Source organism: Rattus norvegicus, chromosome 3, assembly GCF_036323735.1.
Source record: "Rattus norvegicus strain BN/NHsdMcwi chromosome 3, GRCr8, whole genome shotgun sequence".
NCBI classification, from domain to species: Eukaryota; Metazoa; Chordata; class Mammalia; order Rodentia; family Muridae; genus Rattus; species Rattus norvegicus.
The window spans coordinates 152,185,136-152,257,224 of record NC_086021.1 but is presented as its reverse complement, the minus strand read 5'-3'; the positions used below and the strand labels follow the sequence as shown (position 1 = coordinate 152,257,224).

Here is a 72,089-nt window from a genome sequence, read left to right as displayed (position 1 = left end):
TTAAAAAGATACACAATTAATAAACAGATGAAACATGATGACAAATGCCACTAATTATTAGGAAAATGCAAGTCAGTACCACAATGAAATATTGCTTCGCACCAATTAGAATGGTTGTTGTCAAAATCAAAACCAAAAATGGGCCCTGGGGAGATTCCAGACAAAGTAGACTCTCTAAATGACTCAGCTGCTGTAGAAAACAGAGGGCGCTTCCCCACAAAGTAACAGACACAATCACCATCGATTCCAAAGTTCCCTTTCTGGGTCATACCCTGTGGGTGGACTGAAGGAAAATGGCCCCCAGAGGCTCATTGGGTGTGGCATTATTAGAAGGTGGGACCTTCCTGTTAAGACTGAATCCCCGGGGTTGGGGATTTAGCTCAGCGGTAGAGCGCTTGCCTAGCGAGCGCAAGGCCCTGGGTTCGGTCCCCAGCTCCGAAAAAAAGAACCAAAAAAAAAAAAAAAAAAAAAAAAAAAAAGACATACCCAGAAGAATAGAAAGCCATACAAAAACAAAGAACAGATAATAAGAAGAGACAAAGAAATGTTCCTGCTCCCATATTCATGGGGTTGGGGATTTAGCTCAGTGGTAGAGCGCTTGCCTAGGAAGGGCAAGGCCCTGGGTTCGGTCCCCAGCTCCGAAAAAAAGAAAAAAAAAAAAAAAAAGAAGAAGGGGAGGGGGAGGGATTAGGGGGATGTTTGCCCGGAAACCGGGAAAGGGAATAACATTCGAAATGTAAATAAGAAATACTCAAGTTAATAAAAAATAAATAAGTAAATAAATAAATAAATAAATAAATAAATAAAAGAAGGTGGGACCTTGTTGGAGTATGTGGCCTCGTTGGAGGAAGTGTGTCACTGGAGGTGCAGCTTTGAGGTTCCAGAAGCTCAAGCCAGGCCCAGTGGCTCACTCTCTCTTCCTGCTGCCTGCAGATCAAGATGTAGAACTCTCGGTTCCTTCTCCAGCACCAGGTCTGCCTGTGCACTGCCATGTTCCCACCATGATGATAATGGACTAAACCTCTGAACTGTAAGCCAGCCCCCAAAGACATTTTTTAAATGTTTATTTATTTAATGTGAGAACACTGTTGCTATATTCAGACACACTAGAATGACATTGGATCCCATTGCAAATGGTTGTGAGCCACCATGTGGTTGCTGGGAATTGAACTCAGGACTTCTGAAAGAGCAGTCAGTGCTCTAAATCACTGAGCCATCTCTCCAGCCCCAAGAAAATTTTTTTTTGAGTGTTGCTATGGTCATGGTTTCTCTTCACAGCAATATAAACCCTAATTAAGACATACCCAGAGGGGCTGGGGATTTAGCTCAGTGGTAGAGTGCTTACCTAGGAAGCGCAAGGCCCTGGGTTCGGTCCCCAGCTCCGAAAAAAAGAACCAAAAAAAAAAAAAAAAAAAAAAAAAGACATACCCAGAAGAATAGAAAGCCATACAAAAACAAAGAACAGATAATAAGAAGAGACAAAGAAATGTTCCTGCTCCCATATTCATGGGAGCATTTATCATAAGCCAGGGAAGCAATGCACACAGCTACCAATGGGAGAAAGGGTAGGGAAGGTCTGGCATTACTCAACCCCCCAAAGAATGCAATTCTGACATAAAGACCATGGACAAACCCTAAGGAGGAGGATGGTGAGACAAGTGAGACAAGGGCAACTCTAAACTGTTTAGAATGTCGATTCCCTGTGGTGCTTAAGCTTTCGGTGCTAGCTGCTGGTGCGATTTGGAAGTCTGTGGAAGGATTAGGAGGTGGGGCCAGCTGGGGGGGGGGGTGTCACTGACCACAGAAGCAGAGGACCAGAAGCCTGTCCCCACTTCCTGTCCTTTGTTTCCTGACTACAGAAGTAATGTGACCAGATGCCTCCTGTCCTCCTGCCACGGACCATGCCTTCACAAACTTCCTGCCAGAACAAACCATTCCTTGTTTAAAGGTGGCTTTGTCATGTGTTTTGTCCCAGTAGGGAGAGAAGTAATGACTTCAATAGGAGACCTCACTTGGCCACAGACAGACAGTAGAGGGGTAGTGTCCGGCGCCACAGTGAGAGGAGGGCTTGGAAAAATACTGTTCAAGAGACTCACCTTGGGGTGAGGGGAGCTATTGAACTAGATAGTACTGACGGCTGCACCATACTGTGCACGAAATTAAACCATACACGAGGGGTTGGGGATTTAGCTCAGTGGTAGAGTGCTTGCCTAGCAAGCGCAAGGCCCTGGGTTCGGTCCCCAGCTCCGAAAAAAAAAAAAAGAAAAAAAAAAAACATACATGGAAAAGTTGTTGAAGTGGGACGTTGTATGTTATGCTTATTTCACTGCCACAATAGAAAGAATATTCTTATAAACAAAGGAGAGAGTTGTGAACGGTCCTCAGCCTAAGTCACCGAGTGTGAGTGCAGATGGGTATTTGTAAGATCCAGGATGGTGCCAAAGGATATTTGAATAGTGTTAGGTAGGTTTCTGGGATGGCTGAGTCTTCGACATTTGATAAACACACCAGACTTTAAAAAAAAAAAAGATTTGAGCCATTGTGTGGTAGCATTTTCTGCAGTCATAAATCATCAAAATCCCTTTTATCATATCATAATTTAATACCTTCCACTCTGCTACACCCACCTATCACACACACATACATATGCACATATTTGGCACACATACTTGTTCATGCATGTACATGTGTGCACGCACACAGACATCATTGGTAGTGCCAACAATCAGCAACTCTGGGTAGCTAGGAATGAGCATCCACACCAGAGCATTAAAGCCCAGCTCCCAGTGGCTCCGGGAGCAGAGAAGAGGATGGTCTCTATTTGCATCTGCCTCTGTCTGGGAACTTTCTTACAGTGGGTGACATGCACAACTGTTCGTGTGGCTTTAACCTCACCTTCCCATTAGAACAGTGAGACTGTTTTATAGCCCAATAACACACAGCAGGCTGAGTGTGGTGATGGTGGCTGAGTGTGGTGACGGTGCCTGTAAATCCCAGCATGTGAGAGGCAAAGGCCAGAGGATCATAAAATTCAAAACCAGCATAGGCTATATAGTAAGACACTCTCTTTAAAGACTATAAAATAAACAAGAAGCATAATAGAAGTGTATTCAATGCAATTTTTTTAAACGGTTTTCTCTGAAATTCACACTCGTGCTAGCTCTAGGCAAGAGCTGTTCTTTTCAGTTGTTTTATGGGTGTTGTACAGATAAATCCCTTGCTAACTATTGGCTGCAATTTCACAATCACAATGATATGCAAAACGTCCTGGGTTGCCTGAACTCTGATCCCATCTCAGAAGGCTCTTAAGAGATTACACAGTTGGGAGAAGTCTGTTTTTCTCTAGTTCCTGCTCACCAGCTGGGTCACCAGCCATGTCTTAATGGGTGGGGCCTCTCTGGACAGCTCTCCAACGTCGATCCACTAATGACAGGTCAAAAGCAGCTGTACTGTCAATGAGGCACGCGGAAGTAGGCAGTAGTGAAGTGTCTGATGGGTTAGAATGAGGACCCGAGTTCTGATCTCTCTTTGTGTGTGTACATGCACACACACACACACACACACACACACACACACACAAAGAAGCACTCTCCATGCAGCCCAGACTTTGGGAAAAACAGGAAGGCATAAGCAAATGTTCTCCTCTCTGCTGTTCTGACTAGGTGACCATCGACCTTCCAAATCATATATTACCCCGCAAGCATCTAATCCCGGGGAGAATGTTATAAGGTTGGATCTTTCCTTTGTTCTCCCACAACCTGTTACTTAGACCCTGAGGTGCATGGACTGAGTCACGTACGCAGTTACCTGGGAATCTGCATCTAAGATCATCGTAAGCAGGTGCTGGTGCTTATCTTCAACAACACACTTGGGATGCCCCAAGGCTCCTCTTTCTCTTGAGCACAGACCATCATGGGTTTTTTTTTTTTTTTTCTCTACAGTCATGGCTGCTTTTCCTTAGGCTTGCTCACTCTTAGTTCCCTTCTGAGGAAGAACAAGGCAACACAGCCCAGGATGTTTTCCCTGGATAGGACAATTCTGCCCAGGCTTCCAACCAAGGAAAACAGACATGACTCAAGACATATCACATGGCCAGGACCTGACGCACTTTGGCTCACAGGTTCCCTCACCCGCACCTCCCACCCCCAGCAGGCAATGGTAAAAAAGTTAGAGGTGGTGTAATCTCTGTCCTCATGGGCTCCCTGTAGCTCTGTGCACTGTCAATGCAGAGGGGAGGGACATCCCTGTGGGAACCACAGCAGAGCCAAGGAGTATATGACACCAAAAAAAAAAAAAAAAAATTAACCAAGTTTGAAAAACACAAAGACTGAAGTAAGAGGTCCTGGTGAGCCAGACGGGACTCTGAGGGTGGGCTGCTTGGCCTGGTGGTGGCAGTGCACATTTGCAATCCCAGGATTCAATGGGAGGAAGATGGTGAGCGTGAAGCCAGTCTGGACTAAACAGGGAGACCTTGTCTCAATAACAAAACAAGACAAAACAAACAACGTACTGTGTGCTTTGAGGTGGTGTCTCTGACCCTGTTAGCCAACATGAAGTCACATGGCAAGGGTACGTGTTTCTAAACCAGGGTCTGCTATATTGGAAGCTTTGGATTTAGATCTTTTTCCAGCCATAGGGAGGCTGCTGGATGGGAAGCTGGTCGTTTGTTGAGATCAAACATGTCTGACTGACCGTTTGGTTGGTTGGTTGGTTGGTTGGTTGGTTTTGAGTATAAGGATGTGTAACAGACCTTCTAATGCTGCAGCCCTTTTTTTTTTTTTTTAAGATTTATTTATTTATTATATATAAGTACACTGTAGCTGTCTTCAGATACACCAGAAGAGGGCATCAGATCTCTTTACAGATGGTTGTGAGCCACCATGTGGTTGCTGGGAATTGAACTCATGACCTCTGGAAGAGCAGTCGGGTGCTCTTAACCGCTGAGCCATCTCTCCAGCCCCAAAACATCGGAAACAAATTTAGCTGAAGGCACCATAGTTAATTCATGGTGAAGCTGGATTTCTTTTTTTTTTTTTTTTTTTTTTTTTTTTTGATTCTTTTTTTCGGAGCTGGGGACCAAACCCAGGGCCTTGCGCTTCCTAGGTAAGCGCTCTACCACTGAGCTAAATCCCCAGCCCCGCTGCAGCCCTTTAATACAGTTCCTCATGTTGTGGTAACCCTCCCTATGATAAAGTTATTTTTATTACTACTCCATAGCTGGAATTTTGCTACTGTTTTTAATTTCTTTATTATGTATATGAATACACTGTAGCTATATCTTCAGACACCAGAAGAGGGCACCAGATCCCATTACAGATGGTTGTGAGCCACTATGTGGTTGCTGGGAATTGAACTCAGGACCTCTGGAAGAGCAGTCAGTGCTCTTAACCACTGAGCCATCTCTCCAGCCCAATTTTGCTACTGTTATAAGTTGCAGTGTAAATGTCTGTATTCTCCAGTGGTCTTAGGTGAAGCCTATGAAAGGGTTCCTTGACCTCCTCCAAGGGCTGCGACCCCCAGGCTGAGAATCACTGGAGTACAGGGTTGCTGGTTCATAGGGTGTGCAGAATTATAATCTGGGTGTGGAGAGCTGTAGACTGTAGAAAGCTGGGATAATGCAGCTGTGTCTAAGGAGCCACTGAGACCTCCAGACGCAGGGACAGGTGTGTAGTCACGCCTTCTCTGGCACTTTAATAGGAAACAGGGCCTTGCCAATAACTTGATTTTGGACCTTTAGCCTCTGGAACTGTAAATTTTTGTTTTAAGCCATACATCTTGTGGTTAACAGATGTTAACTCTACAAAACTAACAGCAATTAATTCAGTGCAGCTATAACCCTGTGTTGGTAAGACCAATAGAAGATCCTCTAAGAATTCATGAAGGTCACCTGTTTCTCAGGAAAAACCTCAAAAAAGTGTCTGGGAGACAAACACACAGAGCACAAATTCCAGGTTCATAATTAGTTATGTAACTTTGGGCAGCCTCTTAACTATGCTGGAAGATTTCTTTGCCTTAAAGATTTAACATTAATCTTTTTAACACGAATCACTTATATATTAAGCTTTAATATTAAACAATAAGGTTGGAGTCCAGCTCAGTGGTCAGCATAGAGCACACATCTCACCTGTGAGGGGCTCCACAGAGGACACAGAACCAATGGTGGTCTTCAGTGGAGCTCAGTGTCCCCAGTATCTGGTAAAGAAGACCTTGTACTCCAGCGGGGCTTAGCCCTTGGAACCCTTAAGCTTAAGAGGCCATCTCATGGGTCACATCTGAGATGTTGTTTGGTGCTCTGTTCTCAGGCTCTGGGAGAGTTTGTATACTTGGCCTGCCAAGAGTGTCTAAGAGTTCGCACCCTCCCAGCAGGGTAGCTGTGACTGAGACTTGGAGGGCGCAGGAGTGGAACATCAACTCCTCGGCCTGGAGTCAGGGAAGTAGAGGCATCCACCACCTCAGGATCGAGAGGCTTAGCTGAAGCCATAGGCTTTGCCTGCTGTCTTAGTCAGGGTTTCTATTCCTGCACAAAACATCATGACCAAGAAGCAAGTTGGGGAGGAAAGGGTTTACTCAGCTTATATTTCCAAATTGCTCTTCATCACCAAAGGAAGTCAGGACAGGAACTTACACAGGGCAGGAACTTGGAGGTAGGAGCTGATGCAAAGGACATGGAGGGATCTTCTTTACTGGCTTGCTTTCTTATAGAACCCAGAACCACCATCCCAAGGATGACACCACCCAAAATGGGCTGGGCCCTCCTCCCTTGATCACTAATTGAGACAATGCCTTACAGCTGGATCTCATGGAGGCATTTCCTCAAAGGAAGTGTCTTTCTCTGTGATAACTGCAGCTTGTGTCAAGTTGACACAAAAAGCCGGGTGTGACCTTTCCTCCTTCCAAAACAGCCTTCCTAGTGAACACATTCTTCATGAGTCACATTCACAGCTTCATTGTAGACTCTAAATCCAGGGCTAACAATCTTCTAAATAGCATCTCATAAAGAGATACGACAGGAAGTTCTAAAGGAGTGACCAGACTGTGCACTTAAGCCATGCACTATTTTAACATGTTGATTATTAGTTACCTCTTGCTCATGTACCTCCTATCAACATTATATTCAATTCAAATTCTTCATACTAACTGAGTGGCTGAAGATGGGTAGTATTGCATGTTGGTTTCCTCTGGGATTAAAACCTTCCATTTTGAAGAGAAGCTCCTTAAGCACAGAATGTTGAGGGGAAGGTAAAACGACAGGGTTTTACAGGATGTTCTAAGAGGAGGTAAAAAAAAAAATGCCATTCTACTGGGAAGCTCCTTAAACTGAGAAAGTAAACAACTCAGGGTCTTCAGGAAGTACCTGAAATTGACCAAACTTACTAGGCTTCCTGAAATCGGATCCCTTCTCAAGTATACATAAGCAGAAAGGAATGCTAAGACACACACTGAGGCAAGCTGAGCTGCCTGGGAAAGGCTCAGATCAACTGCGCCACTAGGAAGGGATACTCACCAATCTGTTGAGTTCTCTTCAGGTTCTAAAGTATGCTCCAGGTTCCAGGTATTGTGAATTGTTCTCCCACAATGGTGCAGGCTTTGCTGATGCAGCTGTTGGTGAGTTATTTCTGCTTTTTTTAAGTAACACAAATAGAACTCTTTGGTACACCAAGTTGGACTTTAGTGGTATCCTTACTTTGCTCTGTCATTGGTTTTCTATGTGGAGTAAGTAAATGCCATGTCTTCCAGGGAATAGTGTCCCACAACAACCATAAATTCTCTGTGTGCTTCCTGCTCCAACCTTGTGATGCCCCCTCTAACATTTATGTATGTATGTATGTATGTATTTATTTAAATTATTCATTCACTCATTCATTCATGTGGGGAGAAAGCAGCTTGGAGGTCAGAAGATAACTTGCAAGAAGTTAGTTCTCTCCTTCCGCCAGAGGTCCCAAGCTTCAATCTCAGGCCATCAGGCTTGTCATAACTCCCTAGACCAGAATAACCTTTTAAGCCATTGTTACAGGGATATGATTCTGATAAGGTCCACATAAAGAATCTGGGGAGCTGGAGAGATGGGTCAATAGTTGGGAGCACCTGTTGTTCTTGCAGAGGACCCAGGTTCAACTCACAGCATCCACTTGGTAGTTTATAGCCATCCATAACCCCAGTTCAGTTCCAGGGGATCCGACAGGTGTGCAGATACATGCAGGCAAAAGATTCATCCACATAAAGTAAAATAATAATTAAAAAAAACAAGATCCATATAAAGAAGAAACTACACATGGAAGAGACTTAAGCATTTGGTGGTTGAGTAATCATGGGAAAGAAGACAGGTAAACTGGAGGCAGTTAACATTTATTGGATGTTGGCTATGTTCCCAGCAAATCCCAGCTGAGTGTATATAAGCTGAGGAGAGAGCTGTAGCCCTCCCAAGGAGATCAAGGCTAATGGAGAAATGCACCTGCGGGCTCTGTAGGCACCACCATTGTGGAGGTCCCGTGAAAACCTAAGTAACTCCTTCACATGGTCCAGCTGTCTCACTTTAGGCACACAGCCAAAAGACATGCCTTCTGCATTCTGCAGAGACACCTGCACTCCCACCTACTCTGCAGCACTGCTCACAATAGCCAAGATATGGTGCCCAAGACAGCCACTGGTAGACAAACAGAGGAAATATGTATGTGCACAGCAGAACAGTACGCATCCCTAAAAAGAATGGCACCAGGTCATTGCGGCAGAATGGAGGGGGACTGAGGGTCAATGTGCTATACAATAATCCAGACACAGAGGAAAAACCATGTTCTCTCTCACATAAAAAAAATAAAAATAGACACAAATGCTCCAAACTAATATTAAACTAGAACTTGAGCAGGGAGGATGGTGGTACACATGGATACTGGGTAATGGTACCCAAACAGGAAGGTAGAGGAAGAGGGATGGGAAATGCCCAAGGGATTACAGTTCATGGTGTATGTTGTATTATGTTGCATATTTGATGGAGAACTAGAAGGGAGAATCTCACAGGCTGCAAGTGAAAAGATCTGAGCTAGAAATACTAATCATCCTCACTTGATAAACTTCCCCGCTGTCCAAATTCTTAGGACCTTCTCTGAAACATTAGAATTGAACCTTGTGGTGGTTGAAATACGCTTGGCCCAGGGAGTGATACTATTAGGGTGTGTGGCCTTGTCGGAGGAAGTGTGTCACTGTGGGAGTGGGCTTTGAGGGACCTTCCTCCTACGTGCCTAGAAGTCACTTTTTTCCCGTTGGCCCTGCCTGTCTTTGGATCAAGATGTAGAACTCTCAGCACCTCCAGCCCCATGTTTGCCTGGAGGTTGCCATGCTCCTGCCTTGATGATAATGGACTGAACCTCTGAACCTGTGAGCCAGCCCCACTCAAATGTTTTCGTTTATTAAGAGTTGCCTTGGTCACGGTGTCTCTTCACAGCAGTGAAACCCTAAGACAACCCTTATGGGCTTTTTGACTCATGAGATGATCCCTAAAAGTTTCTGTTTGAAGCTGTATTAAACAGTCACAGCATTAGGAGGGTTGAGAACCCCTGTCCTAAGGCCCACCAGATCCTCCTTGACTTGACTTTCTGTGTGGATACTTATTACTTGGCAGAGTTCTCTCTCAATGCCTGAAGGCACCCATAAAGGTGCCTCAACCCACTTTGATGTGGCATGAGGTAGACTGCAGTTTCTCAACAAAACCCTATGTCTCAGGACTGGAGATGCCACAGCTGAAGGTAGGCACAAAAGGACTTCTGTCAGAAGCCTTTCTGGAGCAGATTTTGTAAGATGGTTGCATCACTGCCTTCCAGGATTCATGGGAACGCACACACAGCCCAGACTGTTCAGAACAAAGTATCATGGTGGAGTAAGGAACAATCTCCCTTAGCACACTGTGATTTTCCTAGGGCAAATCTCCACTCCAGAGCCACTGGGACTTGACTTGAGACTAAGTAGACAAGGAGTTAGAGTTGAGGCCATTGGGGAAAACATAGCTGCATTTTGGTCACTGTGCCTCCTAATGGCCAGGATACCCTTTTTGCCAGGAAAAGTCCTTGAAGTTGTGGTTAGATCTTCCCACTACTTCAGAAACTAAGGCCCAGGGACCTTACCTTGTTGTAAACATGCACACTCAGGAAGGGTCTACAACCTCAAGACCCTGGCTTCATTGTAATGTCATTTTCTTTTGTTTGTTTGTTTGTTTGTTTGTTTTGGTTTATCGAGACAGGGTTTCTTTGTGAATCTCCGGTTGTCCTGGAATAGCTCTGTAGATTTCAAAATCCCAGAGATCCACCTGGCTCTGTCTCTGGGATTAAGGGTGTGCACCTCCAGTGCCTGGCTTATAATGTTATTTTCATTGTACTTTTTACCTCCTGCACCCCTTGCTACTCTTTTTTTTCTAAAAAGAGAGAATTGGGGTTTATTGCCGTGTGTGTGTGTGTGTGTGTGTGTGTGTGTGTGTGTGTGTGTGTATGCGCGTAAGTGCAAGTGCATGTATAGACCAGAGGTAAATATCTAGTATCTTCTTTCATGCTCTCCACTGTACGTATGAAGTATGTATATATGAATGTATGTATGTATGAATGTATGTATGTATGTATGAATGTATGTATGATGTATGTGTCTTAGTCGGTGTTTCTATTCCTGTACAAAGCATCATAACCAAGTTGGGGAGGAAAGGGTTTATTCAGCTCACACATCCACATTGTTGTTCTTCACCAAAGGACGTCAGGACTGGAACTCAGGCAGGTCAGGAAGCAGGAGCTGATGCAGAGGCCATGGCGGGATGTTACTCACTGGCTTGCTTCCCCTGGCTTGTTCAGCTTGCTTTCTTATAGAACCCAAGACCACCAGCCCAGGGATGGCACCACCCACAATGGGCCCTCCTCCCTTGATCACTAGTTGAGAAAAATGCCTTACAGCTGGATCTCATGGAGGCATTTCCTCAAGGGAGGCTCCTTTCTCTGTGATAACTCCAACTTGTGTCAAGTTGACACACAAAGCCAGTATGTCTACATATATACTATATATTTTTTGAGGGTGTATTTGAGACATGGTCTTATGAAGCCAGGTTGTCCTTGAACTCATGTAGATGACCTTAAACTATTGATCTTCCAATCTCTATCTCCAGAGTGTTTGATTCTGGGCATGTCTTAAACCTTATTTTTTTTTTTTTTTAGGCAGAATCTCTCACATTCTGATACTGGTTTTGCTGTTTTTGCTATACTGGGGTAAGTAAGCCTCTCCCACATCACTCCTCCCCACCCAATGCTGGTAAACAGACATGAGCCATGGTTCCCAGCTTGTACATGGGTGGTGAGGATCTCTACCTAATGAGCTGTCCTCCAGCCAGCCCACTTTCAATGTGCACAGTAGCAAACCATTCCGAATTTTATCCTTTGGTTCAATACAGCTTGGAGGTGGTTCCAGATACATGCGTTGACATTGAGCCTTTTGGTGCTAGGGAGATAGTTCAGGTAAAAGAGAGGCTGTGCTTCATACCCCAGCACTGGAGACAGAGACAGGCAGATCCCTGGGACCCAATGGCCTAATTGGCAAGCTCTAGGCCAAGAAGAAACTTATCTCTAAAGAATGACACCCAAAAATTAGCCTCTACATGCACATAAGCATAAACACACACACACACACACACACACACACACACACACACACACATGCGAGACAGAGAGAGAGGGAGACAGAGAGAGAGACAGAGACAGAGGGAGAGGAGAGGAAGAGGGAGGGGGAGAGAGGGAGAGAGAGAGAGTGAGAGAGAGAGAGAGAGAGAGAGAGAGAGAGAGAGAGAGGAGACTGTGAGCTCCCCTTTCCTCCATGCTTTCCTTACACCCATCTCAGTTATTTCCATTCTTTTGGTCCAGTCCCAAGAATGACAATATCAAGGCCCTGAGCAGAAGGCACAGTAAACCCCTCGGAGCTGTTAAGACCAGGCTTAGATTTACATAATAACTGGGTCTTATTTGCAGTCTCTGGCGCCTTCCAGAGTAATCTCCCACAGCAGAAGTGGTAGAAAGTAGAGATGAGAAGTCTGGGCTCTTGGCCCCGAGGCTAGCTCTTAATAATACGCTTCAAACAAGGCTATTGGAGCCCTCTCTGCCAGGAAGGGAGGCAGCTAGCCTCTCTGTGTGGCCTTGGGTTCCCAAAGGGCCTGTCTGTCCCCCTCTTACTGGTCCCCAGTCTTAGAGACCCCAAGTTCAAGCCCATACCCTGCCCCCAACAAAGCACCACCATAGCAAGCCACAATGAAAGCCCGGGAAGCCCTTGGGATTCAAGAGAACGGGCAGACATTGGAACACACAACATCCACAGAGGCAAATTTTTCCCCTGGTGAGGCCAGGTTATATTAGGGATACAACATATTTTTGCTGGGAGAGTGTTTGGAGAACTCAGGGCAGGAAGCAGCAGGCTTATTCTGCAGGGACCTGTGGTAAACATTTTTAGCTCCTGTGGACCATATGATCTGTGTGGTATCAGCTCAATTCTGTCTTGTGCTAAGAAAGATCAGGCAGTTCACACACCAATACGATGCCATTCACAAAAATAGGGGCCATGCAGGCTGCTGTCTGGAGACCCCAGATCTGGGCACAGAAGTTGAAAGAGAGTTAAGGCTAGGCCTATTCTCAGCTATTGAGGCAGGAGAGAACTAAGGAGATCAATGCTCCAGAGATTATAACTAGGAAAGGTGACAGCCAAAGACTGTAGCCCTCAGTTTACCTGAGTGTCACTCAGCCATGCTCAGAAAAGCCCAGGTCCCCTGAACTTGGGAGAGATAGACAGTGTCTCCGAACCATGCCCTTAATAAACTATGTTTTTTCTTGTAATTCATTGCAAAGAGGCACAAAAACCTAGAATCTCAGCAACTATGCTCTGGACTTGGACCTGTGCCTATTCCACTAGATTCCAGCTGTTTGTAAGAGCCTCATCAGAGCGATGCATGTAATTTGATGGCCCTAAGAAGCCCAGTTCTTTTATTCTTTGTGACCTAAGTAAAAAGGGGAACCCTGCCTAGGGTCACACAGTGGCAATGCAAGGCGGATCTGAAGGTGGGCAGCTGATGCTCTTCCTAACGCCCTCTGCTGTGGCAAGAACAGGTGCCCTCTGTGGATGAACACCCTCTGTGCACTCTGATGTGCCTTGCTCTGGGCTGAGGCAGCAGCAGGATACACAGGACTAAAGAGGACTCAGTTCCAACTCAAGGAGCTCCGGGCCTGGAGGGAAGTGCTGATGCAAATGAACAACACACACCAAGCTGGGACACAGAGCTAAAGCTCACTCCATTTATAGGGAGGTCAAGAATGAACAAAAGTCATTGGTGAGAACAAAGGTCAGAAAAGAGTCAATCTTGGAGAGGCCCCTGGAAGCCTCTGCAGCACTGGAAAGGGTCCTGACTTTATCTGAACATTTAAAATATGCTCAGGTAAGAGGTCAACATGCAGGCTCAAACAATAGAAACATTTCAAGGAGCTAGGAACACATGGGGGTCTGGAGCTGGCAGGTATGGGGCAGGCAGAGCAACAGCTGGAGCTCCCTGTGTCCTCCTCTAGGAGACTGACCCACCCTCACATCTGGGGCCTATCCCATCTTCCCAGAATTCCATGCGGGGAAGAATTGGGGTTTAGACAAAGGTACAATGAACAGTCCAGCTTCCAGGCCAGAATCCAGGCCTTTTGGTAATCTAATTTGGGCTGCTGTGGGATCCTCACCACAAATCCTGGTTACAAGCGTGGATGCACAACAGAGCCATCCATCCAGACTGACCCACAGACAAGGAGAGAAAGACTTGTTAACGGCCTACACTCAGACCTGAAGCCCTGCCAGGGGAGGTCCTGACGGTCAGATCCTTACCTAGGGTCATCCTGGGATCTCGGCATCTCACATAGGGAGGTTCAGTGGGTCAGTGGGTCAGTGGGTCAGTGGGTCAGTGTGTAGGCCCATAGAGTGAGAAGTGTGGGAACTGACCAGCCTGTGCTTTGTAGCTAAGTGTGGCTCTGCACATTCTCCCTGAGGAAAGGAAAGCTCTGCTCACTTCCAGCGCAGGTCCCACACTGTTGTCACATTTCTGACTGGAAAGCTAGTCTTCCTTCAATGTGGACCTCAGTTCTCAGAATCCTGGCTGAGTGACACCTTCGGTCCACATTCCTTTATTTCTTGATCAAACTGTCAGTCAAAACCAAGCAGAGAAGATGGTAGAGCTATTCCTTAGTCCCTCACTATGTACACAGGCCCAACTACTCAGTCACCTGTCTATACATCTCCCTATGTACCCATCCCCCATCCCAGTTCCTAGCCACATAGTTGTACTTCCTCCCACCTACCTAAGCCACCCACTCCCCTTTCCACTCAACCACGCATCTGACACCACCTTCGGCTCTGCCACACATCTCTCCTTCAAGGGCCCTTCTGTCTAGGTTCATGCCTTTATGCAATGTGACTTTTTAGCTTCTCCCAAGAGTTAAAGTCAAGTCTGCAACCGGGTGAATCTAGGCTGACCTATTTTGCCCACAAAAATGTGGCAAAAATGACAGGCCAATTCTTAGGTGGCCTCTGCAAGCACCCCATCCACTGGCGTTACCTCTCTTTTTCCATCTGTCTCCCACTTTGAAGCTTTAATGTTACCTCCCTCCATGCTGGAGAGACTGCCCAGATCCAAAATCACCATGACCCTAGTCCACTCCAGCCAGCAACTTCCCGAGCGATGGTGCCTGGCTGCGCACAGAGGGGCTGAAACCAGTACCAGCAAAGCCTGATTTACTTACAAATCAATCAAACAGGCAGTGTTTTTCCTCATCCACCAAGTTTTTAGAGGGTTTTCTACAGGATGACTGTGGTGATGGATTAGCGATGCCATGAGGTTGCATGACTCCTGCGCCTCAGAGCTGGCGAGAGTTAAATGAGGTTCTATGTAAAAGTGCCTGTCTGCATGCTTAACTCAAGGCAGCATTCCATGAATGTCTATTATTTTGGGTGTGAGATGCTGTATGCCATGCGGAGATTGAAACTCTGACTTGCCTCTACCTGAGCATCCAGTCAGCTGCTTATGAAACATATGCTGCCCACCTACAGAAGCCTAGGCTCTGCACAGAACTTCTGACAAACACTTGCTAAAGTTACATCATCAGTGGGCACTCTCAGAGGAGGTGTGTGGGGTTTGGTAGACATCTGGTTATGTTGGACTTACCTACCTGCCACAAGAGAGCACAGTTTCCTCTGTGAAGAGAAACTTGGTGTGCCCAGCTTCCTGAGGGACGTTCTAGCTCACCTCTAAAATGCTGGGCTTTCCTGTAACTGAAAATGAGGGTGGGAGCAGTTGCCTTAGGAGGTCATCCTTAAACCCACAGCAAACCAGCTTGGAGCTCAACAGGTCCTGAAGGGTTGCTATGCTTCCTGATTCTCATTGAAATTCTAATTTTAGTCTCTGCCACAGAGACTGTAATACCAGCACTGGGAAGGGTGAGGCAGGAAGAACTTGACTTCAAGGCTAGCCTGGGCTACACCTCAAGCCCCTTCCCAAAACCAACCAACCAACCAACCAAAAAAAAAAAGAAAAAAAACAACAACAAAAAAAAAAAACAACAAAAAAAACCCTAACTTGATAAATGACTCACGAATGTTTGCACCAATACAACAGGTTATATGAACAGGGATTTTTATTTTTATTTTTGTATCTTGTTTGTACTTGCAAAAACTGAAAGCAGCCAAAACGCCCACCAATAAGACATAGTTGAAACTGTGATATTCACATACCTACAGAATACTATGTAATTCTATTTTAAAATAAACTCAATTTATCTATTGTTCTAAAGGGATTTCTATGACACATCTTAAAATTTATTTTTATTTATTTTCAGACACATCAGAAGAGGGCATCAGATCCCATTACAGATGGTTGAGAGCCACCATGTGGTTGCTGGGAATTGAACTCCGGACCTTTGGAAGAGCATTCAGTGCTCTTTACCACTGAGCCATCTCTCCAACCCTCTATGACGCATTTTTTGAAAAGAATTATTTTATGTATATGTGTATTTTACCTGTATGTATCTGTGCCACCAAGTGTGTCTGGTATCCACGGGGCCAGAAGAGGAAGTCGAACCCTCTAGAACTGGAGTTACAGATGGTTGAAATCAGCACTTAGGTACAGGAAATCAAATGTGGGACCTCTGCAAGAGCAGCCAGCCAGTGCTCTTAATGACTGAGCCAACTCTCCAGCCCCCTTATGATATATTGTTAAGAGAAAATTTAACTGTACCAATAACTGATAATCTCAACTTTTAAAAACACTTAATGTTTAACGATTAATGTGGTTGGGGGGGGGGGGAAGGTATGAAGACAACATGCAGAGGATTAGACAAGGCCTGTGGGGGAAGGATGACTGGGTCCCGTGCACTCCTGCTTTCTAACCTAAGACTGCACTTGCTCCTGTCTACCATAGGCGGGATTTTTTTTAAAAAGATTTCTTTATTATATATGAGCACACTGTAGCTGTCTTAGACACAGCAGAAGAGGGCATCTGATCCCATTACAGATGTCTATGAGCCACCATGTGGTTGCTGGGAATTGAACTCAGGACCTCTGGAAGAGCAGTCAGTGCTCTTAACCACTGAGCCATCTCTCCAGCCCTACATGTGGGATTTTTACACTTGAGAGTAAGTGACGTGTGCCATAGTGCTTTCCCTCTAGATGTTTTAGGGAAAGTTTCCTAAGTGTGAGGACATTCTATCACGTATCCACAGCACAGCATCAGCCTCACTAAACTGAGCTCAGTCAGGTTTGTTTGTGACCACAAGAGAATTGATCTAGAAAGCAGTAACAGAAGAGTATATGGAACTCCCCTAAGACACAGAAATTATATGTGTACACACACACACACACACACACACACACACACACACACACACACGGACTGATCCTGAGGAAAGAAAATTAAGGCTGTCACTTCTCGGGCTGGAAAGATGTGACTCAGCAGTTAAGGTCACATACTGTTATTGTAGATCAAGTTCAGTACATGGCAGCTGAGACCTGCCTAATACGCTAGCTCCAGGATTATGCATGTCTGGCCTTCTCAGGTACACACTCATCTGTGTGCGTGCGCGCACACACACACACACACACACACACACACACACACACAACCACACACTCTGGTTTTAGGTGACAATATTTCTCTGTGTAGCCATAACTGTCCTGGAACTTGGTCTGTAGACCAGGCTGGCCTCAAACTTGAATATTTGCCTGCCTCTGCCTCCCCACTGCTGGCATTAAAGGTGTGCAACACCATACCTGGCTGGTGACAGCCAATTTTAAAGCCAACTTGGGGGTTCTGCTACTTGCTAACAACTATTGCCTAATTCACCTCTGCAGTCTTTTCCCAGCTCCACACCTCGCAACTCCTCAGGGTCTCTGGCCCAAAGAACCTTTGACCTGCTTTCCTCAAACATCATTTGACCATGTGGCCTTCTAGGTCTCCCACAAGGTCTAGACTTCTAGAGCACAGGAACCAGGAAGCCTGTTTTTGCTTAGATAGATCACATTCATTTATCTTGGAGGTGTGTACTTGAAATGTATCCTACACACATGGAGATCAGGGAACAACTTATAGGTGTGGCTCAGATCTGTTTACATCATATAGATCCTGGAGCCTATCATGGCCTTGGGCTTACCTTGTCCTCTTACCACATCCTGCTGGCCTGAGTAGGGAGGAAAGGGACGAAGGCTGAGCAGCTCCCCCGCTGGAGAAGAGACAGGAAGGGTGGTCCCTCTGCCCTCTGAGCAAGTGACAAAAGCTGAGGCTCAGGATTCAGGCCTAAACATCTGCACCACACACCTCTGTACCACACACCTCTGTGATGCCCATGGCCTCACAGAAGAGGAGCTGAGTTCTGTGAGATGCAGATGGGGGGTGAGAACCAAGAGCAGTTTGCTGGTGCTCTGGGGAAGCCAGAGAAGGAAGCCTGTGCCATAGAGTGTACTGGTGGTGCCAGGCCTTGGAAGGCCATAGGGAGCTGCTGAAACAGGCCTCATGGCAGAGCATCGCACCTCCTGAGAAACATGAGGGGTGGCCAGGTTTCTTCACAGCCCCTCCTCCTAGCCTTAATGCAGAGGCTCAACTGGTGGGTTCTGACCCCTTCGGGGTCAAACAACCCTTCCACAGGGGTCTACATCAGAATTCTTAAGACTAGCAAAATTTAGTTATAAAGTAACAATGAAATAATTTTATGGTTAGGAGGTCACGGCCCGGAGAACTGTATTAAGGTCCACACCATTAGGAAGGTTGAGAAGCATTGGCCTGGACCTTGCTGACTAGCCCAGGCCAGTTCTTCTGTCTGTCCTGTCTCTGCTCCCCAGGTGTGGGCTTGCAAGTGTGCGCCACTACAGTCAGCTCACTACACTGTGGTGGCGCTAGAACTCGGGTCCTTGTGCTATACAATTACTGACCGCACTACCTCCACCTTCCCAGCTTTCAGATGATGACACATTCCTCAGTTTACAAAGGAAGATTGCTAGCGTTAGAAACTAGCAATAAGGGGGCTGGGGATTTAGCTCAGTGGTAGAGTGCTTACCTAGGAAGCGCAAGGCCCTGGGTTCGGTCCCCAGCTCCGGGAAAAAAAAGAACCAAAAAAAAAAAAAAAAAAAAAGAAACTAGCAATAAAAATGTACACATGCTCTGACCTAAGAACTCCACTTCTGGGAATCCATACGGAAGTAAAAAGCCCAAACCACGGTGAAAAAACAAGTACAAACACGTTAACTGCGATGCCTGTGTGTGTATACATATGTGGGTACACATGTGCATGTACATGTGTATACATGTGTACGCTTGTGTATACATGTGTGTTGTATACACACTTAAAAAAAAAATGAATGCACCTGCCTGGCACTGGGCTGAAGGTAGATAGTAGGAAGGCAGTTAGAGGCTGACACAGCAGCGTGATAAAGCTGCCCAAGGGAGAACGGCAAGTGTCCTAGAACATTTAAGACAGAATGCTAGGCTGGGTGACAAAGCCACAGACATTTGTAGGAGCTTCGTGTTTGAGATGTATTGTCTGGTGGGGGCTTACTTATTCTCTTGAGTCAATCCACTGTCTTCTCTCAGGGTGGGGAGGAAAACCCATCTCTGCTTTTTGGTTTTTTTGAGACAGGGTCTCGGCCTGGGCTGGCCTTGGGGTTACTGGCATGCACCACCATGTTCTGCTGTATCTTCCTGATCTCACAATCTCCGAGAAACCCATCTCTTAATATCATGTAATGTGATCTGTTTTAGGGAGCACGGACATTAAGAACATACTGGGAGTGAGTGGAGGGCCAGAGAAAAGGAGTATTTAGTGAAAAACTTTGGTCCTGGATGGCCCAAACAGGACTAGGGAGAGCTAAGACCTCCCAGTGTGGCTAACACCTTTGGCTACCTGAACTGAAGAACACAGCATGGGGACCTTGCTGCTTCTGCTCTATTCTCTGTCACTTCCCTTTTTCCTTTTGATAGCCACAGCCTGTGCTACAGTGCAGTGGTCTCCCAAGCTACCACAGCATGTACAAACCCTATTAAATTCGATGTACTTGAGGCTGTGATCAGAGCTTCAGGGACCCATCTGACCCTCAAGGCCCACTCCAGTGACCACCTAGGCAGCATGGGAAACCTGAGAAGGAAGCTCCATCTTTGTCCCAGTCCTGACCCTGTGGCAATGCAAGGCTAGACAGCTCATGTGCTTACTACTAATGGGACCCCTAAGTAAGTTGCCGGGCCATTTTGAACAGGCCCAAGGACTACACAGGAGCGGAGGTTAGAAAGCAGACACAGGCCTCCCTCTAGCTTCTCGACAGATACTCCCATCTTCCTCTTCAGCTCTCAGAAAGCAAACCTTTCCAGCTTTTGCAGGGCTCCTCTCCACACAGGAAACCTGTACACAATGGAGGCCTCCTTCACTTGTCCAGGCAAAGAGGAGGTGGGCATGATGAGACTATCTGTGATAAATAGAAACCTTCTAGGCATGAAGAAAAGTGAATGGATCGAGAAGCAAAGCTCAGCTGGCGTGGCTGGCCCAGTGCCGGGGGCAGCCCTGCCTCCCTGCTCAGCCAAGGCATGAGCAGTTCTGAGCACAGCCCTCTCTCCAGGTGCAGTCAGAGAGTACGACTGCTGCTTTTGACATCAGTCTGCTAAGCTCTGAGGCGAAGTTCTGATTTCTGGTGTTTGGTTTTTCACCCCCAATCCTTGCACACCCTAGCCAAGTCTTCTTCCACAGGGCTACACACACCCCAACTGTTTTAAGATTTTTCTTGACCTGGTGCCTGTTGCTACAAATCTCTGAGGTGGGTATCATCGATTCATGTACAGATAAGGTCCCTAAGGTACGAAATTCAATTAACTAGACTATGGAAATCGATTGTAACTGACAAGTATTGTCTTGTCTTTAAGAATCTGTCTGTGTGTGTAGACACACAGATTAAGCAGATATTTGTGCTATTGTCATGTAGTGTGACACTGAGCTAGCATCAGTGGTTAAGTATTATAAATCAATATAATAACTAAAAGAATAAGAATTCTTCAAAGGGCTTTGCCATCCAAAAATATGTGATATGTTTGTGATACCATGTTAGGCAGAATTATGGCCTGGTCATTGTTTTCATTTGTAAATTAAGCGTGATGGGAGGAGATGTGACTGTGTCAAAATAAGGAGAAATAGACCTGTGGTCGCTAACCTTGTGATTGGACTATATCTGGAGGTGACCATGGGGTCCTCCTGTGGTAAACTGTTTATCCTGTTGTTGTGGCCAGTATTAAATACAACTTCAGGATGCCGGTACAGACTGGCATCACTTCAGGAATTCTCTAGGACTCCAGTGTCAGATGGGGACTACAAAATCATCCAGCCTTCTGAACCGAACAACACCAGATTCTCCCTTTCGAAACATCATCAGATAGCCATTGTCAGACTACATAACTCACATCCTGTAAGCCAGTCTAATAAATCCTCCCCACATATATACATATATGTAATCTCAACTGACAAGTGTTTCTGTCATATGTGACATATGTATTTGTCCTACCACTTCTCTTCCTACTGAGAACCCTAACACAGACAGACAGTAGGCATCAATGTGAGGTAACTGTCAGAGATACCTACCTGACAGGTTCTGACTGTAAACACATGATACCAGCACTTACTTTTAACATTCATACCCATTAAAAAAAAAAATCAGTCTCTTAAAAGATATAAAACGGGAAAGATAAAGCTATTCTGTATAAAAAAGAAAGGAGGAACCTTAAAACAAATGTGGAACAGAATTAAAGCAATTATAGCCTTCTTCAGCACAAGGAAGCTGGAGAAGTCCTTCTGGCCACTCTGTCACACCAGTGCTTGACATTCATTGAGAGATGGAAGCCGATTTCCAGGTTTGGGAAATGTGGCTTCCTCAATTTTACTTCATAGGTGTATGGTGTTTTGAATAATGAGTGGCCCCCGTAGGCTCATATATTTAAAACAGTTCATCAAACAGTTTGGAAAGGATTAAAAGGTGTTGGCTTGTTGGAGGAGGTATAGTACTATGGGTGGGCTTTGAGAGATGTCAAAAGCCCACATCATCCAAGTTAGCTTTCTCTGAGCTTCATGCTTGTGTCTCAAGATGAGAGCTCTCAACTCCTGTCCTAGTGCCACGCCTGCCCGCCTGCCTGCCGCCATGCTCCTTCCATGATGGTCATGGATTGTAAACCCTTGAAAACTGTAAGCCCCAAATAAACCACTCTGTAAGTTACCTCGGTCATTGTATCTTATCAGAGCATCAGAAAAGTAACTGACACAGGCTTATGACCCATTATCAACAGAGCCTTTAAAAGGCAGGAAGTGCTTGGGAGGAAGGAAGACACCAGGAAGACAAGTTTTCTAGATGGTGCTGCTCTGAATTCGCACTTAGTCTTGACTACTGTTCCAGATGACAGAGCAGCCCTCCCATCAACACAGTAATTAGAGCGGCAGGTCCAGCTTAGAGAATCTAAATGCTCTTACACAGGGTAGTGTTAAACGTGCATACCAGTATGTTATAAAGCATTCAGCTCTTTCTAGATTCTCAAACCAACTCAGAATCCACAAAGCAAGAAAGAAGCCACTGTTCCTAATTAAAGACAAGTTGAGTGCAAATGACTGGGCTAAAGCCCTGGCTGTGAGGTTGTTGTATGGTAAGGATTTTTATTGGAGATATCTGATGCTTTTGGAATGCACTTAGATACCTGTAGTCCAACTCCAACATGTGCAACACAGGAAGCAGCTTCATGAGGTGGACAGGGCGCCCAGGCCTGCCTGCGCCATTCCACACCTCCACTTCTGTGGTGCAACTGTCCTGAGCATGAGAAGGGCCTGGGAAGGCATCTAATGTATCAAGCTCAACCGTTCCTCTCGGGCTACTTTCCAGGCCATGCCAAGAGTAAACTTCTTGTACCAGGTCAATGTCCCTGCAAGGGGTGCTGACAGGTAGATAAGTAAAGCAGCAGCAGTCTGGAAACAGACACCGAGTATCTTTTTCCTGACCAGGACGAAAGTCAGTAAGAGACAAAAGGACTTCAGTGCCCCATGAATCCTCTGGGGTTCGATGACAGCACAGCACAGGCTGAGACAGGGTTGGAGTCATTCCTGACACCTCATAACCTCTCGGCCCAGGACAGTGAGGGCCCTGGCAGTCTTTAACATCTTTCATACTTCCTGAGCTCTAACATAGGAGGAGCAGGCCCATTCTCAAATGCTTCAGCTCAGAAGCTCTTTTGTGCCCACTCATTGTGTGGAAAAAGAATGGCAGAGTCACTTGGTTCTGGTCCACAGTGGAGTCCAAGATACTGCTGGAAGGCCACGCAGGGCCTGCTGGATGGTTTCTGGATTGAACAGCCACTTGTACCTCTGCACATGGCTTCACTCACCCAGCTGGACCCTGTGGAGGCCATTACTCACAGGAGGCCAGGGCCCACTTCGAGGAGAAGGGCCTGCACGACTTCTGAGGCCACTCTCTGACAGCATCTGCTGTTTGCTGGGAAGAACTGAGTTCACCTCAGCGTCGGAGCCTCAGGAAGAATGCATGTTTACACTCTGTACTCTCCAGTGGGTAATACTTATCATAAAAATCCAAAACATACTCCTCTGTCTTGAAGCCAAACTTCTGGTACAGCAGCATGGCAGGGTTGCTCGCCGAGACGTGAAGAGTCACATCCTTGCCCATGCACGTCTGCCAAAGAGGGGAAGAACACACGGTGAAGCCGCAGGGCCAGAGAGAGAGGGAGCACAGGAAACACTCTTCAGAAGGCAGCAAGTGGGGTAATGGGATGGGGCTGAGGCACGGCAGCATCTAGCAAGTGCTGGAAGCCAGAGCACTGCAGCACCTAGCACAGCAGAACATCCAGGAGTACCCGCCACTGAGCTACGTGTGCCAAGTCTAACGGGATTCATGTACTCTGGAGGGGTGGTTCTACCCTGAAGCAAAAAGCCTGAAGTAAAGAAGGATACTTTACTATATTACATTTATTTATTTATACTATTTACTTATTTTATTTCACTATATGCATGAGTGAATGTCCATGCACATGGGAGATCAGAAAGTGTTAGATCCCCTGGAACTGGAGTTACAGATGGTTGTGAGCCACCATGTTGGTGCTGGGAATCAAACCTAGGTCTTCTGCAAAGGCAGTCAGTACTCTTAACAGCCAAGTCATCTCTCCAGAGCTGTTGTATTATCCCAATGACATTTTACTTATTATTGTGAACTAGGGTAGCATGTGTGGGCATGCACACCATGCTGCACAAGGTAAGAGGACTACTGGAAGTCAGTATTCTTTACTTCTGCCATATGGGCTCCAGGGTTAAATCAGGCCATTGGGTTCAGTGGAAATGTTCTTTCTCACGGAGTCATTTCTCCAGCCTCAACATTACTGTATGTGTAGCTCAATTAAGTTTAAATATCAGACATATCAGTACCAACAATATAACAACCTTGAAGAACTAGAGAATGAGCCATTTCTATTTTCCGTAGAGATGACAGTTATACCATCTCCAAAGCCTGTAATAATTCCTTCCCTACATAACTTTTAAGTAAAGTACTAAATTGTTAATTATAAAGCCTGAATATCTTATACCCGTAAGTCCTTAGGTCCCTTCATATCTGACAGAATTAACTTCCCAGAACTGAGACTTCTTTATTTACAAAGAAAGAGCAGAGATTTTCTGTGACCATAGGACATGTTTAGATTCTTTAATCAGCCACACAGGAATGAACTTGTTTCATGAGGAAGGAAGCAGACCACTGCAGTTGTCAGTCCTTAAAACTGACGCCTGCTGCAAGGCACACAGGAGCAGACAACAGACAGTTTCCTTCTCTCTTAGTTTTCACTCGTTCTCCAGTTCCCAACACATCTGAGACAGGGCACGTTCTTATGCCGAGGACAGCAGCATGGTGTGAGCACACAGGACTCTGGGTGACAGCAGGGGTTTAGATAGTCAACAAAGACATCTAACCATGGCCATCACCAGTACTACAGACAGCCCATCTGAGGGCTCTTGGGCTTACAGTTCCTTTGGGGTACAAAGCGCCTTCAGTGTAAAGATGAACTGAGCAGTCACCAAAGAGCATCCTCCATGCCAGGGCTCACACTGACACCAACGATGCCTTCTGAGTTCCCACCCACCCTGCTCCAGACCCTGCTGAGACCTGCACAGCACTCTGCGGGAGAAAGATGGCCTTGTTGGAGGAAGTGTGTCATTGAAGGTGGCCTTTGAGGTTTCAAAACTGCAAGCCAAGCCCAATGGCTCTCTACTCCAGCCAGATACACCAGATCAGGATATAGAACTCTCAGCCACCATGTTTGCCTGTGTGCCACCCTGGTCTCTGCCAGGAGGGTAATGGACTAAACCTCTGAAACTGTAAGTACGTCCTAGTTAAACAGAAATGAGTTGCCATGGTCATTGTGTCCTCACAGCAATAGAAAGTGACTAAGACAGTGAGACAGTAAGTTCCATGCCAACCCGAGTTTCATGTTAACATCCTGCCTAAAGAACAAAATCTTTTGCTTACAGGAGAAAAAAAACATTGTATTCATTCATTCATTCATTCATTCATTCATTCATTCATTCATAATGTACTACTCACTGGTTCAATTGTGAGGTTTATAAACAGATAGTATTGCCACTCCCCAAAGTCACGTGAGACTTACTCTCAGAGCAGAACAGTACCAGCACAGACAGAGCGTGTGCTTCCCCAGCCTCACATGTGATCGTAGCGGTTTCTTTTATGATTCATGCTCACGTAGGGGCTTCTCTGAAGCCAAGAATAAAATCTTACTTTAGGGGCTGGAGGTCTTATCCATGTGCTTCCACAGTCTCATGACTGGGGAGAATGGCTTCCTTTTACTTGGAATATGTTGGCTAAGCCAGCTCAGCCTCATGCCTCCTGTTTTTCAGAGAACCCTGAAAGCATCATCACTTAAGTTAGGGTTAAATCATGAGCAGAGAGAACTTGCCTGAATCAGATGATAGATCATGAACGTGGCAATCCCTGCTCTCCTCCACTCGGGATGAACAAGCAGAAATGAAATGTAAGCTTCGTTGTACTTCACATCGGGAACCATGAAGCCAAAGGCAACAATGACTTTTTTATAAAGGACTACGACACTGAAGTCTGGATACTGCAGACACTCAGACAGGTCAATGCCTAAAGAAAAGAACCAGACACTCAGACCACGGGCCTTTTGGAACTAATGAACAAAAACTGTTCAGCCTGTATTTATTGTTACACCTGCATGCTAAAAAGATCCCCAAACTGGAGGCAAAGCCATTACCATAGATACCACACATTCAGATCAAAAAAATGCATTTTAGAAAATATCAAAATTAGCATAGTCTTTTCTAAGTACATATGTTAAGAGCAGAGAGACAGGACAGGTTGGGAAGCAGAGAGCCCTCCAGTTCAGAATGGACACACCTGGCTTTGACTTAGCCTTGTTTACCATGTGTGTGACTTGGCACATTTTTAAATGTCTCATGGCAAAGTACAGACTGAGCCCTGGCGGAGTAGGGGTAAAGGTCCCCGAGAGCCAATACCATTTTCTCTCTCACTCTCTTTTTCCTTCAAACTTTATCATCATTGTTGTGGCGTATGTGAGGATATATGAGTGTTGCCACACATGTGCCATGGTGTGTGTGTGTGTGTGTGTGTGTGTGTGTGTGTGTGTGTGGGTCCAGGGACAACTGTGGGGAATTTGTTCTTTCCTTCTACTGTAGAATCTGGGGATGGAATTCAGGATGAAAGTTTGCACGGCAAACACTTTTATCTGCTGTGCCATCTCACGAGCTCCCTGATAGAATTTCCTTTATCCCACTTACACATCATTGTGTGCATAATGTGTGGCTAATATCTAACATTAGGCCAGATGTAGCAGATACTCTCAGAACGCTACTTTTAGGCCAGGTCTCCCCCCGAACCCCCCCAGAGAAGGAACCACACTGTTCCTTATCTTGATAGGATCTGTGACGTACATGTGCCCACAGGTTTCCAAGCAGGCCCACAGAGAGCAATGAGAGTGCTAACTGCTAGCCTGGGCCATAGCTGATGAAATGACAGGTAACCCCAGCACTGGCTTCTTAAAAACACCTTTTGGGTATCCTCACACTCTCTAACAGCTAACAACAAAACTTTAAAGAACTATTAGGCCAAAGCCAAAAGTGTCCACATGCCCAGCTATGAGTCTGTGTATCTTGGAGAGACATTACCTGGTATCTAAACATAGGCAGAATCAAAACAGGATGAATCTTTTATTCTGGAAGCAGAGACAAACAGGGAAGAAAAACAAACAAAAACACTGTTGATTACTTTAATTGCTGGCTTCTTGAACTTAGGAAAGCGAGAGGCATTTACGGTTTAGTATTTCTATGTTAGCAAAGACAGACTAAATGAAGTCAAGAGCAAAGAGCTTAGGAGCACATGGCAGACACTATTTAAAAACATCCGGGTCAATAAACTATATACAGAAAAATCTGCCTGGTTTGGAACATAAACATACCAGGCCAGAAAAATTCCTGACACATGGAGTTGATCGTTGGGATGTGATTTGGTCGGACATAGCAGTAATCGAGAGGTGCATCAGGTTCAGGTGTCCAGTGAGGGTCACTCTTGTGCAGGTGGGAGCGAATCTGGGACAGCAGCTGTAGTTTGGGTGGCTTTGTCTCATAATCACGCCTCCAGCATCACCGAAAATAAACAAATTCAAGTCAGGAAAAACACTCGTCACTGTGGCTCATTCTTGCACAGCTCACTGCTTTCGAGAGCATGCTAAGTCACTTCTTTATATGCCAGCTAGCATGCAGCTCTAATGCCGCACGAGTTCACTCTGAACACGGATTAGGCCAGACCTCTCTGCTACCCACTGGGGACTGCATGAGGTGAAGTGAGAGACAGAGACATCACTTAGATATGCTCAGAAGTGCCCGACACAGGGAGGTTTCTCTAACACGATCAGAGGCCAAAGGAGGGACTGCCCAACTATGCTGGCAGCAAGAGAGCATGAGGAGAAAAGGCTGCAGCAGCTTTGCAAATGACCTCTTGACAGGTTTGACCTGTTAATGACCAGAAACCCAGCGCTAGCTAGGCAAGGTGGGTCAGGCTGATGGTGGAGCTCGGCTTCCATTTACTGCTTGGACAACATTCATTTAGAAACTGTCCAAGAAGAGGACAATGGAGCTGGGGAGACAGCTGAGTAGGTAAATTGCTTGCCATGCAGGTGTGAGGACTTGAACCCCTCACAGCCATGTAAGCAGGGTGCAACAGTGCATGGGGAACAGACGTGCCAGCCACCAGTCTAGGCTGGAACAGTGGACTCCAGATTGACTCAGAGACTCTCAAATCAAAAAATAGGGTGTGTGGGGCTGGAGAGATGGCTCAGTGGTTAAGAGCACTGACTGCTCTTCCAGAGGTCCTGAGTTCAAATCCCAGCAACCACATGGTGGCTCACAACCATCTGTAATGGAATCCGATGCCCTCTTCTGGTGTGTCAGAAGACAGCTACAGTGTACTCACATACAAAATAAATAAATAAATCTTTAAAAAAAAAAAAATAGGGTGTGATTCAGGTGTTGCGGCAGATGCCTTTAATCACAGCACTCAAGGGGCAGAAGCAGGAAGAACTCTGAGTTCAAGGCCATCCTGATCTACACACTGAGATCTTGGCCAGCCAATGTTACACAGTGACACCCTGTCTCAAAATTAATAAAATTTAATAAGAGGTTCTGAGTAATAATGCAAGATATCCAAAGTCAACCACAGCTCTCCACAATTGAGTGCACCTGCAAACATGTGTACACACACACACACACACACACATATAAACAAAACGTGCCATGAAGAAAAGAAAGTCAGAAAACAGAAACTGTCCCAGTGTTCAATTCAGAGACCAGCTCAACTGAGACAACTCCTTTTTCGCTTTTCAGTTTACAGACTATTAAATATATTAAGTAATTGTGGTATTTAAATTAAAACAATGATTGAGATAGTGAATGAGACCTAGGTGTGGTGGCACGTATTTTTCATCCCAGTTCTAGGGAGGCAGAAGGTGGATTTCTGTGAGTTCAATGCCAGCCATGTCTACATAGTGAGTTTCAGGACAGCCAGGGCTGTGTAGAGAATGAGGCCCTGGAGCAGAACCTTATGGCCCAGAGAAGCCACAGTTAGTAAGGGACCTCCTAGCTGGGGAACAGAGAAGTGTAGTGGTGAATTTGCCCAATCTAGGCATACAGCTTATAAATATTCTAACTGAAGACCCTATTTCAAAAAATCAAAACTATAATAATAATAATAATAATAATAATAATAATAATAATAATAACAATAATAGTAAGACGTTATCTCAGTCTTGCTTTTTTATACCTCTTTCAAAAGACCATCTATCTGTTCTTGCCTGAACCTGCTCCGTGTCAGGCCATATTTACCCCTGTAGGCTGGGTAAGAAAACCACCACAATCATTCCTCTTGACACCCTTGGCATCATGGTTACCTGATATAAGGTTTCAAGATCCGAGAAGTGTAAGGGCTGACAATACTTTGGTCCACAGCCAGATCTTCTGATCCCACCAGACGATACAAAAATCTGGTGGTCTGGTGCCGGAATCCTTTCCTGGCTGGTAAGGCAGTCTGTGGAAGAAAATGGTTTATATAAAAACTCAAGAATGGTTGTCTTCTACATCTAATGATCTTTCTGAGTGTCAGGAGTAGATCTTTTGGACTACCTAACTGGAAAGGTAAAGTTTTGACAAATACTTCACAGGTCTAGATATGGGAAAAAAAGCAAACATAGGTGGACTATTTACTATTTATTATGCCACCTTATGCTGTTACCTTAATAACCATCAGGCCCAATGCTCCCCTCCCCCCTTTTTGACTGTGTCCTCTTTAAATCAAGTAAATCTGGCAAACATAGGAGTGATATCGATTACCAGCCCTAAAACCTGTCACCACAGGAAGGAGGCCCCACCCACCAGAGACTAGACAAAGATAGTTGGGCCTGAATTAGGACAGAACTCCAAGTTTCACATGCTTGCTTTAGAAGCTCCAGGGCTGTACTGACAACACTGGTGGTGTGCTGTTCTTTGCTGAGAACGCTAACTTGGGGCCCTAGGTCATGTAACAACAGAACACTGCAATTAGGGCTGTAACAGCAAAGAGCTCCAACTAAGATGAAAAGACGTTTACAAAGGGGGGCCAAGGTGAAGCTTGGAAACTGAGCTGTCTTTTAGAGTCAGTTTGCTCTTAGCCTAGAAAAAGAACTTGTTGAAAGAGCAAGGTTTCTTCCTTTGTAATTTGCTTTCAGACTTCTTCTCTAGCCTGGACACCAAACTCCTCAAAAACCACCTTTGAAATTGTTCCAAGGCTTCAAGTGAATTTCAAAGCAATCTTCAAAGCTGCTGCATGCAATTTCCAAAAACAGCCACTAGCAATAATCCCCATCCCACCCTTGCAGGTATAATGGCTGTAAAGAATGTTGACCAATCAGAGTGGCAGAAGCAATGCCTAGAGCCTCAAGTCCAAGTCCTCTACTACATGCACAATAAACAATGCACGCAGGGCTTCCAGGTGGCTCCAACTAGGCCAGTGAATGACCACAGGCCCCATGGAGCCAGGACACAGACAGGACCCCTATACTCACAAAGTAAAAGAACCACTCAGCTAAGGCAAGGCAGAAGTTCAAGTACTTATTTAGTACTTATTACGTCAAGCCACCATGTTTGGGGATGGCTTTCAATCCCATGTCAGATAATTTGTAGACCCATCAGTCCACAAAACAATTTCTCCCCCTTAAGAGTCTCATGTGAGCCCTGTAGAATCCCCTTACCTCTGCAACTTCTACTCTTCAAAACACCTTCCACCAAGCCTGGCCCGCCATCACTATTGCCCCACTCTTGTCCCACACCATCCAGTCTTCACATAGAGGCCACATACTTCTTTTAAAAGTAAACTGGGCATGGTGGCACACACCTTTAATCCTAGCACTTGGAAGGCAGAAACAGGCAAATCTCTGTAAGTTCAAGGCCAGCTTGGTCTACAATGTGAGATCTAGGCAAGTCAGGGCTACACAGTAAGACCCTATTTAAAAAGCAAACATCAACTCATGGCCCCTGGTTCACAATTCCTATATGGTTTCCCACTGTATGTACAGAATACATTTCAAAGTCCTCATCTGTGCCTTGCTGGGAACTTTCAGGACTTGACTCTGTTACACTCTGGTCTCATTTCCTAGGACCACACTGCTATGTCATCAAGATGTTCCCAGTCCTTCTCATGCCTCAGGGCCTGTGTCTGGCCTTCCATCCAGTTTTCTGCCTCCTGGCATTTCCTTGTCAGCACTTCTTGCAAGGTTACCTCTATCAGAGGATGGTTTTAATTCCCAGGAACACAGAAGTCCTTCCATCACACACACACACACACACCACACACACACACCGACACACACCATACACACACACAGACACACACACCACACACACACACACCATACACACAGACACAGACACAGACACACACACACACACACACCACACACACACACACACACACCACACACACACATACAGACACACACACACACCACACACACACACCGACACACACCATACACACACACAGACACACACACCACACACACAGACACAGACACACACACACACACACGTGTGTGTGTGTGCACACGTACAGACATCCTCAGCCGGTGGATCTTAGCTCAGTGAGTCAACCCCATCCCTCCCCTGTTTGAGAACGTCCACTGCAGAGGACAGAAACCTAGCATTGATTCACCATGACAGCCCAGTTAAAAGAGTGCCTGGCTCAAACTATTTAATTTACATTTACTAAATCGCCAAGTGGGGAAGAAAAAACAGCTTCAAAGTCAAGTAACGTGTGACAGCATTATATGTGCTTCTTTAGGTGTGCAAACCTGGTGAGACCACGGATACTAATGCGGGATGAGGAAAAGCCTATGAAGAAAAAGCTGGCTAAAGCTAACAGTGCAATGAGAACAGAGCAGGCTCTGCACCAAAGGGGCCAGAAAGGCCTCATTACACCCCTCTCAGGGGCTGCTCTGAGTAGGTGACTGTCTGCTGGACTCTTGAGACAGAGGAAAGGCACTACTAAGGTGACCTGAGCATTCCACATCCCAAGAAGAGTATTAGAGGTATAGAGAGTGGCACGGACGCCTGGGAGCATGGGTAGGGGTAGCTGCCTGAGCTGATCAGGAATAAGAAAATGGAAGTGACAGAGCAGGGCCTCTTTATAGAACACTGAGACACCATGGCTAGACCAGGCTTCTGCTCTCCCCTCGGAGAGACAGAGCAAGCTCCAGAAGCACACTCATAGCAGGATTCTGAGATTCCTGGGAAAGACATTTAACAGTTGTAGCTGGTACGTTATATGCTCTAAGGGGCAAGCGTGAAAGGGCAGACGGTAGGTTAGAAAGAGCTGGAAAGTCCTAAGAAAGAAGAAGTAAATTAATGCAGAGAGCAAAATAGCAACAGAGACTAAGAATGTCTTTGACAGTGGACTAATCAATAACCTTCTAAAGAGTTTAGAAGAGTCGTTCTAAGCTTGAGCATCTGCAATAAAACATTTCCAAACCAAAAGGCAGAGAAACAAAGACTAAGAATGAGTGGAACAGAACGTCCAAAAGTTGTGGGAAACTAGAAAAGAATGACAGGAATACCAGAAGGAATGGGGACAGAAAACACGTGAAGCAGTTACAACTCTAATTAGTGTCAGCACCAAACTGCAGATCGAGGAAGCTCACATAATACGACACAGCATACCAGACAGCTCTGTTGTGGAATGCCACTCTTCAGACATGCCATGGCCAGTGCCCTCTAGGGCCGTCAGCAGCTATGATTACCTGAGGTAACCTAAACAAGACTGAACTCACTCACTGTCCACACAGGGTGGGGAAGGGTTCACGAAGCCACACCCCTCCTCTAAGCTATAGACCGTAAATGGTTAGTTAACACAGGGTGCTCATGAGGTCACTCCTCTACCCAAGGTGTTTTAAAATTACTTATTGGCCAAGCCAATATATATAGTGGCACACACCCTTTAAAAAAAAAGATTTATTCATTTATTTTATGTCACAGTGCTCTATGTGCATGTACACCTGCATGCTTGACGAGGGCATCAGATCTCATTACAGATGGTTGGGAGCCACCATGTAGTTGCTGGGAATTGAACTCAGGCTCTCTGGAAGAGCAGCAGCCAGTGCTCTTAACCACTGAGTCATCCCCCCAGCCCTCTGTCCCAGATTTATAAACATTAATGAAGAGATTTCCCCTCCAGTGGTACAGCTGCCCACCAAGTGCCCATGCTCCTGTAAGTAACCCTTTTTGCATTCCTGCAAGAAACTGTGCTGCTTAGTGTTAACTGTCAACTAGCCTTAATCTGGAGCACCTGGGACACTGGCACCGCAGAATGCCTGCTGGGGTTATCCTACCGGATGGCGTGATCTAAGAGGGAAGACCTGTGCACTGTGGGTGGGGTCATTACCTAGCTAGGTGACAGAAAAGGACCTGAGCAGCATGAACTCACTGCTGATTGTTCCTGACAGAAGATTCCATCCGATTAGCTCCCTTCAACTCTCGATGCTCCAACTTCGTCTCTATGGTGGACTGTACATGGAACCATGAGTCAAGAGAAACCCTTTCTCCCTTAAGCCACTTTTGTCAGGGTGTTTTCTCACAGCAGTAGGTAAAGAAACTAAAACAGGGACCCTAGTTAAACTCGTGGACTTGAGTGGACCTGTGGTATACACACACACACACACACACACACACACACACACACACACACACACACACAAATAAATAATAAATAAATGTTAAAAGAGACCATGTTGGGGCTGGAGAGATGGCTCAGCAGTTAAGAGCACCGACTGCTCTTCCCGAGGTCCTGAGTTCAATTCCCAGCAACCACATGGTGGCTCACAACCATCTGTAATGGAATCTGATGCCCTCTTCTGGTGTGTCTGAAGACAGCTACAGTGTACTCATATAAATAAAATAAATAATTTTTTTTCTTTTCTTTTTTTTTTTTTCCGGAGCTGGGGACCGAACCCAGGGCCTTGCGCTTGCTAAGCAAGCGCTCTACCACTGAGCTAAATCCCCAACCCCAAAATAAATAATTCTAAAAAAGAGACCATGTTGTAAGGAACTGCTAAAGAAAGAAGTCCAGCAAGAAGAAATAAATAAAAATCGGAGTTCACTAACATTTACATAAACAACACAAGAGCAAAGAGAGCAAGGAAGGGCCATCAACAATACAACTCTAACAGTAGAGAAAAACACATCTTAGGTCAGAACCTAGAGGAGCAGTTGTGGTGATGGATACCTGAAGGCCAAGCCCAGCCCTCGCCCATTTTAGTGGAGGAACTCACTGGGGTGGGCACAGCCGCAGACATTCATTCACTCCCACAGCTGCTTCATCATAGGTGGGTCTCGGTTCAGCCCGGACTATGTGGTGTACAGAGCCCAGGGTACCTACTATCAGCACTTTTACACAGGAGGGAGGGATGCCATTCAAAACAGATTCCTAAGATAGAGGAAGCAGAAGAGGAAATGGAGACAGCTCCAGAAAGGGCCCACACACAAGCTCCAAGCACACCCAGAGGAAAAGGCCTGGTGCTTGGCATGTCACTGGCAATCAGATATGTGACAAAGATTCCCAAGAGAGTCTAGAGAGGACAAGAGGAAAGTGTCAAAGATTCTCATAAACCAATTTACAGAGAAACAAACAGGAAACACAAGATGTTCAACCTAATCAAAGAGACGTAAATGAGATAAGGTTACACTTCACAGCCATCTGATTGGTTAAGGCAGATGAGGGTCAAGTGTAGTAAAACTAGGTCACTGCTGCTGGTGGGGCAGCCTAGCAGTCCCCAGTGAAATTAATGTTGTCAGAGCACTGGTGGAACTCACCCTGTGAGTAATGCTGACTCCGTACTTCTTCATGAAGAGGCCTAAGGACATAGATGCTTACACACCCACAGCTCCTCTCAATAGGGTCTAGGCTACTACATGTCCTCAACAAATCTGTCAATCAAAACCATGAAACAGACCTCATATAGACACTCTCAAAGGAGACAGACAAGAAATGACTAGGCTAGTCCTTAAGTGCCAAGTGAGAAAGAAACCCACGTACATGAAGGGGCATTAAATGATGAACAATTTTGGAACAAGAGCACAGGAAGATTTTCTTGCTTTCTTTTCCCCGAATCACTCACAATAACAAATGTCACGGAAACGGCATCTACTGCCTGGTGCTGCCAGCCCCACTCCCTCCCCACACCACATCACCTGGTACCGGTCAAGGATCCTGAAGTCCTGGCAGGTGGTCCGGTATGTAGCTTGTCCAGCTGGAAGCCGGGAAGCTCCTCCATCTTTGGCTCCATAAATCCCATCCACTAACAGAAGTGCTGCGTTCACAACCTCGTCCAAGTCAAACAGTGGTAAGCCCCGATCCCTTTTTGCTTGCCGGACGATCAGCTTCCGTTTCAGCCTCCGGGCTTCTGGAGTCATGGCCACGGCACCAGGGCATGCCTCCAGCCTCTTGAGCAGCAGCTTCTCCTCATAGATGCTCACAGGCGTATACCTGGGCCCCTTGGGCTTCGTGTCCTTCTCCAGGGGTGGCTTCCTCTTTTCTCGAGCTCTAGTGTGCAAAGAAGTGTTTGAATCTGTGTCTTCGCTATCTCCATCCATCCTGTCTGGCTTCTCCTCCTCGCTGTCGACTTCCTGTTTTATCTGCTCTGCAGCTCTGACCTTCTTTCTGCTCCCCATCAGCCCAGAAGCTGACCCAGCTGGGGGTGGGATGTACTCCATCCCTGGGTCTATGACTCCATCTCCTTCCAGCTCATCATCATCTGCAAAGCAGAAAGTACTGTCAAGACACGGGAAAGAAGGAAGGCAGAGCACAACTCACACCCGAGTGGAAAACACGGCAAGGCTTACCATGAAATAGAGCTTGGGGTGGCATCACGTCTGGGATGAGGTCTGCTTCAGAGAGCAAGCTAGGCGTGGCAGAATGTGACGCTGGTGTCCCTGGGGCAGAGAAATCCAGAGAGGGAGAAGGAGAGGGGCTTGTGAGGGGGGTACGGTCCGAGGAGCTCAGGGATGAAAAGTCAATCACTTCTCCTTTCTCCAAAATCATATCCGGCCTCCGGCCTCGGCTTATGAACTTGACAGGGGTAGAAGAGGTGCTTCTGTCAAGGAGGCCGGCTGCTTCTTTCTGTGCTCTTCTGATGTCTTTAGCTTCCTGTGTTCGAGACCGCTTCTCTTTCAATTCCATGGCTGATTCCACAGGATTCCGGCTTGCTCGTTTTCTGAGTCCTTCAACGGTAATGATGGGATCCAGTGTTGGTTTTGAAGCTGCCAGGAAAGAATAAATATCTAATTTCTATGTTAACTGTTCCTTTCAAAAATACACTTTATTTTTATGCATATGTATGTGTTTCTGGGCATTTAAAATACAGGTGAGAGAAGGCACCTGAAGTGGAAACTTAAGGGTTCTTTGGAAAGTCAGTTGGCTGTTTTGCTGAGGCAAACAGGTGAGGAACATTTAGCTGAAGTGGACACAGGTGAAAGGCTAAGGCAGGTTCGTGAAGGAATGAGCTGCTGAGCTGCTGACCTATGAACTGAACAGCCGATTTCCAGACAACACAGACAGGAGTCGCTCCGAAGAACCTTTCTTTCTTTCTTTCTTTCTTTCTTTCTTTTTTTTTTTCTTTTCTTTTCTTTTTTTTGGAGCTGGGGACCGAACCCAGGGCCTTGCGCTTGCTAGGCAAGCACTCTACCACTGAGCTAAATCCCCAACCCCTCAAAGAACCTTTCTAACAGCTCCACGTCCCCATATCCTTTCTTTCCCACAACCTCTGGTGGGTGGTGGGCTACAGGGAGGTTAAAGTGTTTAAGAACCATCATTAAAAATAGGTTTTGAAAGAAACTGAAGTTAGAGGCACCACATTTTCTGGAGCCAGATACAGGTAGTTGTGAGCCACCTTGACGTAGGTACTGAGAAATGGACCTGGGTCTTCTGCAGAAGCCTCAAGCGCTCTTAATTGCATAACTTTTTTTAAATATTAACTATTTCTCTCATAACATACTTTTGGTATCATGTTCAATACACAGAAATGTTCAGCAAATGCCCCAACCAAAAACCTTCCCTACCTGTCTTTCAGAAAGTTTTAGCTGGGTGTGTATGATTCTAGTAGTAGACTGAGAACCTCAAGTTCAAAGCCAGCTTGAGGGAAACAGCGAGTTAGCACCAGCCCATAATAGCAAGAGCTTTCTTACACAAAAAAGTTGAAGTGCAAATTTAAACAAATTAACACTATCAATTCTTTTTCATGTCCCGGAACTGGTAAAATTTCATAATGATTACCAAGAATATGATGTGTCTTCCTGACTTATTTTTTTGATAGAAAATAAATTTTACTAGCACAGTGGGGTAATTTGGCATTACCACTGACATCTTTAACTAAATATACTCTTTGATTTAGCAATACTATTTCAGTAATTTATCATAATTTATACATATGCAAAAATTTGAAAAACTGTAGCACTGTGTAAAATGACAATAAGAAAGGGCAAAAGCTAAGTCGAGTGGCTCAGAGGGTCAAGGCTCGTTCATGGCTACAGTCCTAGTCCTCAGAGGGTCAAGGCAGGAGGATCAGAACCCACAGCCAGCCTAGGCTACATGACACTGCCTTGGGACATCAGGCTTCAGTGCCATACCTGGCAGCAGAATCTGTCTCAAAGAGCCCAGGCATCTGCAAAGGCTGACCACCTGAACTCCATCCTGGGACCCGCATGGAAGAGAACAGACTGCCACAAGTTGCCCTCTGACTTTCACAGGAGTACATGACACCTTTTCCTCCCTACATACACAAATAAATTAACTTTAAAATTAATAATTAAAAACTAAGAGCTCAGGGGCTGGAGAGATGGCTCAGCAGTTAAGAACACTGACTTCTCTTGCAGAGGTCCTGAGTTCAATCCCCAGCAACCACATGGTGGCTCACAACCATCTGTAATGGGATCTGATGCCCTCTTCTGGTGTGTCTGAAGACAGCTACAGTGTACTCACTGATAAAATAAATACATCTTAAAAACAAAACAAAACTAAAAGCTCAGGCGTAGTGACGCAACTGATCCCAGAACTCCAGAGCTGAGGCAAGAGGATCAGGAGTTCAATGCCAGGCTCGGCTACATAAAACCCTGCCTCAGACCAACCAACCACACAACAGCAAGAATTAACCAAGGAAGAAACAAGCAGAATGTTCACAGTAGGTGTGCTGGCTAGCTTTATGTCAACTTGATAGGCTAGAGTCACTGAAGAGGAGAGAGCCTCAGTAAGATCAGGCTATAGGAGAGTAATTGATACACAAAGGGCCAGTCCACTGTGGGTGGGGCTACCCCTGGACAGGTAGTCCTGGGTTCTTTAAGAAAGCAGGCTGAGCAAGCCAGAAAGCAACACTCCTCCATGGCCTCTGCATCAGCTCCTGCCTCCAGGTTCCTGCCTTACTTCCTTGATGATGAACGGTGCTATGGAGGCATAAGCCAAATAAAGCTTTTCTTCCCCAATTTGTTTCTGTACATGTTGTCTCATCACAGTAATAGGAACCCAAATTAAGACAACAGAGGAGTGTTTGATGTTATCATAAAATGGCCATATACTGGAGTCAATGGAACAAACAAGCAAACAAAAAACCAGGGTAGATCACAAGCACTGCAACTAAAGATGTCCAAGGCATAGTGAAGGAAATGTGAAGGATTAATGTGTAATAGTATATTTCTGCTTTTTACTCATTTTATTTTGAGACAGTCTTGCTGTAGCTTACACTGTCTGGAACACATAATCATTATGCCTCAAGCTTCTCTAGTGCTGGCTTATGTGTGCCAATATATGTTACGTTCCTGTGCGTGCGTGCCTGCGTGTGTGCGTGTGTGCATGCGTGCATGCGTGCATGTGTGTTGATCTCACTGGATAGCCTTGAGGTTGTCTGGAACTCACTATGTAGAACAGACTGGCCTGAACTCACAGAGATCCGCCTGCCTCTACCCCCAGAGTACTGAAATTAAAGGCAGGCTTTCAAAAGTTGTTTAGCTGGATGGAGGTGACCCACACCTTTAATCCCAGCACTTGAGAGGCAGAGGAAGGCAGATTTCTGTGAGGTGAGGCCAGCCTGGTCTACAGAGCTAGATTCAGGAGACCCAAGGCTACACAAAAAAAAATGTCTCAAAAAGAACAAAGTTTTTTAGATTAGAAAAAAATTAACATGCGATAATAAGAGTCAAAATGCTATTTAAACATAAAATGGTATTACAGTCATTCTATAAAGAGGAAGGACATACTAGAGACACATACTAAAATATTTAAGGATAAGATTTTTTTTCTTTTCTTTTTTTCGGGGCTGGGAATTGAACCCAGGACCTTGCGCTTCCTAGGCAAGCGCTCTACCACTGAGCCAAATCCCCAACCCCCTAAGGATAAGATATTGGCAACACTGGATGCTGCAGTGAGGGAGGGGCCCGGCTCACACTGCTCTCTACTCCTTCAAGTGGGCTTACATTTCCACAATCAAAAGCTTAAAGGCAATCAAACCCAAAACAACTTCTGTTTTGTTTTTTTTAATATTTATTTATTATGTATACATCATACAGCTTTCTGCCTGCATGTATGCCTGCAGTCCAGAAGAGGGCATCAGATCTCAATACGGATGGTTATGAGCCACCATGTGGTTGCTGGGAATTGAACTCAGGACCTCTGGAAGAGCAGACAGTGCTCTTAACCTCTGAGCCATCTCTCCAGCCCCAACAACTTCTGTTTTGTGTAACAGTTTATACCTGCAATCCCAACACTTGGGAGTCAGAGGCAAGAGGATGGTTCAAAGCTAAGGCCAGCATGTGCTACAAGTGAGTTTCAGAGCAGCTTTGACTAGAGACCATGTGAAGACAGGCAGACGACAGAAAGAATGGGGGATGGGAGAAGCCACCAAAGGAAATGCTAAAGCTAGTGACTTCATTAAGAAATGATAAAATGTTTTTTTTAAAATTTATTTATTATATATAAGTACACTGTAGTTGTCTTCAGACACACCAGAAGAGGGCATCAGATCTCATTACAGACGTTTGTGAGCCACCATGTGGTTGCTGGGATTTGAACTCAGGACCTCTGGAAGAGCAGTCACTGCTCTTAACCGCTGAGCCATCTCTCCAGCCCGATAAAATGTTTTCTATAGTATTTACATACAGGAAGACTCCCCAGCACCCCAACTCCTATGTCTGTGAAACTGTCCAGCTTCTCAGCTCCGGAGGCAGCTAGTGGGAACTGGGGAAAGTTTGGAGCCCAGGCTGGCATTTCTCATGACTTACCTTTCACTTTCAAAGTGGAGGCAGACAGCTTCTCTCCCTCTGGTCTCATTGTTGGGGGTCTGTTATGAACAAGTTTCCACCATCCAGGCTCTCCAAATTCCTGAGCACCTGAACGGAAATAAACAGGACTTCCCACGCTGAGGCAACCTGCTACTGTGCTCCACCACGTCGAAGTCTTTTTCCTAAAGTGCAGAGAATTTAAAAGCTATTTACACTTCAACTTGATCCCAGCAAAGGAAGTACACTGGGGAATAAGAGAGCACGGCAGCACAGGCCTGCTGCCCCTGGGGTCTGCTGTCACCTTCCACTGCCTCCGTTTCTTCGTCTGAGAAACCAGGGTAACAGAATTACCTTATGGGGTGGCTAATGAAGTACAAACATAAAACACTTATCACAGCCAGATGTGATGGCAAAAGCATTTAATCTCAGCACTTGCAAAGGCAGGAATATCTCAGAGTTCAAGGTCATCTTGGTCTATATATCAGAGTTCTAGGACACCAAGTACTACAGAGAGAGACCCTGTCTCAAAAACCAACAAAACAAACAGACTAAAAATAAGTAATTATCAATCATCACAGGGAAAAAAAGCTGGCTTGCTTTCTTGCCTGTGAGCCTGAGCACTGATGACAGTTAATCATTAGTCCTGGTGAACAGCTCTTTCACCCAGAGAACACGTCTGTCTGATTCCCTGTGCCCTGACATACCAGAGTGGTTCCGAGGCATGCTTCACAGCCAGCAAGTATAACACACACATGCTGAAGGCCAACTAATCTACTGAAAACTACTTTAATGGCCACAATTTCCACCTTACAAATATAAATCAATTACCAGAATTTCTCAAAAATTAACTTTTACAAAAGGAGTACGATCTTTTGCCAGAAAACGGTTTCAAACATGCAGTAGAAAACGAAAGAAAAAACCTTCATCGAGAGCCGTAGCTTGGACGAGTCTCCAGTCCATGTGCAAAGGCTTGATCTGAGGGTGGTGGTACTGGTGTTATGGACTTTTAATATGTGTGATTTATGGGAGGGCCTTAGGCCATTGGGTGTGCTTAGTCTCTCCATTAGTCCTTCCATGTCCCTCTGTTCCTGGCTCCAAAAATGACAGCTTGTTTTGGCACATACTCACACCAAGATAGGCTATCCTCATCAGATGCTCAACCAAAGGGTCACCTGACCACAGGGCTGAACCTCTATCAGGCAAAATAGTAACCCTCTTCCCTTCAAGAGTAGCCTGGGTCAAATAGCCTGTTCTAGGGACTGGAAGCGGCCGGAGTATGCACAAGCACTATCTTCCTTCCAGCCCATCATGGGGCTCCAAGCACTTCTCCTACATTCATTCATTCATTCATTCATTCATTCATTCATTCATATATATTCTCTCTCTCTCTCTCTCTCTCTCTCTCTCTCTCCCTTTCCAACCCACCCCACTCACTCAAGATCGAAGACAAGGAGAGAAACTGTCCCTCTTGCTTCCTCATCCCCCCTCTTCCCTTGGCAATCATTCTACCAAGGAGTGTGGCCATGAGGAGCCACAATAACAGGGACGAGTTGGGTGACACGCCTCCCAAACAACCAATGTCCTCAGCTCACCTTCTCCAGCAACTCCTTCATGTTAATTTTTAAAAAACAAAAGAAAATAATTATTTATTTATTTTATATATGTGAGTACACACTGTCGCTGTCTTCAGACACACCAGAAGGGGGCATCGGGTCCCATTACAGATGGTTGTGAGCCACCATGTGGTTGCTGGGATTTGAACTCAGGACCTCTGGAAGAGCAGTCAGTGCTCCTAACCACTGAGCCGTCTCTCCAGCCCTACGTTAATCTTTATTGTGTGCGTGCAGGTGCCTGGAAACCAAAAAGGATCAGATTTCTGAGAATTAGAGTCACAGATGTTTGTGAGCTGAGATATTGGTGCTGGGAATCATGCCTTAGTCTTGTAGAACAAAGCCAGTGCCCTTTACTCCTTAAGGCACCCCTCCAGCCCCGACACCAGTAATTCTTAATGAAAGGTCCAAGGATCCCTGGGGCTCAAGCCTCCCTGGGCACATAAGATAAAAATTATTTTTAGAATATTAGGCTGTTTACCTTTTCATGTTAATTTTTACAAGTGTTCAGTAGTTTCCAGTGACTATGACAAGTGACAGTCAACATATCAAATGTGGAAGATGAGAAACAATCTTCTAAAAGCCAGACAATATTGAGATTTGCAAACAAAGAACATAATGCCACTTTTCATTTTGTTTTATAAAACACCCTTTTTCATAAAGGTGTTTTTGCTGTTCTGGGGGTTGGGGTACATGTGCCGACATCAACCAACTTGTGGGATTGCATTTTCACATATGGGTCAGGGGACTGAACTCAGGCCATCGGGCTTGGCAGCAGGCTCGTTATGCTCTGAGCCATCTCACTGGCCCAGATGTATGTTATTTTATTTAAAAATGAGTGTTTTACAATTTCTCCTTAATTTTCCAAATGGCAAATATCAAAAATATATACAATTAACATAAACAAAGGCTCTCTGTAATCCCTAATAATGTTGAAGAGTATAAATGGAACCTAAGACCAAAAGGCTTGAGGCTCACACGCCTTCACATGTGGTGGTGGTGGTGGTGGTGGTGGTGGTGGTGGTGGTGGTGGTGGTGGTGGTGGTGGAGGAGGAGGAGGAGGTGGTGGTGGTGGTGGTGGTGGTGGTTATTGCTGCTGAGACAGGGCTCCCTCTGTTGCTTGGCTGGCATGGAGAACTCTCTCTCCTTTACTTTTACTTTATGCATATGGCTGTTTTGCCTGCATGTATGACTGTGCACTGTGTATGAAGAGTGCTGGAGGAGCCAGAAGTCAGATCTTCTGGGACTGGAGACAGTTATAAGCCACCATGTGGAATAGAACCCTACTCCTCCTAAAGAACAACCAGTGCTCTTACCCATCTCTCTCTAGTCCCGTGAAACTCTCTCTATAGACCAGCTAACCTTGAACTCTCAGAGACCCAAGTGCCTATCTTCCAAATGCTTCAATTAAAGGCATGCACCACCACACCCACCTCATTCCATGAAAATGAAATACTGGGAGAGGTAAGTACAGCCAATGTCTGTGGGGCTAGAAGAGAGAGAAGAGCTGTTCAAAGTGTACAGTGCTTCAGATCTACTGGACAAGAGCGCCAGAGACCTTTGCCCAGCACTGAATACAGCACTACTGAACGGTAAGAGTTAAAGGTGTTGGAGTTGGGTGTCTGCAGAGACGGCTCAGCAGTTGAGTGCACGTGCTCTTCCAAAGGATCTGGCTTCAATACCCACCACCCACACGGCGGGTCACAACAACTATGACTCCAGTTCTAGGGAACTCAATACTTTCTTCTGACATCAGAGGGCATACCATGTACACATGTGGTACACAGGCATACATGTGAGAAAAACAGAAACAGAAAAACTAACTAAAAACTTCAATATTTAAATTCATAAATAATACTTTTATCAAAATAAATAATAAAAAGATTGAGACAGAAAAGACTTTAAAAAGCACTGTGTGGGGCCGGAGAGATGTATCAATAGTTAAGAGCACTTGGTGCTGAAGATCTGGGTTCAGTTCCCAGCACCCATGTGATGGCTCACAACCATGCATAATTCCAGGTCGTAGGGACCCAGCAGCCTCTTCTGTCCCATGGGCATGCACACATGTGATACAAAGACAAAAATGCATGCAGGTGAAACATTCATACACATAAAAATAAAATCTAAAACACCAAAAGCACTGCATTGTTTATCAGAGTATGAGACATGGGCTCACACACTGCCAGTGGGCATCTAAGGTTACTCTGAGAACATGTTTGATGTGTGTATCCTTGGAACCCAGACTCCTTGAAAATCGAAGATAAAAAGGAAACACAGACAAGAATTTAAGTTCTTTCCTTCCACCACGTGAGTGCTGGGCACCAGACTCAGGCTGTCAGGTTAGCAGACAATGCCTTTCCCTGCTGAGCCATCAACAGCTCCCATTACTGTTATCTTTATAGAAGGATGGCTGTAAGGTGGACTGAGAGACAGAAGCAGGCATACAAACAAATGATATGTAAAGACAGAGAAATACATCTATTTCTGGCACTGTCATTAAGGCATCACCCACAAATGAACACAGCCTGTGGAAGGCAGAACAGACCTACGAGCGGGCACTGCTTGCCCCTCTGTGGAATGTGTTTCACCTATTCACTCCTCTCTCACCCATATGTTTATTGCAGTGAAATAGGCAAACTACATATATCCTCACCAATTTTAAATGTACAGTTCAATGGCCAGTGAGCACATTCATATCTACGGCCATCACTATCACCCACCTTCATTTTATTGTACAAGACAAAGTCTACACTCATTAAACAAATAACTATCAAAGGCTGCCCTACTCCCCAGCTAATGACAGCCATTACCCTATTCCCTGGATCTATGCATTTTCATTTCTACCTAGTGTACGTGGAATCACACAGCATGCTTATGATTGAAATTCATGGAACACAGCATTCTCAAGACTTAGCATGCTGAAACACATGGCAGAATTTTCTTCCTTTCTGAGAATGAATATCCCATTCTATGTACATACTGTGCTTATGTGTTCCTGTGTGGACAGACAGTGCTTCCTCGCTCTAGTTACTGTGCATACTGGAGCAGAACTTCTAGATACAATAATCCTTGGTTTAGCTTTTTGAGGACCAAGCAGACTGCATACCCATGCAATTCTATATTCCTACCCTAGGTGCATAGGTGTGCTATTACAGCTGTTATTCACTGACTGACTGACTGGCTGGCTGGCTGGCTGGCTGGCTGGCTGGCTGACTGACTGGCTGGCTGAGAAAGCTTTCACTATCTGGCAAAACTTCTATATACCCCCTCCTATCTAGTTTTGAACTCACAATCCTCCTGCCTCATCCTCCTGAAGTATGAAGGTGGTATCTCACTGCAGTGGGTTTGTATTTTTCGAGTGACTAGTAACATCTTTTATGAGCTTAACCCCCTTTTGTAACTTCACTGCCCATGTCTGCAGTGAGGTGAGATGCAATGCCATTGGCTACTGTCTCTGTCCATTGCTGTGATGAGATGCAGCAACCAGTGACTGGGACACAAGCACACAGTATTTGCAGAAGGCACATGTGGCTCCCTGGGTCCTATGGTCCATTTGCAAGTAGACAGAAGATCAGGTACATATGGCTCCCTGCCTTGGACTGGATGTAGGTGACATGTATCTAGTATCCTGCTATTGTGCGAAGAACTGAAATGAGATTGACCACAATCCGCTATTCATTCCCCAGAAGATGTAAGCCTTTATTAAACTCAGGAGCTCCAACACAGTTTCCTGAAACTAGTTCTACAAGTAAAACTGTAATAGGTGATAATCATATTGAGTTTCTTGTTTTTTTTCAACACCGAGTATCTTGTGTAGTCCTAGCTGTCCTGGGATTTGCTCTGTAAAACAAGCTGGCCTCAAACTCAGCAATCTACCTATCTCTGCCTCCTTAGTGGGATTAAAGACATGTGCTACCATGTACAGTATAAATGGTACTATTTATATGTATAACCACGAAGAAGAATAAGCTAGCTACCAATTAAACTGTAACAGAAAGAAAGTGTCAAACAAAGTAAGGCCTCATGTTATTGGAGTGCAGAGATCAGTAGTTAGGAGCACTGACTGTTCTTGCAGAGGACATGAGTTCAGTTTCCAATACTCATACCAGGGGGCTCAAACATTTGTAACCCTAATGCCCGGGGACCCAAGAGTCTCCAGTCTCTGTGGGTATCTGCAAGCATGTAGTATACCTAAATACACACACACACACACACACACACACACACACACACACACACACGCACGCACACACTTGCAAATATAAATAAGTGTATCTTTAAAAATACTCTTTAAGGGCTAGAGGGATGGCTCAGAGGTTAAGGGCATTGACTGCTCTTCCAAAGGTCCTAAGTTCAATTCCCAGCAACCACATGGTGGCTCACAACCATCTGTAATGGAATCTGATGCCCTCTTCTGGTGTGTCTGAGGACAGCTACAATGTACTTACATACATAAAATAAATAAATCTTATTAAAAAAAATACTTTTTAAGAGCTGGGCAGTGGTGGCTCATGCCTCTAATCCCAGCACTCGGGAGGCAGAAGCAGGTGAATTTCTATATGTTTGAGGCCAGTCAGGTCTACAAAGCGAGTTCCAGAACAGTGAGGATTGTATTTATGTGTACTTGTGTAACTGTGTAAGTACATGCTGCATGCATGTGTGTGCCCGTGGAGGCCAGAGAGTGTAACATTCCCTGGAGCTAGAGTCATAAACAGTTGGGAGATGCCTGACATGGGGGCTGGAAACCAAGTTCAAGTTCCTGGAAGAGCAGGTGCATTCTGAGCCACCTCTACAGCTATACTAATTAATATTAATTAATCTATATTAATCTTTGAAAAATTATGACATACTATTAATTGTAGATATATCCAGCTTTCAGAAATGTCAAATTGTTGAAAACTCTGTATCTTAAAAACCAGTAACTATAGCAAACAGCAGGAAGCGCTCAGACTATTCCTCAATAATTAACACTCTTGGAGGCTGGGCTGGCTCAGTTGGTAAAGTACACGCTGCACAATTAGGAGGCCCCGAGTTCAATCTCTAGTGCGCACACCCACGCCCCTACAGTGTCTTCTACAAGCAGTCAAAGCCAGGACTGTAAAAGCAGATCAAACAATCACATACAGTGGCAACGACTCTACAGTAAGAGCCTGGCCTGGTGTAAGTGGTACACACCTACAATTCTAGCGCTTGAAAGGCTGGGGTAGGAATATTCCTGAGTTAGAAGACATCCTGGGCTATCTATACAGAGACAGCCAGAGCTACAGAGTAGAATCTCAAAAGAGCAGACAAAACACTGCCTGATGGGACAGCTCACATCTTTAACCCCAGCACTCAGGAGGCAGAGGCAGGCAGATCTCCATGAGTTCAAGGTCAGCCTAGTCGATATAGTGAGTTCTGGGCCAGTCAGGACTATATAGTCAGACCCCGTCTCAAAAACAAACAACCAAAACAAAAATATGTAGCAATTAAATTTTCACATGTTCTTTAACTTGTTTCTAAAACTGTACATAAAACATTTAGGTTATTCTTAAATAAACTTCCATATATTTAAACTAAAACATTAAAGGCATAAAACAAAAACACTGGTGAGGAATGTAGCCAAATTTAAGTTAATTCCACAGTGTACTATTCCCTTAACTCTGTGACAAATGAGAAAGAGATGCCACACTTAACACCTTAAGGGCTGGGCCTGGGATTTAGCTCACTTGGTAGAGTGCTTACTAAGGATCTAAGTTTTACTCTCATCACTGCATAAAACAGTGTACATCTCTAACCTCAAAACTCCAGGGGCAGAGGCAGGAGGAGTGGAAGTTCAAGGAATCTTTGGCTATGTATTGAGTTTAAGGATATCCTGGGCTACATAAGACCTAATCTCAAAACCAAAATAAGAACTGTCCTGCAGACAACAGAATAAAAATAGCTCTCAAAAAAGGTCTAATTTTAAAGTGCTTACAGGCGTCTTCTGTTGTGGACAGTGGCTGTCAGTTCATAGGGACATCATCAGGTCATTTGGTCACCACCTGAGATGAATAGTTTCTGGGGACTTTTCTAATCACCGATGTTTAAAGCAGTTTTCCAGGTGAGGGACGGGATTATGGCTGGACATTTGGGAAATGGATTCACAGCGATTCCTAAATCTCCTCCTGTCCTCTGGATAGACTACAGAAAATTTACTGCTGTAAACTGTCACTACGCTTGTGGCCTTTCTGATCAAAACCAAAAGGCCAGGCTGTCCTTCCAGTTTGAGACCCAGCTACAGTTTCATACTGCTGAGTTATCTTTATGTACCGACGTGAAGAGTTTCAGTCTATTTATAGCAAATCATACAAGTTTTCCATTTACAGTGTGATGTTCTTTTAAAAACAACTACGTTTTTTTAAAATTAACTTATTAAGTAGAGCGATTAAGTAAATAATTCAGGTACTATACCAATAGCAACACATTACTGGCTTAATGGGTAATGACTGCTTCTCACTGGTGGTCAGAAAAACAAAAGTCTTGGCCAGCTCCCCTCAGAACATGCTCTGGAGTGTGGCCAACAACTCCTATTCAAATATGCAAGGCTTAAAAAACAGGTAACTTACATTCACTTTCTTCCAGAAGCAAATTGACTAAACAGAAAACACTCAGAGATCATGAAAACATTCCAAGATCTAATTTTACCATTTCCCTCATTTCTGATCCTTTATAAATAAGGCATATTACATTCCATAAATAGTGCTGGGCAGTAAATTAAAACAACAGATCCCTTTTCTTACTCTTTTCTCAGTAGCACTAAGGAATGCAAGAACTAAAATAACCCCTTTTGAAAACATCTATTCTACTTTGCTGCGTCTCCCCACAGCCTTCAGGCCTATAGGAAGTCTGAGGGAAGCTTACTTCTCAGGACAGAGGGAGACGGCTGTCAAAGCTCAGAATGTGGTCCAGCCCTGCTCTGCAGCAGATGCAGAGCCACTGTCGTCTCTGCTGACCTAATTTACAGGGCTGCGCATCTTACCTAGGACCTCAGAGAGCAACCAGGTACATCACCATCTCAAAACTCACCAGGGCTGCCATGCTCATCTCCACTTCCCAACTCTTTAGACTGACACGACCTTCAGCAGGGTCTCAGCCACACAGGCCTAAGTCTGATGTCCACGTGAATGAGCAGTGTGTGTGGATATTAATGTGGCAAACTGTGCTAAGCACGGTGGATGAAAGTTCGGGTGTTCTCTCCAGAGCTGAGAAGGGAGAAGCTGTGAGAATGAAGAGCAATCCACATGGGTGCTGTTGTTGACTGCCCTTTCCGCTTCTCTTCTGACCTCTATGACCCCATTTTACAGGTCATCACAGTCCTCTTTCCTCAAGTCGGTTACTCATTTTTAAAAACCTATCAATCTCTGCAGAAGCACCATGCTGTCCTCTGGAAGCAGACTTAGAAAACAATGCAAATCCACATTTCCTGTATTCAGTTTTCCTTTGAGCTACACTGTAAAAGTCCCTATCAGGGCTACACTAGGTTCTCAGCTTGTGTATATCTTGTTTACAACTTTAGCAAGGATAAGATGTTTTAAAATCATGTTACCTATTTCCTAGTAAAAAAGTCCAATGTTTCTCAATAAAAGCACAGATATCTTCTTTCCACCGGAAGTAGCCTTGACGTCCACTTCCTTCCAGAGACAAGTTGTACATAGCCAGCATGACCACCTGAAACACAAACAGAAGACGGCTGGGAAGGTAGCCCGAGGGGGTGCTGGTATCCATGGAGAAAGGCTGTTCTGTTTCAGATTCCAAGTAGGAAGACAGAAGGATGAGCTCTGGCGATAACCCGGGCAGAGTCTTACTTCCTTTGTTGCTTTTGTAAGATATCACTAGTTCAGTTATTAGGTACAACTGTTCTGTATGTGTCACACAGGAAGGGCTGGTGTGTGGCTGGGCTGACCAGGAGGCATTGTCACTAGCACCCTACTATCCCTGTAACTCTAAACAGAGAGGTTACCTGCTAACAGCAGACCTCAGGAGCCGACTTCACGTTCTGACTGATGCTGCAAGCTAGCCTTTGTTCAGTGTTCTGAAAATCATTCCTGAATGGACACTTCTCTAAGCTTTTTACCAGGCAAAGACAAGACTCAAAATTTCAGAGTGGGACACTGTTAAGGCATCTATCCACTCAACACAGCCATTTAGAGCTATAGATATATAGGCAACACTAGACAAGGCACAGGGAAAGAAAAGGCCTGGCTGCCCATCCCACTCACAGAGGACTCCAAGACATTCTGCAGCTCAGTGTAGCAACTCCTATCCAGTCCAAGCCTACTAGCTTTGCAGACAAGGATTCTTGGCCTCCTATGAAAAGTACGGTTCAGAAATACAAAACCGCATGCCATTATAGAAGACTTTAATAACACAGAAGAGTCAAGTAAGAGGAACAGCATCTGAAATCCACCATGAGGGAAAAAGCCCCAGGAGCTGAAGAGCTGGCTCAGCAGTCAAGAGCCCTTGCTGCTCTTCCACAGGACCAGAGTTCATTTCTCAGCACCCACACCAGAGGCTTACAACTGCCTGTAACTCCAACTGCAGGGGCTCTAACAGTCCTCTGACTTCCATAAGACCTGTACATATTTACACACGCGCACGCACACGCACGCACACATACACACACGCACATACACACACACTATATAACACTATATAAAATCTTAATTTCTTTTAAAGTTTCCATATAAAAAAGCATGCACTTTGCTATGAGTAGTTAGGTACCTATTAGTGTAGTACTCAAGCAGCTGGGATAGGATTGTGAACTTAGGTACGGCCTGTCTCAAAAAAACAAAAGCAAATAAAAACAAACAAATTAAAAAGGCAGGTTTTAGCATTTCAATGGCTATGCTTTCACACAATTCTTGGCACCTGAGTTTATACAGATGTTTTATATATGCAATTTGATAGAAATGGACGAAACTGTAGAAGCTTCTGCTCTTCTGGAAAATCCAAAATCAGTTCCCAGCACCCATGTCAGGTGACTCATAACTGCCTGCATCTCCAGCATAGAGGATACAACACCCTTTTCTGGCCTCTACAGGCCTTAAACACATGTGTACAGACACATACATATACAGAGAAGATAAAATAAATTTTCAAAACACTGAGAGACCAGAGCCTAGAAAAGAATTCTTAACCCTTCTTTCTACAAGAAGGTCTGATAATCTGCAATTAAGCTTCTATCGGGTGTGTTCACCACATTAAGCTCCCAGGGATTCTATGAGAAGAGCTACGTCCATATCTACACATTGCAAGAGGTCCCAAAACTGCACCATCAAGTCTCAACTCCCTGCATGTTGTCATGTGAACAGTACTCAACCCCACAAACAGACCTTTCAAGTATCTTCTACTTAGTAAGTTCAACATCAGCTTCTGATCTCCATCTGCACCTGAAGCTAAGGCTGTCCCACAGCCCTCCACATCCAAATCCCGCACAGAGAGATCTGGTCTCCCAGGAGTGTTCTCATTCCTAAGATCACAGGCTCACAGGCCCTCAGAAGGGACAAGCTCCAGTCAGAGACAGCAAGACCAACTAACACCAGAGATATCCAGATGGCAAGAGGCAAGGGCAAGAACAAGCAACAGAAACCAAGGCTATTTGGCATCATCAGAACCCAGTTCTACCGCCACAGCAAGTTCTGGATACCCCAACACACTGGAAAAGCAAGATTTGGATATAAAAATCACATCTCATGATGATGTTAGAGGACATTAAGAAGGACATAAGTAATTCCCTTAAAGAAATACAGGAGAACACAGGTAAGCAAGTAGAAGCCCTTACAGAGAAAACACAAAAATCCCTTAAAGAATTAGAAGAAAAAACAACCAAACAGTGAAGGAGTTGAACAAAACCATCCAGGATTTTAAAATGGAAATAGAATCAATAAAGAAATCACAAAGAGAGACAACCCTGGAGACAGAAAACCTAGGAAAGAAATCAGGAGTCATAGACGCAAGCATCACCAACAGAATACAAGAGTTAGAAGAGAGAATCTTGGGGGCAGAAGATACCATAGAAAATATTGACACAATAGTCAAAGAAAATGCAAAATGCAAAAAGCTCCTAAACCAAACAATCCAGGAAATCCAGGACAGAATGAGAAGACCAAACCTAAGGATAATAGGTAGAAGAGAGCCAACTTAAAGGGCCAGTAAATATCTTCAAAAAATTATAGAAGAAAACTTCCCTAAGCTGAAGAAAGAGATGCCCATAAACATACAAAAAGCCTACAGAACTCCAAATAGATGGGACGAGAAGAGAAATTCCTCCCATCATATAATAGTCAAAACACCAAATGCATAAAACAAAGAAAGAATATTAAAAGCAGTAAGAGAAAAATGTCAAGAAACATACAAAGGCAGACCTAACAGAATTATACCAGACCTCTCAACAGAGACTATGAAAGCTACAAGATCCTTGGGCTTGATGTCATACAGACACTCAGAGAACACAAATGCCAGCTCAGGCTACTATATCTAGCAAAACTCTCAATTAACATAGATGGAGAAACCAAGATATTACACGACAAAACCAAATTTATACAATATCTTCCCACAAATCCAGCCCTACAAAGGATAATAGATAGAAAACTTCAACACAAGAGAGAAACTACACCCTAGAAAAAGCAAGAAAGTAATCTTCTTTGCACTAACCCAAAAGAAGACAGCAACACAAACATAATTCAACCTCTAACAACAAAAATAGCAGGAAGCAACTATCACTATTCCTTAATATGTCTTAACATCAATGGACTCGATTCCCCAATGAAAAGACGTAGACTAGAGGTTGGGGATTTAGCTCAGTGGTAGAGCGCTTGCCTAGCAAGGGCAAGGCCCTGGGTTTGGTCCTCAGCTCCGAAAAAAAGAAAAAAAGAAAAAAAAGAAAAAAAAGAAAAGAAAAGAAAAGACGTAGACTAACAGACTGGATACATAAACAGGACCCAGCATTTTGCTGCATACAGAAACACACCTCATGAACAAAGACAGAAACAACCTCAAGTAAAAGGCTGGAAAAAATGTTTCCAAGTAGATGGTCCCAAGAAACAAGCTGAAGTAGCCATTCTAATATCAAATAAAATTGACTTTCAACCAAAAGTTGCCAAGAAAGATAAGGAAGGACACTTCATACTCATCAAAGGTAAAATCTACCAAGATGAACTCTCAATTCTGAATATCTATGTTCCAAATGCAAGGGCACCCACATTCATAAAAGAAACCTTACTAAAGCTCAAAGCACACATTGCACCTCACACGATAATAGTGGGAGACTTTTACACCACACTCACATCAATGGACAGATCATGGAAACAGAAAATAAACAGACACAGTGAAACGTACAGAAACTATGAACCAAATGGATTTAACAGATTATCTATAGAAGATTCCATACTAAAACAAAAGAATATACCTTCCTCTCAGCAGCTTAGGGTATCTTCCCCAAAATTGACGATATAATCGGTCACAAAACAGGCCTCAGCAGATACAAGAAGATTGAAATAATCCCATGCATCCTATCAGATCACCACAGACTAAGACTGGTCTTCAGTAACAAAAAAAACAACAGAAAGCCCACATATACATGGAAGCTAAACAACGCTCTACTCAATGATAAGGTCTTGGTCAAGGAATGGTCAATGATTGGTGAAAGAAGAAAGAAAAAAAGAAATTAAAGACGTTTTAGAATTTAATCAAAATTAAGGCACAACATACCCAAACTTATGGGACACAATGAAAGCGGTGCTAAGAGAAAAACTCAGCTTTGAATGCCTCAAAAACAAAAACAAAAACAAAAACAAAAACAAAAACAAAAAAACCTGGAGAGAGCATACACTAACAGCTTGACAACACACCTAAAAGCTCCTAGAAGCAAATACACCTAAGAGGAGTAGATGACAGAAAATAATCAAACTCAGGGTTGAAATCAACCAAGTAGAAACAAAGAGAACTATACAAAGAATCAACAAAACCAGGAGATGGTTCTTTAAGATAATCAACAAGATAGATAAACTCTTAGCCAGATTAACCAGAGGGCAGAGAAACAGTATCCAAATTAATAAAATCAGAAATAAAAAGGGAGACATAACAACAGAAACTGAGAAAATTCAAAAAAATCATCAGACCCTACAACAAAAGCCTATACTCAACAAAACTGGAGAATCTGGATGAAATGGACAATTTTCTAGACAGATACCAGGTACCAAAGTTAAATCAGGATCACATGAACCATCTAAACGGTCCCATAACCCCTAAAGAAATAGAAGCAGAAAAAAAAACAAAAAAACAAAAACAAAAACAAACAAAAAAAAAAACCCAAAACCAGATGGGTTTAGTTCAGAATTCTATCAGACCTTCAAAGAAAACCTAATACCAACTCTTCAAACTATTCCACAAAAAAGAAACAGAAAAAATACTACCCAATTCCTTCTTTGAAGCCACACTTAAACTTATACCCAAACCACACAAAGACCCTACAAGGAAAGTTAACTTCAGACCAATTTCCCTCATGAATATCGATGCAAAAATACTCAATAAAATTCTCACAAACTGAACCCTAGAACACATTAAAATGATCATTCACCATGATGAAGTAGGCTTCATCCTAGGGATGCAGGGATGGTTCAATATATGGAAACCAATCAACATAATCCATTATATAAACAAACTCAAAGGAAAAAAAAAAAAAAAACCACATGATCATCTCACTAGATGCTGAGAAAGCATTTGACAAAATTCAACACCCCTTCATGATAAAAGGCTTAGGAAGATCAGGAATTCAAGGCCCATACCTAAACGTAGTAAAAGTCATATACAGCAAACCAGTAGCCAACATTAAACTAAATGGAGAGAAACTTGAAGCAACCCCACTAAAATCAGGGACTAGACAAGGCTGCCCACTCTCTCCCTACCTATTCAATATAGTACTCAAAGTCCTAGCCAGAGCAATCAGAATACAAAAGGTCAAAGGAATACAAATTGAAAAGGAAGAAGTCGGGCTGGAGAGATGGCTCAGCTGTTAAGAGCACCGACTGCTCTTCCAGAGGTCCTGAGTTCAATTCCCAGCAACCACATGGTGGCTCACAATCATCTGTAATGAGATCTGATGCCCTCTTCTGGTGTGTCTGAAGACAGCAACAGTGTACTCATATATAATAAATAAATACATTAAAAAAAAAAAGAAAAATATCACTATTTGCAGATGATATGATAGTATACTTAAGTGACCCCAAAAGTTCCACCAGAGAACTACTAAGCCTGATAAACAACTTCAGCAAAGTGGGTATAAAATCAACTCAAACAAATCAGTAGCCTTCCTCTACTCGAAGGATAAACAGGCTTAAATTAGGGAAACGACACCTTCCACAATAGTCACAAATAATATAAAATATCTCAGTGCAACTCTAACCAAACAAGTGAAAGATCTGTATGACAAGAACTTCAAGTCTCTGAAGAAAGAAATTGAAATCTCAGAAGATGGAAAGATCTTCCATGCTCATGGACTGGCAGGATTAATAAAGTGAAAATGGCCATCTTGCTGAAAGCAATCTACAGATTCAATGCTTTTCCCATCAAATTTCAACTCAATTCTTCATAGAGTTAGAAAGAGCAATTTGCAAATTCATTTGGAACAAAAAAAAAAAAAAAAAAAAACCCAGGATAGTGAAAACTATCCTCTACAATAAAAGAACTTCTGAGGGAATCACCATCCCTGACTTCATGCTTTATTACAGAGCAATGGTGATAAACACTGCATGGTATTGGTATAGAGACAGACAAGTAGAGCAATGGAATAGAATTAAAGACCCAGAAATGAACCCACACACCTATGGTCACTTGATCTCTGACAAAGGAGGTAAAACCATCCAGTGGAAAAAAGACAACATGGTTCAACTGGGGGTCAGCATGTAGTAGAATGCAAATCAATCCATTCTTATCTCCTTCTACCAAGCTCAAGTCCAAGTGGATCAAGGACTCCACATAAAACCAGATACATTGAAATTAACAGAAGAGAAAGTGGGGCACATGGGCACAGGGGACAATTTCCTGAACAGAACACCAATGCTCTAAGATCAAGAATAGACAAATGAGATCTCATAAAACTGTAAAGCTTCTGTAAGGCAAAGGACACTGTCCTTGCGACAAGACAGCAATCAATAGATTAGGAAAAGATCTGCACCAATCCTACATCCAACAGAGGGCTAATATCTAATATATACAAAGAACTCAAGAAGTTAAGATTCCAGAGAATCAGGGCTGGGGATTTAGCTCAGTGGTAGAGCGCTTACCTAGGAAGTGCAAGGCCCTGGGTTCGGTCCCCAGCTCCGAAAAAAAGAACCAAAAAAAAAAAAAGATTCCAGAGAATCAAATAACCCTATTAAAAAATGAAGTACAGAAAAAAACAAAGAATTCTCAACTGAGGAATATCAAATGGCTGAGAAACACCTAAAGAAATGTTCAACATCCTTAGTCATCAGGGAAATGCAAATCAAAACAACCCTGAGATTCTACCTCACACCAGTCAGAATGGCTAAGATCAAAAACTCAAGTGACAGCAGATGCTGGCAAGGATGTGGAAAAAGAGGAACACTCCTCCATTGTTGGTGGGATTGCAGACTGGTACAACCATTCTGGAAATCAGTCTGGCAGTTCTTTGGAAAATTGGACATAGTACTTCCTAAGGACCCAGCTATACCTCTCCTAGGCATATACCCAAGAGATGCTCCAACATATAACAAGGACATATGCTCCATTATGTTCATAGCAGCCTTATTTATGATAGCCAGAATCTGGAAAGAACCCAGATGTCCTTCAAGAGAGAAATGGCTACAAAACATGTGGTACATTTACACAATGGAGTACTACTCAGCTATTAAAAACAATGACTTCGTGAAATTCTGAGGCAAATGGATGGAACTAGAAAATATCACCCTGAGTGATGTAACCCAGTGACAAAAGAACATACATGGTATACACTCACTGACAAATGGATATTAGCCCAAAAGCTTGGAATACCCAAGATATAATTCACAGAGTATATGAAGCTCAAGAAGGAAGACCAAAATGTGGATGCTTCAGTCTTTCTTAGAAGGGGGAACAAAATACTTAAGGGAAGTAGAGATGTACTTGGGAGGAAGAAAGGAGAGGAAGGGGAAAGTGGGGGCGAGGGCAGGTTCAGGTATGAGAGGAGACGGGGATGATATACAGAGGGTCAGGAATTTGAACAGAGGTGTGTAGCAATGGGGATGGGGAACTGGGGGTGGCCAACAGCAAGTCCCAGATGCCAGGAAAGCAAGAGGCTCCTAGGATCCCAACAGGGATGAGATTAACTGAAATACCCAACAAAGGGGAGGGAGAACCTGTAGAGAACCATATCCAGAGGTTAGGCAAGACCCTCGCTCGGTTGGGCGATGGGACCATCCACCCTTCTCAAAATTTTAACCTAGAATCACTCCTGTCTAAAGAAAATACAGGGACAAAGAGTGGAGCAGAGACTGAAGGAAAGGCCATCCAGAGACTGTCCTACCTGGGGAGCCATCCCATATGCAGCCACCAAATCCAGCCACTATTGCTGATGTCAAGAAGTGCTTGCTGACAGAAGCCTGATATGGATGTCTCCTGAGAGGTTCTACCAGAGCCTTACTGATACAGATGAGGATGCTTGCAGCTAACCATCAGACTGAGTATGGGGACCCCAATGGAGGAGTTAGAGAAAGGACTGAAGGAGCTGAAGGGGTTTTCAACCCCATAGGAAGAACAGTATCAACCAACCAGACCCCACAGAGCTCCCAGGGACTAAATCATCAACCAAGGAGTACACATGGAGGGACCTATGGTTCCAGCCGCATATGTTGCAGAGAATGGCATTGTCAGGCATCAATAGGAGAAGAGGCCCTTGGTCCCGTGAAGGCTCATTTCCCCCAGTGTAGGGAAATGCCAGGGTAGTAAGGTGGCAGTGGGTGATGGGGGAGAAACTGGGGGAGAGGGGCATGGGAGAGGGGGGACTGGGAAAGAGGATAACATTTGAAATGTAAATACATAAAAAAACCAAGAAAAAAACGAAGAAAGAAAAGGTCAACATCAGCCAACAAGTGACTTCCTTTAACCAATTAAAACTCATGGAGAGTCACTTAATGGACATGAAGTTTATTTTCGGAAGACAGTTTTGAACAATGAAAAACAGATATCTTACATCCTATGTCTCTTAATACAAAAGAAAGAGAAAGTTATTCAACAGACACCTTAGTTATAGAATAAGCTTTACTTACTTGAAAGTATCTTTCCTGTGATCATTTAGCATTTGCTGGGCACAAAATATATACTAATCTGAAAGCATCCACTGCTCCTCCTCTTCCAGAATGTGATCTACAGCTTAAACGTCAGATCAGTTTTCTACTCACAACACCAGAGCACTCTCACCGTAAGGGATTCGGTCTCCTGGACCAAAGTGTCTCCAGGGCCCAGTTCAGGGCTCTCTGAACTGGGGACACAGCAGACACACACTCAGAGCTGCAGGACCCAGAAAGAGAAAAAAGGCAAGGAAGGCTTCACCCAGGTCAGAAGAATGAAGAAGTTTCAGGACAAGAATGTGCAAATGTCTCTAACCCCCAAGGTATCTTGAAAAGTTCCTCCTGTGCTGGAAGTGAAGGGTCATGAGGAGGAAGAGAAGACACAGAGGCACATGAATGGTCTGAAGAATGGGTCTGGACTTAGTATTTTGTAATGCAAAGAAAATGCTGTGTGTTGCAAGCATCTCTCCTTATTAAATCAACGAAGTTTGAGATTTAAAGATCTGAAAGCACAAATTACAATACTCTTTAAGTATTTGGACCCATACGAAATTACTGAGGGCTAGCTGATTCTCTTTCAGGTTTCTGGTCAAAGATGGACTTTTCCAGTTGCTGCCAGAAACACGGGTCAGTAGCTTATGAGAATGTATACCTAAGTTGCGTGTGTGTGTGTGTGTGTGTGTGTGTGTGTGTGTGTGTGTGTGTGTGTGTATGTGTGTGTGTATTCTGAGGAATATAACTAAGAACTAACTTCTCTTTAAAAAGCATCTACAGAAGACATTTCCATAGAAGATTGGTATTCTTGAAAATGACTGTTTATATTTTCCTCCTCCATTTTAGTTTTTATGAGAAGCTACCTGCAGGCTAAACACAAGTCCACCTCTCTACTTGTAATTCTCTTCACAGCAACACACTTGGCTTACACATAGTATTCCATCTACAGTGGGAAAGCGCAACTATAATCCCCACAAGTCAATACCTATGTAGTTTTGGCAAGTCAGAGCAGCCTCCCAAGCTAGTGGACAGGTCTCCAGGGTGATAAATAATAAAGCACTGGGGATAAAGACAACTATTCAGATTATTATGGTAACTACAATCTGCAAGAAACACTGGAGTGGCCAACACAGCACATTTAAAATCTCCCCCCTTTCTACTGATTGTTTTCACAGCAAAGAGTGCTAGGCAATTCTCACAGTTATCTGATTGTAGAATGCTAATCATCCCCCAAGGGTTAGGGGTGGAGGCTTCTGTTGGCTCACCCACCACAGCCCTCTCAAGGACTCAAATAATGCCTGGTTCCTTGTAGGCACTCTTTATATGTCGAATAAACAAACGTAAATCCATGGGGTCTCAAGTACAGTCCACAAATATAGCACTTAACATAAACAAGGTCATGAGTTTGACCCCAGCATTCCAAATACCAACAAAACCAGTAATTAATGTAAAATCCTTTATTTTTAATTTTTTTTTCTTTTCTTTTTTTCGGAACTGGGGACCGAACCCAGGGCCTTGCGCTTGCTAGGCAAGCGCTCTACCACAGAGCTAAATCCCCAACCCTCTTTATTTTTAATTTAAGGCATATTAAAATAAAACCCAACAATTTAATATAACCTGGAGATCAGTAAAAAAGTTACTGTCTAGAGTGCTGATATTTGAAACAGTTAAAAGTATCTATCCATAAACAAAGACTTGTCTCCAGGTTCCAATGCAGAAAGGCTACAGCAGTTGGTTACACTGTCTTTGTTATGGAGTCAAATCTACTTCCAGTGTGGCCATCTCCTCTGTTATGCTCGAAATGACTGCCAGACGGAGGTGGGCCTAGTTTTCAGTTGAGTGTAAGCTTGGTAGGACATAAATGAAATTGACTAAGAGTCTCGAGAACTCACTAAATTAGCAGCCTTGTTTTAAAACCGCGAAGTCTTCCGTCCACACATTGTGTGCGCATGTCCACTGTGAACTGTAAAGCGCCCTCCCCGCAAACCGCTCTAAAGCGCCTCACTCTGGATGGCCACCCGGCCTGACGTGCCCAGAGAAGAGCTCTGTACTCACTTGCTGCCATGTCAGCTTCAGCCTCTCGGACTGCTCCTTGCCGTCTGCCGAGCAATCGGCACAAGTAAACCTGAAAAAGTTATCGCCCTTAAGGTAACTGAGCTGTTCCCTCAGCTGACCTAGGAGAAAAAACAAAAAGTCACATCACGGATTTGCCTCGTGCCGTGGAGATCCAACAGCTCAGTTAACCGACTAGCTCTCCGAGTTTCCCGTGGTAGATCTTTCTTCTTCTGCAGCCATCAGGAGAGTAGTGGAGGAGAGAAAGAGAAAAAGGTTGTTTCCCCTTCTGCAGCCAGGTGCCTGCCTCTCCCAGACCTAAGGCTCCTTAGCTGTTAGGGGGAAGGTCCTGGAAAAGCAGGTATGGTTGCTCTAGCTGGATCTCCCAGCAGTCACATTCCTGACTCCTCTAGGCCAGTCATCTTCATTCTTTCAGGGAATACTCAGCTGGTGCCGCCAGCCACACCAGGCTCGAACTGGATATGCAATGTCTAAGGCAGATAGGACCCACACAAAGAACACAGGTAAACAGGACTGTACTGGTTGTAGATTTCCGTGGAGCATCGGAACCACCCAGGTGGCTGGGCTTTATGTCCTTCCTAAGGTCAGGTCCACCCCCTTATGGAATGCTCCAGTCTCTGGGGTGGGGGCTGGGCTCTGCATTGAAGCTCCCAGGTGATGCTGATGCATTGTGCAACATGAAAACCTCCAGAGCAGAATGTACCTTGCATCCCAGGGCAGAGTAAGGACAGAGAAAGGGATGCTCAACCCCATTTAGGAAGGAATAGAGGTCTACTGGGCCCAGGGGGAACAGCCACTAGCTAGAAGAAAGGGCTGCCTGAGGGACAGATGTGCAAGGGAGCCACCCAGGTGCATATTCCAGGGAGAAAACAAAAAGGTACAAAATCCTAGGAATCAAAGAGTTGTAAAGAATGAAAAGTCCACCCTATCTCCCTAAAAACCTTAGTAGGGCCCAACCATAAAAGTCCCCTTAAAAATCTGGGGTTGGGGGGTTGGGGATTTAGCTCAGTGGTAGAGCGCTTGCCTAGGAAGCACAAGGCCCTGGGTTCGGTCCCCAGCTCCGAAAAAAAGAAAAAGAAAAAAAAAAAAAAATCTGGGGTTGGGGATTTAGCTCAGTGGTAGAGCGCTTGCCTAGCAAGCACAAGGCCCTGGGTTCGGTTCCAAGCTCCGAAAAAAAAAAAAAAAATCTGTCCGGTGAGGACGATGGGAAAACCAGTTTTTACTAGACAGCTGAGAAACAAACACCAGCTAAACAGTCAATTCTAGGTCTGTTCTCTAACCACTGCTATTATTAACCTATTTACAGTAGCTATTTGAACAATTTAATTCATTTTTAATAAAAGTTTCAACATACCAGAAAATGACCAACTTCATTAAGAGTTACACTAGCTATGAACTCTTGTACAAAGCAACCCTCCAGGGCACATGCCTTTGCTCATCTCTTGCCTAATGGAGAACACTGTTTAAGAGTCGAGAGGGCCTGGCGAGGCATGCTACGTACGGAGCTGGCAGCTGGAACCTCGAGATCTGTGCGCTGTGACTCCTGCCAGGATGAACGAGTTCCACGGTAGAAAACAAACCTGGGCTAAAGGCAGCAACCAAACACCACTGGACTGCTGATCCCAACCTTCCCTCAGGAGACAACAGCAGTACTCCACGAATGTCAAATAACTCACAGAACCTGAATTCTATACTGACACCAGAATGTGTCCCCCAACCCACAGCATAATCTTCTTAGAAAAATATGGCCAATGACTTAATACAGGATTCCTAATTTTTTTTGGGGGGTGGGGGGCTACCATCCAGAATGTTAACAATGGGATAATGGTAGACAGTTCTTATTAATACAAATGTGGTTTTATGGGCCTGGAGAGATGGCTCAGCAAGTAAGAGAACTTAATTTGCTTGCAGAGGATACAGGCTCAATACCTGGTGGCCACAGTGGCTCAGGACCATATGTAACTGCAGTTTCAGGATCTGATGTCTCTTTGACATTTGCAGGCACTGCATGCACATGGTGACATACACTCGGGCACACACACATACATATAAAATGAATGACTGTTTTAAAGAACTAAAAAAGTGGTCTGGAATAAATTTACATTTGGTAAACTAGACTACTAATAATAAATATAATAATTATATTTTTATTCAAGTCTATTTTATTAGTGTTTTTCACAGACTGGAAACAAGCCATCACATAGGGATCAACCAAGCAAAGGAATCGAGAAGCTCCTTACTGGCTGGGATCCACTTTTGGCACTTGTCACAGAAGTAAGACAGCTGCTCCTCCATCCATGATATATCTCCTTCATCGCTGTTGAGGGAATCCCCACTCTGGTCGTGAGATAAGTCCACTGATGCCTGATCCTCTGATTCCACAATTAGGAGAGTCTCTCCCTCCACCTCACCTTCCTCCAGCCCTTCCGAGGTAGACGTTCTCGTGGCTTCATCATCATGCCGACTTAGGAGCCCACTCAGGTGGATGCTACTATCCATCGCCCCTGCACTCCTAAGCTGACAGGCACTGTTGCAGGGATCCCCCAGACAGACCTTCAGAAGAGCATTTGCCCCCAAGTACTCTCTCCACACACGACAGACTCTTAAAAGAAGCAATTCAGAAGACAGGACCACTGTCCTTCAGTTAATGAAGTGTAACTGGATAGTGATTTTGGGGGCAGCTCTCACTAGCTATTCTCTACCACACACCGCACCCACAGTTACACACACCAACTCAGCGCTGCCCCATCGGCTTCTCAAAGTCAGGTATTTTGAGATCCTTTCTCCAACATCTTCTCTCTTTCTGCTTCAAGTTGCTTAGTCAAAATAATCTGTTCTCCCAAAAGACGAATGTTTTCTTTTTTCTGATTCTGCCTCTCAATGTCTCTGATCACTCCGTCACGAAGCCTCTAAAAACACAAGAAGCAGATTTTAGTTACCCCCTGAACAGGTGGCTCCCATCCTGTGCCTTCAAATCTAAATAACAGTGCCACCAAAATACACTCGAAATGTTCCAATTCTAAATACCCAATTACTATTTTAACCTTCTGTACAATGTAAATAAAGAAACCACCAAGTAAATCTGGTAATGTGTTATGTTAATACTTAAGTGGCTTCTCATCACATTTTAAGAAATCCCTGAACACAGAAAATTTAAAGGGAATTGATTTTAAAAAATTAATTTAAAAGGCTGCACTATGCTGAATTTTATAAATTTAATTGGAAAGTGATACTTTTAAAATCTGATGAATCAGTACAGAAAAACTGTAAACTATAAGCAGTTACCTAAGACAAACAATAAATACCAAGAAAAAGAACAGTAAGGGTGTGAGAAAATACAGGACTTTATCATGTAAAGGCAGAAATATAAAATTCTCAATCAATTAGATTAGAAAGAAAGAAAAAGGACTATTACCATTAAATGATAAGTTCCTCAGGGGTCATTACCTTGAAAAACACTAGACGCAGAATCTCGGAATGTGAACCTGGTGCCTAATGTGAATTTAAAAGGTCTGCTCCGTCACTACTGCAAATACTCTATACTTTGTAGCTCAGAGGGGCATATTTGAAACAGACACTTCATAAGAATTTTTTTTTTTCGGAGCTGGGGACCGAACCCAGGGCCTTGTGCTTGCTAGGCAAGCGCTCTACCACTGAGCTAATCCCCAATCCCTCATAAGAATATTTTTGGGTTGGGGATTTAGCTCAGTGGTAGAGCGCTTGCCTATCAAGTGCAAGGCCCTGGGTTCGGTCCCCAGCTCCGAAAAAAAAAGAAAAAAGGAAAAAAAAAAGAATATTTTTATTATTTTTTTTTAAATTTTATTTTATCTGCATGGGTGTTGTGGCTACAAGTTATGCAGGTACAGTGTTGAGGCCAGAAGAGAGTGACCTATACCATGGCACTGCAGCTACAGATAGCTCTGGACTGAAACCCAGTTCCTCTACAAAAGCAACCAGTGCCATCTCTCCAGTTCATTTTTCTTTTCAGAGTCAGCATCTGCATCTTTCTATGTAATCTTGACTGTCCTAGAACTCATTATGTAGACCAGGCTGGCCTCAAACTCACTGAGATCTGACTACCTCTGCTTCCCACCTATCTCTGTTTTTAAAGACTGGCCTAACAAAGAACCAGAATCAACCTAGCTGTTCACCAACAGATGAATAAATGATGAAAATCTGGTGTGTGCACATACACACCCACAAATATATATACATCTACATATCTATATATATGATAGAATACTTCTCAGCTTTAAAAAAAGTTTAAAAATTTGTTGGAAAATGGATAAACTTAGAATGTATAATACTGAACAAGGTCACGCATTCTCAGAAAAAAAGAAATCCCAGTTCTCTCTCATATGCAGAGTCTAACCAATGATATTTGTATATAGAGAAATGAAGGTGCATGTGGGTATAGCATAACATGGAGAAAAGAAAACAAGAAAGGCTTTATATGAGGGGCTGAGGAAGGACTGAACAGGAATGGACACAAATTATGAAAGGGGATGTAAGCAGATTGTTTCTCTGGGTCTAACTGTTGTGGGTTTTTTGGGTTTGGTGGTGGGTTAGATGTATAGAGCAGATCCATCCATACTGAAAGTTCAGTGTTTAATGTGGAGCTTCACAGCTTCTGCTCTGAACACCTATTCTACCATACAGAAGGGCTGGAGAGATAGCTCAGGGGTTAGGTACTCATTCTTGCACGACCTGGATTCAATTCCCACAGAGGCTCACAAGTGTCTGTAACTCCAAAGGGATGCCTGCCATGCCCTCTTCTGACCTCCGAGGGCACCAGATATGCAGGAGTGCTCGTATGCATATGCAAAGCCTCTCAGATATAAAACAATAAAAATAATTAAAGGAAATGTAAATGCTAACAGCACAGAAGTTCACTGACTTGTACAGTCTTTGAGTTTCATTAATTTTGATGTGTGATGTCTTTATTTGCGAGGGGTTTTATGTTTTTACAATAAAGTTTACTTAAAAATAAAAAATAAATAAATAAGAAGACTCACCTAGTACTTACTGAGCCCCTTCCGGGCCTACAGCTTCATTTGCTACACCCGGGGAGTTGGGAAATTTAAGAGTGAGGGGCTCGGGGCTGGGGATTTAGCTCAGTGGTAGAGCGCTTACCTAGGAAGCGCAAGGCCCTGGGTTCGGTCCCCAGCTCCGAAAAAAAGAACCAAAAAAAAAAAAAAAAAAAAAAAAAGAGTGAGGGGCTCAGGTCCAGCATGGTGGTACACATTAGTTCCAGAATTTAGGAGGTTTTAGCAGGCGGATCTCTCTGAGTTCCAAGCCAGCCAAAAGTACGCAGAAAGACTTTGTCTTAAAATAAGCCAGCCAGTGAGCAGCTCCTCTCATGGCTCTGCTACAGCTCCTACTTCCAGGTTACTGCCTCAGTTTCTTTCCGTGATGAACTGTAAGTTAAACCTTTTCCACCCCAAGTTACTTTTAGCCATGGTGCTCTGTCATAGCAATAGAAACCCTAGTTAACACAGCTCTTTTTTTTTTTTTTGGTTCTTTTTTTCGGAGCTGGGGACTGAACCCAGGGCCTTGCGCTTGCTAGGCAAGCGCTCTACCACAGAGCTAAATCCCCAACCCTAGCACAGCTCTTTATTAACCTAAATTCTAACATCTGGAGCTGTGATTCCTGTAGAATCATTAACACTCCTCAACTTACCATAAGGCTATTACCCCGAAAACCTCACGATAAACTGAAAACAATAAAGGTGTTCTAGGTCCACCTAACCTAGCAAATGCCAGGGCTCAGCAAAACAGGATACCCTTAGAGCATCAGCATCCTGGGGGGTCTCTGGCTTGTTTTGCTGCCCAACATCTTGAAAGAATCCTACCATTAATCCGCAGCCTGGGAAAATTGCAAAATTGAATATTCCAAGAAAGTTTCACCATATACAAATGACATTGCTTTCCTAGCACTAGAGTGAAAAGCAAGCTGAGCCATCTGTAAGTTAGGGGCCATCCATAATTGGTGTCTACGAAGTTCCTTTGAGAGTTAAAGACAATGTATGGAAAGTGAAAAACACCATGTCTGGAGCGGGGTAGAAAAAAAAAAACAAGCCATTATTCCACTTACTGCTTCCTTGAAGTTTTCAACACACCTACCTTCCTCGATGTCACAGTAAGTCATTAAGGAAGAGCTACAGGCGAGGTTATTTTGGTCACTATTTCTTTATCACTAACTTCCAGTAAGTAACTAGGTCTTTCCACAGTTCCATTCTCTAACCATGATTCTCAGCCATTTCCTTAAAGCCTTTGGTGTGCCTTTCGGAACATTAGCTGAGTTTCCATGCTCCTTGAGATCTGGTTTAATTGGTCCGCTCCCAAAACTGATTCCAAACCACTGTCTCCAAAACACATCGGGAGGACAGAGACATCCTGTCCGACCCTCCAAGTTTAATTAGCACCACTATCTTTTCCTTTTCCCAAGAAGGAAGTTTCTTGTTTCTACTCCAAAAGATATCCCTAGGGAGCTATACTTTAATCCCAAATCTTTAATTTCAATGTGTACTTCTACATCACTACTTATCGATTCTGCTCCTCAAGATTCTGATGACGCTGCAAAACTCTCCCATTTCTAGTTTGTGAATACTAAGGTCAATGGGCTGTTGACTCTTGAGGCTTTCAGTTACTTTTCATTACTTCTGCCCCAGGCAAATCCGGTTCAAACCAAATACCTGTAAAGGTGTTGCTGGAAAGGGCAAAAACTGGCCTGCACAGAGTGACACCATTATAAAAAGAACACTCCCAAGAGAGGTTATAATTAACTAGGTGTTCTCAGTGTGCTTAACGTACTAGTTGTTGCAAACTGGAATGAGAGTCGGTTAGTCCCTGATTAATAAACCAGGTATTCCCCGAAATAAAGTCATAAAAAAAAAAAGAAAGAAAGAAAAGAAAGTGAAGGGTGCTACCTTTTATCCTTTCCAGAACCTACGTCCCGTAGCAGACTGTTTACAAAAATCTCAAGTTACTTTGGCCAAAGGCACTGGGGGATGTGCTGGGTGTGAGCTGCCAATTACTGGATTCTGCTTTTGTGGGCTGTGATGCCCCCAGGGCCTCGTGCTCATCCTAGGAGTTCTCTAACTCAGGGCTACACCCCTGCCCCGAGGCTTCCGCCCCAGCCTTAGGCCTCGTGGCTGGGGAGAGGAGTCGGAAACCAGAACGCGCCCTAGCAGCCCGCCCGGCCCGCCACGCGCGCAGGGACAGCTGCGGGCTCCGCGCCCCGGAAGACGCGGTCACGTGACACCGACCTGCCGGTCCTGCCGCTGCTTCAGATGCACGCCGGCCACCGTGGCCGCCGTCAGCAGCACCGAAAGGCCCAGCACTGCCTTCGAACTCCTCGACATTCCCGCTCCCCGCAGCGGACTCACTCCCGCGTCCGCCGCTGCCGCAGACGCCTCAACGGGTCAGGCTCGACCCCTCGAGTGCAGAGTCGTTGCAAGTGCTATCGTCGCCAGGCTCGAGCAATCGAGCGCCGAGCCTAACCCCTGGCCCGCTTCGCTGCTTCTAGGGGGAGGGGAAAGGGAGAGGGGCTGAGGCTGGGTTTCCCGGTTTGGAGGCTGCGTCCAACAGAAAGTGCTGGGCGGCTTTGGAGGCGCGTGGGTCGGGGATGGGTATGTGCAGAGGACACCTGGTCGCTATGGGGCGACTGATCATTCCCTAAATTTTTGTGGAATCTAAAAGCTTGACGGTTGGGTTTTGACAAGGTATTGCTATGCAGCTCAGACTAGTTTCAAAGTCTCAATCAATGCCTCATCTTCAGCTATACCGTGTTGCCTACTCAACTTCCGCTGGGAAATGCAGTGGGTCAGGCAAGGATCCGGAAATGTGTAGTTCCTATAATCTTTAAGAGATGTTTTTGATGCCCTTGGAGCCTGCCAGGAATGTGTTATAGAGTAGCTCACACGAGGTTAAGGATGGTGTCCTTTGCACTTACCGCTTAAATTAAAAATGAGATTTGGCTTTTTAGAACTTTTAAGTATTTGACTGAGCTGCCAATATGAGAAATAAAATAATTTATCACTAAATGACTCTTACCCACAAAAATACACATTCAAAACTGCTGATGAAAACCAATAGACAACGGTAATAAGGCTCACCAGGCCTTGATTAGCCATTCCCAGTGTTTCTCCAACATTCACTTCGGTTCAATATGCTTTGCTCTTCCGTTCTCTGTTAAGTAAACCCAGGTGGCATGAAGAAAATATTATTTTGAACTGTTACAAAATAAATGAAAGTTACCTTTTTGCAAATGTAAGTCTGACTGACCACAGCATTTTAGCAGCCTGTGTAGGTTGTATCTTTGAACGTGAAAATAGAGTTTGGGCCCAGTGAATTTTGGAATGAAAAGAAATTCAGTTTATTTTTGCATATTTCTTTAAAGAAATAAAAATTATGCTACAATACTTTTTTTTTAAAGATTTATTTATTTATTATATGTAAGTACACTGTAGCTGTCTTCAGACACACCAGAAGAGGGCATCAGATCTCTTTACAGATGGTTGTGAGCCACCATGTGGTTGCTAGGAATTGAACTCATGACCTCTGGAAGAGCAGTCAGGTGCTCTTAACCACTGAGCCATCTCTCCAGCCCGCTACAATACTTTTTATTTATGGTTACACCAGACTTTTCATTCAGTAAATCAGCTCAACACCTATGAATGACCTTAGAATGACACCAGAAACTTAGATGGCCTTTCATTCTATTGTAATTAATTTTCCAATTTGTCTTCTCGAAATGTATTTTGTTTTTAAAAATTTCTTGTGCTAGGCAGGAGTGTCATATACTTTAATCCCAGCCCTGAGGAGGCACAAACAGGCAGATCTCTGAGTTCCAGGCCATCCTGGTCTACAGAGCAAGTTCCAGGAAGACAGAGGGCTACACACAGAAACAATGTCTCAAAAAAAAAAAAAAAAAAAAAAAAGGCTTGCAAATGTTGTATCCAAAGTGTAGGCCAATGTTTACAAACCAAAGCAAGATGTTTTGTTTAATCATTATTACTTAGTAGCTGAATGACTGCCTGCCATCAGACACTGAAAAGCAACTTATTTATTTTAAAATAGTTGCTATAACATCTAGTTTGGGTATATTTTTAGGGGTGGGCATTGTGATGGAAGAAAATAGTTTAATAGACAATTTGAAGCTTCTGCTAAATAAGTTTTCTTATTTTCCCTCTTTTATGCCAAGATGTTTCAGCGAAAGCATCACTGATGACCACATAGTATTTACCTTGTTCCCCTAACTCTTACCTTTAAATGACACCTGAAATGCGAGGCAGGCGCAACACACAGCAGGAAGAGGCTGCTCCGTCTTGTACTCTCACTGAGGCCATTTTAGTTTAACTAGGATTTAATCAGCTTGATGAAGAATCCTGTGGAAATTTTCCTAACTCCATTCTATAACCATCTGTCTTAGTCAGGGTTTCTATTCCTGCACAAACATCATGACCAAGAAGCAAGTTGGGAGGGAAGGGTTTATTCAGCTCACACTTTCCACATTGCTGTTCATCACCAAAGGAAGTCAGGACTGGACCTCAAGCAGGTGAGGAAGCAGGAGCAGATGCTGAGGCCATGGAAGGATATTACTTACTGGCTTACTCTCAGCTTGCTTTCTTATAGAACCCAGGACTAACAGCCCAGGGATGGCACCACCCACAATGGTCCCTCTCCCCCCACCCATCCCCCTTGATCACTAGTTGAGAAAATGCCTTACAGCTGGATCTCATGGAGGCATTTCCTCAAGGAAGGCTCCTTTCTCTGTGATAACTTCAGCTTGTGTCAAGTTGACACACAAAACCAGACAGTGCACCATTCTGAAGTCAAGATGTCCCAGCTAATTTATCTTAGCTTCTATTAAACTGTCTGCTTGTGCAAATCTCAGACTGGCAGCTGCCAAGTGAGGTATCAGGATGCGTGTGGTTTTTGTCTTTAAAACCTTTACCCTAAACACTGGGTGCTCCACTTGGGTCCCCAATTCCCAAGTACAGATCCAGCTGGCTGGAATAAAGACTTTCAGTTGCCTATAAACTGAGTGATCATCTCAGGTCGGCTACCTCTAACAGGCTTATCCCAAGAACCACATCTCTCAAAGAAGGGATAGCAATAGGCAGCAGTGAGCTTCCATTTTACCAACTATGGCCAACAGGAAAGAAGGAGGAGAGACTACCCAAACAGCATTGGGGCTCTCCACCTCAGAGTGACAGGACTCACAGATTTTAAGGACTGACACCCAAGAACAAAATTACAGTTTAAGGAGAAGAAGAGACAGCCTTACCAATAAATGGGCTGGGAAAAACTGGATATCCACAAGTGGATGAATGAAACCAAGTCCCTATATTTCACTCTGAGTTAGAAACCAGCTCTAAATGGATCAAAGGCTATTTGCTGTTAGTCCTGAAACTCTGACAGTGATAGATGGAGACATGGGGAGTCAACTTAAAAATATAGGCATTGGCAGAAACCATGTGGAAGTCCATGATTCTTGCTGCCTCGGACTGTAAAAGGCAAGAAAGCTTCTTTTGAAGTGGTATCTATCGATGATTACAGACTCACAGTTGAGAATGGGAAACATAGAAGGCTTCAATGACAACCTCTCCTTGCTGCTCCCCCAAAAAGAAACAGTCTCAACAGGAAACCATTGAGGAGAAGTCTTTAAAAATTGTGATAGGGATCCTAAAGTGTAACTCTCCACAGTGGGTGACTTCTGGTGGTGGGTGAGGGTGGAGAAGGACTTGGTTTTCTTCAAGGGGCTGGCCCCTGGGAGTTTGACGGTGCCCCAATGAGTATCTGGGCAACACAAATTGGACTTGGGGTTTTTTTTTTTTTATTTGTTTTTTGTTTTTTAAGTTTCTCCTTTTTTTTTCCTTTGGGGGTTATCACAAGGTGAGAGGTGGACCTGGGAGACTAGGAAATGAGTATGATCAGGGTGTATTATGTAAAACTCCCAAATAATCAATAAAAACATTATGTTGGTGGAGGGGAGAGATAGGCATTGGCAAGGACTTCTGAAAAGGGCTCCAGGAATACAGCGAACAATACTAAGAACTAAAGCATAAAGGGCATAGCAAAGGAAGAACTTATAGTGCCAGCCTGCAAAGTGGCAGGACATCTTTGCTAACTGTACATCTCTCTGAGGACGACCTAGAATATATAGAGCTCAAAACACCATATCCAGAAGACTCCCAGTTGACAAATGGGCCAAAGAAATGAGCAGATGCCTCTCAGAAGACGAAATACAACCAACCATTAAGCAAAAAGAAATATTCTGCATCCATGGCCAACAAGGACACGTAAATTAAAACTGCTCTGAGGTCCTATCCTGCCCCCATCAGAGTGGCTATGATAAAGAAAAGCAGTAACAAATGCCAGCAAGGATGTGCAGGTGTGGGAATACTTGGACAATGTGAGTTAGTCTCGCCATTATGAAAATCAGTAGGGAGTGTCTGCAAAGTACAAAAACATAACTATTATATGACTTCTGAGTATATATCCAAAGAACTGTAAGTCAACGTAACACAAAGATACTTACACACCTATGTTTATTGCAGTACAATCTACAATAGTCAAGTTATAGAATCAGACTACGTGAACATCAACAGATGTATTTTTAAAAATGGGGTGAGCTTGGTGGTGGTGATGTGTGCTGTTAATCACAGTGCTCAGAAGACACACACAAGTGGATCTTTAGTTCAAGGCCAGCATGGTCTACAGAGTGAGTTCCAGGACAGCCAAGGCTACACAGAGAAACTCTATCTTAAAAACAAACAACAGGGGTTGGGGATTTAGCTCAGTGGTAGAGTGCTTGCCTAGGAAGCGCAAGGCCCTGGGTTCGGTCCCCAGCTCCGAAAAAAAAAGAACTAAAAAAAAAACAAAACAAAAAAAAAAAAAAACAAACAACAACAACAAAAGAAAAATGGTGTGTGTGTGTGTGTGTGGGTGGTGTGTGTGGGTGGTGTGTGTGTGGTGTGTGTGGGTGGTGTGTGTGGTGTGTGTGTGTGTGGTGTGTGTGTGTGGTGTGTGTGTGTGTGGTGTGTGTGTGTGTGGTGTGTGGTGTGTGTGTGTGTGGTGTGTGTGTGTGTGTGTGTGGTGTGTTTTCTTTGATTTCTTTCTTTATATTTATTTAGTTTTGAGGCATTGCTTTACATAGCCCAGACTGTCCAGGAACT

At 44.3% G+C, this 72,089-nt stretch overlaps 2 protein-coding genes and 1 long non-coding RNA gene across 4 annotated transcripts; 1 reads left to right on the top strand and 2 right to left on the bottom strand.

Annotated features, from left to right (window-relative positions):
• Nucleotides 1-22,176: 22,176 nt before the first annotated feature.
• On the bottom strand, nt 22,177-62,665 carry Kat14 (lysine acetyltransferase 14). 2 transcript variants are annotated; one of them, NM_001191855.1, is made up of 10 exons: nt 62,148-62,665; nt 59,890-60,008; nt 49,104-49,225; nt 39,927-40,108; nt 35,505-35,921; nt 34,854-35,416; nt 29,030-29,166; nt 27,044-27,219; nt 25,505-25,695; nt 22,177-23,220 (listed from the first exon to the last, which is right to left on the bottom strand). In NM_001191855.1, the coding sequence occupies exons 1-10, from the start codon at nt 62,404-62,406 to the stop codon at nt 23,047-23,049; spliced, it is 2,340 nt and encodes a 779-aa protein (NP_001178784.1). In that variant the 5' UTR covers nt 62,407-62,665; the 3' UTR covers nt 22,177-23,046. The 2 variants fall into 2 exon arrangements, with proteins under 2 accessions (NP_001178784.1, XP_038961402.1); XM_039105474.2 differs by lacking the exons at nt 49,104-49,225; nt 62,148-62,665.
• LOC134486459 (uncharacterized) lies at nt 60,003-62,988 on the top strand. The gene is made up of 2 exons (XR_010065416.1): nt 60,003-60,410; nt 62,077-62,988. It is a non-coding gene; the product is annotated as an uncharacterized LOC134486459 (long non-coding RNA).
• LOC134486458 (protein PET117 homolog, mitochondrial) lies at nt 62,052-69,752 on the bottom strand. Its single transcript, XM_063285317.1, has 2 exons — nt 67,176-69,752; nt 62,052-62,816 (listed from the first exon to the last, which is right to left on the bottom strand). The coding sequence occupies exons 1-2, from the start codon at nt 67,269-67,271 to the stop codon at nt 62,670-62,672; spliced, it is 243 nt and encodes an 80-aa protein (XP_063141387.1). The 5' UTR covers nt 67,272-69,752; the 3' UTR covers nt 62,052-62,669.
• Nucleotides 69,753-72,089: the final 2,337 nt, after the last annotated feature.

Bases quoted from the DNA above. Each gene is read 5' to 3' on its own strand.
- Kat14 (NM_001191855.1), bottom strand. From the start codon at position 62,406: ATGGATAGTAGCATCCACCTGAGTGGGCTCCTAAGTCGGCATGATGAT. The intron at 60,009-62,147 runs GTAAGGAGCTTC...TTTTTCTCCTAG, and splicing joins CCAAAAGTGGATCCCAGCCA to GTCAGCTGAGGGAACAGCTC. The intron at 35,922-39,926 runs GTAAGTCATGAG...CTTTCCTGGCAG, and splicing joins CTCCACTTTGAAAGTGAAAG to CTTCAAAACCAACACTGGAT.
- LOC134486458 (XM_063285317.1), bottom strand. From the start codon at position 67,271: ATGTCGAGGAGTTCGAAGGCAGTGCTGGGCCTTTCGGTGCTGCTGACG. The intron at 62,817-67,175 runs GTCGGTGTCACG...TTGTGTTTTTAG, and splicing joins AGCAGCGGCAGGACCGGCAG to AGGCTTCGTGACGGAGTGAT.